This window comes from Hevea brasiliensis, chromosome 6 (assembly GCF_030052815.1).
Source record: "Hevea brasiliensis isolate MT/VB/25A 57/8 chromosome 6, ASM3005281v1, whole genome shotgun sequence".
NCBI classification, from domain to species: domain Eukaryota; kingdom Viridiplantae; phylum Streptophyta; class Magnoliopsida; order Malpighiales; family Euphorbiaceae; genus Hevea; species Hevea brasiliensis.
Window position 1 is genome coordinate 99,977,330 of NC_079498.1, and position 72,089 is coordinate 100,049,418.

Here is a 72,089-nt window from a genome sequence, read left to right on the forward strand (position 1 = left end):
AGTTGTTTCCAGCTGATAGGTTATCCAGAATGGTGCGGTAATAGACTACGTGGAACTTTTGCTGGATAAGGAGGTGGTCAAAAGCGTGGTAATGGAGCAGGACGTAGCAAGGAAGGAGTTGCTCGTGCCAACGCCACACAAGCAATTGGAGTTGATGGTGAGCATGGAATTGTGACAAATTCAGATCGAAAGGGTCTTAGTAGATTAAATGAAGAGCAGTGGGCTGTTTTGCTGGGCATGTTGAATTCTTATCAGAATGGTGGCAATGAGAGGCTGACAGGTATGCAGAGGATATTTCCTTGAATTATTGACACAGGAGCTTCCCATCATATGATAGGAACGTTTTCATTTTTGAGTGAATTGCGTGACATTGTGCCATGCTCAGTCGGGTTACCTAATGGAGAAAAGACCTTGGTGGTGAAAGAAGGAACTGTGTTGCTTGGAGGAGACTTGAAATTGTAATGAGTCCTTTATGTGCCAAATTTGAATTGCAATCTGATCTCTATATCACAACTACTTAATGATTCAAATTTGGTTATTCAACTCACTAACAAAATTTGTGCTATACAAGACCTAAATTCGAGGAACCTAATTGGAGTGGGTGAGCAACGCGAGGAGCTGTACTTTCTTAAGGGAGTGACGTCGGTACATGCTTGCAAGGTAGCTGATGTGGGGTCTTTTGAGCTTTGGCATAAGAGAATGGGCCATCCTTCTTATAAGGTGGTAGAGTTAATTCCAGAAGCTGGTAACATTGTTAGGAAAACTAATAAAACTTGTAAAGTTTGTTTTAGAGTAAAGCAAACAAGAGAGATTTTCTTTTTTAGTAACAATAAAGCTAATGGTTGTTTCGAATTGATACATTGTGATTTGTGGGGACCTTATAGAATCCCAACTTCTTGTGGAGCAATTTACTTCTTAACAATTGTTGATGATTACTCTCGTGCTGTTTGGATATAATTGCTGAATGGAAAAGAAGAAGTAGCTTGTGTTCTTAAGAAATTTATTGTGATGGTTAAACGCCAATTTGAAAAAAATGTGAAAATTGTCAGAAGTGATAACAGAAGTGAATTTATGTGCTTAAAAGAATATTTTGATAAACAAGGGATATTGCATCAGACTTTCTGTGTAGGAATACCTCAACAAAATGGCTGAGTGGAAAGAAAACATCGCCATATTCTTAATGTGGCAAGAGCCTTGCGTTTCCAAGCAAATTTACCCATAAAATTTTGGGGAGAATGTGTAATTGCAGCCGGGTATTTGATTAATAGGACTCCATCTATGTTATTAAATGGTAAAACCCCATACGAGATGCTCTTTGGGAAAGTACCTTCTTACAAACACATTTGGGTTTTTGGTTGTTTGTGCTATGCGCATAATCTGAATCGGGATAAAGATAAATTTGATAGTAGAAGTCGTATGTGTATTTTTGTTGGGTATCCATTTGAAAAGAAGGGATGAAGATTATATGATTTGAAAACTAAAGAATACTTTGTATCAAGAGATGTGGTATTCGCTGAAACAGAATTTCCATATGCAAATGAGAAAACAATGGGTGATGAACTCATAAAAAATGGAGTTGAGGAGTTGGGTGATGAGTTGATGGTTTAGAGAACAACTTGGGAAAGAAGCAAGATGAAAGTGTGGGTAGAGAAAGTGAGGTGAATCCTGAAACGGAAGAATTGATCCATGAAAACGGTAAGGGAGTGGATAGAGGTGAAGTTGTTGAAGAGCAACTAGGTAGGGGACAAAGGGCCAAGCAACCTAGTGTTCGTTTGAAGGATTATGTGACAAACGCCATCAAAACAAGCCCCTCGGTATGCTCACCTTCCCAATTTGATTCCTCAGGTACGCCTTACTCTATAGCACATTATGTGGGTTATGATAAATTCTTTGCACAACACTGATGTTTTTTGGCAGCCATTACTACAGGACATGAACCAAGCTCTTATGCAGAAGCAGTTAAGGATGAATGATGGAGAGCGGCTATGAGAAAAGAAATACAGGCTTTGGAGGATAATGGTACATGGACAGTTGAAAATCTGCCATTTGGGAAAAAAACAATAGGAAGCAAGTGGGTATACAAAATTAAATACAATTCTGATGGAAATGTTGAACGATACAAGGCGCAGTTAGTGATATTGGGAAATAATCAAGTTGAAAGCATAGATTATCAGGAGACTTTTGCTCCTACAGCAAAAATGGTTACTGTGCAAACCTTTCTTGTCGTTGTGGCTGCAAAGAATTGGGAACTCCATCAGATGGATGTCCAAAATGCTTTCTTACATGGTGATTTGGAGGAAGAGGTTTACATGAAGATGTCGTTTGAATTTGCTTCTCAATCACCAGGGAAGGTTTGTAAACTCCGAAAATCTCTATACGGTTTGCGGCAAGCACCTAGATGTTAGTTTGCGAAATTGACTGCATCTCTGAAAGCTTATGGATTTCAGCAATCATATTCAGATTACTCTTTGTTCACTTTTCGAGTTGGGACTGTTCAATTGAATGTGCTTATTTATGTGGATGATCTTATTATCTCCAGCAATGATGTTTCCACTGTACAAAAATTCAAGAACTATTTGAGTCGTTGCTTTCATATGAAAGACTTAGGGAAGCTGAAATTTTTCTTAGGGATTGAAGTAGCCAGAAACTCGAATGGTATTTTCTTGTGTCAACGTAAGTATGCATTGAATGTGATTTCAGAAGTTGGATTACTAGGTTGCAAGCCGGCTAAAATTTCTCTTGAATAAAATCACAAGCTGGCTCTTACCGAGAGTGATGATGTGGATGACCCTGCTCAGTATAGGCGTATAGTGGGACGACTTATTTATCTAACAATAACTCGGCCCGAGTTGTCTTATTGTGTGTATATTCTTGCTCAGTTCATGCAGCAACTGAAGAAAGCTCATTGGGAGGCAGCTGTCAGAGTTGTGCATTATTTGAAAGGAAATCCAGGTAAGGGTATACTACTGCGTGCCAATTGTGATATCAAATTATCTGCTTACTGTGATTTTGATTGGGCTAGCTGTCCTTTGACGAGACGGTCTTTGACTGGTTATTTTGTTCTTTTGGGTGAATCTCCTATCTCGTGGAAGACTAATAAGCAACAGACAGTGTCTCGCTCATGCATTTAAGCTGAATATCGGTCTATGAGTACTACAACTTGTGAACTTAAATAGTTGAAAGAATTATTGAATTTTCATGGTGTGGCGCATACTAAACCTATAAATTTGTATTGTGATAGTCAGGCAGCTCTGCATATAGCTGCTAATCCTGTCTATCATAAACGTACCAAGCATATTGAAGTGGATTATCATTTTATCCGTGATGAGATATTGAATGGTAACATTTGAACCGATTATATACGTAGTTCAATGCAACCTGCGGATATCTTCACAAAGGCGTTGAGAAAGGATCAGTTTGACTTTCTTCTTCGCGAGTTGGGCATTCGAGATCTCCATACTCCAACTTGAAGGGGTATTGGAAAGGCAGCTGTTAGCTACCGCTTATTTTGCATTTATTTAGGGCATTTGTTTAGGAATTTTTGTGTGCATATCTGTTCTTACCTTTTGTTGTATGATTCTGATACAATTTTGATAGTTCAGCTTGATTAGGAATTTATTTATTAACTGTAATTTTTTATATATATCTTTAATTTTTAGAGTAATAAAGATCATCATTCTTATTTCAAAATTCGTTAGTTCTTTTACGCACAGCAGGACAGGCGAAGTATGCATGTATGCCGGAAGAAAATCTTGCTGTTTTTAAAGATTCATTGGACGAATTAAGGGAGTTAGGGAATGATGTGATGAATAGAATTATTATGGATGAACAACTGCAGCAATTAAAGCGTCTGGATCAAGTACAAGGCTGGCTTTCGAGGGTGGATTCTACGGTAGTTGAAGGCGATAAACTTATCACAGATGGTCCTCGAGAGATTAAGAAAATTTGTCTTGGAAGTTGCTGTTTTAAGAATCCTGTGTCCAGCTACAGGTTTGGGAAAAAGATTGTCCAAAACCTGCAACATGTGGCTGCTTTGAAAAGCAAGGGAGCTTTTGAAAATATGTCTGAGAGGGCACCTACTGCTCTCGTGGATGAAATTCCATGTGAACCAACTGCAGGCTTGGAATCAATATTCTGCAATGTTTGGAGCAGCTTTAGCAGAAAGGAAGTGGGCATTATTGGCATATATGGGATGGGGGGAGTTGGAAAGACTACCCTCCTGAAACACATGAACAATAAGTTCGTACAAACACCATGTGATCATGATGTGGTGATTTGGGTAGGTGTGTCTAATGACCTAAATGTGGAGAAGGTTCAAGAAGATATTGGGAAAAGGATAGGTTCAAGAACGAGGATGCGTCGGTCAAGAACAGAAAAGTTTCGGTTATTTGAGATGTTTCAGGGACGGAGAAAAACGGAAGGGGGAGCAATTTTTGGTTGTTCATGGCGTTTTGCCGTTCCACCGAATATAAGAGTCGTGGCCGTTGGAAACGACTGGACGGTAACAGTTTATTCATATATATGGTAGCGTAAAAAAAATAAATTAAATTCTAGAAAATTTATATTATTAAATTAAAAGAATTTTAAATTTAGTAGACTTAATTAATATTAAAAAAATTTAAATTAACAAATCAGAGATATTGCTGTCAAGTGTCAAGTTTGACGAGACCGTAATGCCGTCATATTTGCAAACCTGGCTTAGCTTGGCAGGGCCAGGGAGCCAGGAGGGATGTTTGCTTCCAAATGTCAGAACTACCCTTTGGGATTCCTTAGCTCTGTGTTAGGTTGTGTTTGGATTGAAGGAAAACAAGGAAGGAAGAAAAATTTGTGAGAGGAAAATAAATTTATTTTTTATTTATTTATTTTTTATTAAGAAAAAAAATAAAGAAAGAAGAACATTTTAAAAGAAAAATAATAGTTAGATTTTAATTTTAATTTTATTTTTATTTTTATTTTTTTTATAAATTGAAGAAAAAATAAAAAAAATATTTAAAATTATAAAAATATTTTAATATTTTTTAAATATTTAAGGATAGCGCTATAATTTTATTTTTTAAAAAAATAACTTTTTTTAATATTTTTTCTCTCAATTCAAACATAAAATAAAAAAAATTACTTTTCTCTATAATCATTATATTCTTTTATTTTCCTTTCATTATTTTTTTTTCCTTCTATCTAAATATAGTGTTAATTCGATATTCTCATTATATTTACTAGATGGACCTATTTTTCAGAGGAAAATAAGAAATTAAAAAAAAAGTGAGGGACAAATATGTCAAAAAAAAAAGAAATAAGTGATTTGATTTTGATGGGTGTCAAGGGAAAGTAGAGTAGATCGAAAGTTATAATAGCCGTTGGATTACGTGAAACCTATTAATTTAATGCTGGATAATTTATTATTTTTTTTGTTATTTTTTTATTAAATAAGACCAAAATATATTTTCAGAAAAAAATTGCCAACAGTTTATTGAGAGGAGAAGCTTATTCAATTTACGAAATTTGATAAATTAGCATATCGGTGGGATTATATAGGGAGGGTGTACAATATTGTTGTTTTTATCGTATGGATTTGGTCTAAAATATCGGGATATGTAGGGCTTAATTAGGCACTGTATATATATATATATATTAGTTCTAAAATCACCCTTTCACAACAAAATTACTCCACTTGTATGCCATTTGTATATGGAAAAATGTTTTGTTTAAAATATACAAAAGGTATTTATTTATTTTAGGGATGATAATTATTCTCGAATTCGATATGATATAGTCAACGCTTGATCAATTTTTCTTTACTCCATTTTGAGCTTGATATTGTGCGAGGGAGGGAAGCGATAGACTACCCCACTTTGAATCCCCAAAATTCATCCTTTATGATTTTTATGTATTCAATTATTTAAATATCATAATATTAATAAAATATATATATATATATATTATTAAAATTATGTTTAAAATTTATATTTTTAATTTATATTTTAACAAATAAATTTATATTACATAATAATAAATTAAAATGAAGAATAAAAAAAAAAAGAAAAACTCCGTAAAAAAGTTTATTGTCCCACTCTTTAGCCGGAAAGTTCTTTGTTTTTATTTCGATTCTTTACAAGCCAAGAATAAGGGGAGGAATCTCTATTATTGATATGTCTCGTTATCATTTCTATTTTTTAAATGTATGATATAAAATATACAGAGAAATAGAAAAATTAAAATCTATGGTTTTATTCCTAATGAGTAAAAAGATTTTTCCTTAATCTGAGTTGATGCAATCTTTCAAATGTGTCTGTATTCGAGCATGACAATTTTTTTTTTCTTCCCAAATTCAAGACTTTGAAAGTATATAAAAATACGAATTAGCAATTTTGAAAAGTGAAAACGAATTTTGGCTTGGCATATATAGAATAGAGAGGATTCAAATTTTAATATTCTCATATATTAATGCATAACAAAGATACCAAATAGACTATCAAGATTTTTAAAAAAATTCCAAGCTGTAAGACTGCATGCAAAACAAGAGATCGAAATTGCTATTTTTTTTTTCACATAACAAAGAACGGTAAGCACAAAATAGAACAGCATCGATCTGTACAGAAAATGCAGAGCTAAATTTGTCCATAAGCTTTGAAGTCAATCTTCTATTCCATGTGCTTGCTTAATACTCCATGCAATATCATGCATTGATTGCTCGGTGTTGTTTGGCTTGTTATGGGCATATTTCAAGGTGGTGGAGGAAATGTGTTAGTTATTATTATGATATTTCAATACAAACATTCTGAAGGAACATGGAAGAATGTCGGTCTATATATGTGAGAGGGAAGAAAAATGGTGGGTTCTCAACCCAAGAGAGCTTAAATTAGCACGCAAAGGGGTTTAGTGTTTTACACACTCACACTCTTTCTTTGGACTAAGAGACCTTTCCCTTGCTATGAGAGAAAAATGGACCATTTTACAAGGAGGGTTTGGGAAGGAAAGAAAGAGAGATTAGGGTTAGAAAATCCCTAGAAGAAACATGACAAAGAAAGTATGCTATGATGATATCTTTATCATTCTTGTACTTGGGGCAGTGTTTATTTTCATGTAAAGTAAAAAATCTCTACTTCTTCGATAGTTTCGTTTCGGGGCATGTGGGCAAATATTATATATACTTGCAGTTTTGTTTAATGTTATTTCTCTTTTGGGTCGTTTTTGAATATCCAGCCCTTGATTGCAGTTTTGATTGAAAATCCAATGACAATATTAAATTACAAGTCCTGTTGCTTCATTTTTGAAACCCAGCCCTTGCATAGTTATTTGAGGCTTTTGTTCTTTCCCTCTATCTATTGATTTTTTAATCACCTGTTTGAAATGATTGTCATAATAAAATTCAATTCAATTTTATTAATGCTATGTTTGAATATCATCATTTGAAATAAAAATTTAGATTTAATTTTTGTGTAAATTACTAATAAATTGTGGATTTTAAATAATACTATTTTATTTATTAAGAATTTTTAAGAGGATTTTAAATAATATTATTTTATAAATTATTTCAAATCCACATTTCTTTCTATATTTGCAAGTCTAATATATATTCAATACTCTAATTAATTGAACAAAACATATATTTTTATCAAATATAAATTTCATATTTCAAATTTATTCATCCAAACACAAGATAAAAGAATTTAATTCAAATGAGTTTGTGAGAAAATTCATGTGTTTGGAATATTTTAAAAATGATAGAATTCATTTAGGTTCTATTATTTGAAATAATTGATAAGTGAAATTAATTAATTTATTTTTCATATTTTGCATTTATTTAAAAAAATAAATATAATTTAAGTAATTATGTTTTAGGTATTTAATAAAAATTTTCATTAAATAAATTGAATTCTTACAAAATCATGTCGCTGTTGACATAAATTCATTTTTATAAATAATTTATTTTTTAATTAAAAGAATTAGCTTTTAGAAATTTTAAACTTTTCACAAGAATTGATAAAAGAAAATTCAATTAAATTGAATTTTTCATTTTTAAATTTTTTAAAAACACTCAATATAAAATTTTTTCTTAATAAGTTAATGTGAATAATGAATATTTAGACTCTGCATTAAAGGGAAGAAAAAAAAAAAAAACTCGATAATCTCTCTGAATGTTTCTTTTCTTTTATTTTTGAGAATCGAACTTTAACTAATGTTTGAATTCAAAACCTTATAAAACTCATGTTTCTTCTTGTTTTCCTTTAGTTTTGTTACAAACTATATGATCGAAAATTCCATAACGCTTTGCAGCGGAGGGCATATGTTAGTGATTGACAAGAGAAAGATTCAAGTTCAACTATTTTTTTACGTCGACTATTATGGAGTCATTGAATAAAACTCGCATTAAATAAGAATTATAGATGAGAATGCTCAATGACATCATTTATATCTACTTGTAATGAATTTGCCTCTAACACAGCCTTTCAAATATCTTGTTAAATCTGATTCACCATCAAATCATATGACAAACTCCAATTAGAGCAAAGTATTTAAACCAATCAAAACAATAATTTCTCAAATAACCTTAACAAGGTATGAAAATACTTCTCGCACTAAAAAAAACATACAGCTGATAACTCTAATTTCCACTGTAGACAGTAAGCGAGTCCCTCGTGTTCTCCGGTCACATACTAGCTTGACCATCGGAGGCTCCATATCAAAACTTTCTAAAATATCAAAATATATCTTCAAAATAAAAACTTCCCGCTATAAAATATTGTATAGAGGATTATAAATGTACCAAAAATATTATTCTTCTATCCAAAATAATGGGAGCTTTTTTCTTTTTAATTTTTCTATCCTTCTTTCTAATTTTCCCCGTGTTTTTAGGAAAACAGGGTTGTTGCCATCTTAAGATTACCCACGTCCTTACCCAAGTTGTTGCCATCGTTTGCTGCGCGAGATGGCTACTGAGACAACCTCGTCTGAATATCCATCAAATGCCTGGTGGTTCGATTACTACCGGTTTAAGCTCAGCCGAGACTCTCCAAGAAATGCTCGGGATACCCTTCTTGTAGTAGCTGCTCTGATTGCGGCTGTGACCTCTCAAGCAGGGTTGAATCCTCCTGGCGGAGTCTGGCAGGAGTAGACGCCCCTAGTGGGGACGCTGGGAAGGCTACATTATGTTAGGTTCTGATAAAGACTGCTTATGCTGTGTTCGTCTTCACTAACGCACTGGCTTTTTCTGCCTCTGCCTGCGTATCACACATAGGCTGTTACTTGGTAGTTGGCTGGCCTTTCCAAATGGAGGTTTTTATTGCCATATGCTCAATGGGATTAGCACAAGCTGCTTCCATTAGTTCAGTCCGGCCGCCAGGCCCACAGTTAGATGTTTCCATTCTTTTTTTTTTTTTTTTTTTCTGTATTTGTGCTTCTGTGCACCGATAAATTAGGCCAGATACGGAATTTTGGCGAATCAATTTGAGCTCACTCGGCTTGACCAGCAGCTAATGTAACTGGTGAAAAAATTCGAGGTCAGACAGAAAAATTACTAAGATAGCAAATATTAATTGTTAACTATGGGTTAGGAACATACAGCCTGACCACAGAAATTGTAATCCCATGAAAATCCCTGTATCAGCTTCTAATTGGCATGTTATATCATATAGGATAACAGGACAAAATTTTAGATTTTTCTTTTTTCAACCTTAGGAATTTGGAAATGCTACACTGCTACTCATTTCGCCAAGGCATACTAATGGGCAGTGAGACGTAATTCACATCCATGATAAGCTCTTAGGGTTCAGGCAATTTTAAGGCTTCAGTATTATTAGCTGTAGCTAGGCTAGGTGTTCTAGACAGATCTCACAAGTGAACAAGGTCTGTAGACATACAACACACAGCAGATGCAAACCAAGGTTAACGACCGCTACTGGAAAGTAAAAGGATTTCTTATATCAAATAAGGGTTGATTGCATAACAATAAATATTCAAGACACAGGTCCAATATTAAGAGAATTTTAACAGGCGTCACCCGTTAGCTTCTATGACTTCTACTCACTTCAATGTCTTATCAAGTACTGGTAAACATTCAAACAAAATATCAGCTGCACGCTCCAATTCTTGTTCTGAGATGATCAATGGAGGGACCAGCCTAACCACATTTCCTTCTCCTGCTGTTAATATTAATAGACCAGAGTTTCGGCAGGCATCTACAAGAGGTGAAGCAGACACATCCAGCTCTATCCCTATTATAAGCCCCAAACCTCGGACTTCTCTCACATGTGAATTTCCTCCCAGCTTCTGAATTAGCATTTCTTTGAAGTACTGACCTTTCTTAGAGACGCTGGTCAAGAAACCAGGTCTTGATATTTTATCCAAAACAGTGATGGCAGCAGTACAGACAAGAGGTCCACCAGCAAAAGTGCTTCCATGTTCTCCAAACTTAATGGCAGCAGCAACTCTTTCACTCATTAATGCAGCTCCTATGGGAAGGCCTCCTGCAAGAGGCTTAGCAATGGTCATTATATCCGGGACTGCACCATAGGCTTCATATGCCCAAAGATAACCAGTTCGGCCCAAGCCACATTGAACCTGAGAACAGAATATTTAACATTCTACATTGAATACCAGACTACTTCAAGCCCTAAACAAAATAAAGTACTTTTTATAGTGATAGGATAAACAAGACAATTATTGTGCCAGAAATTGTTAGTTTGAACAGAAGCACAATGCTTACCATCCTGTCCTTCAAAACAAAATCAGCCCAACACATGCTTCAAACTTTGGCAATGACAACCTTATCATTCAAAAAAGGGGAAAAGTATAGAAAGAAGACTTATCACTAATGCAAGTATCCCTTCACTCCTTCCAAAGAAGAAAAAACATTATGCAGCCAGGAATTCCGACTATGCTCTTTTACAGCGAAAAACAAATGAAATACTACAATCCATCTCCATCATTCAAGATATATAAAGATATATACACACGCGCGCGCACACACACACACAGACATGCATGCACCAATTCCAACTTGTTTAAAGGAAAGTTTCTCATGATATCTAATATAAAGAAATGATGATTAGCTGCTTCCAACCCCAGATACATGATTCTGAATTTCATTGAAATCCAATTCAGTGCAAATAAATATAAATTTTGATTCCTGATCTTCTCCAAAAGGAAATTTCCCTGCATTATTCTGCATGATTTAAGTTTTACCAAGCATATGCCACTGATTTGGAATTTGGTGTAGATCACAATGTTAGAGATTCAACCTTAATTCAAAATGAATTGAAAAACTATTACTATTACTAACCTTTATGTAAAATGCATTAGTTGCAGCAAAGGATAGAAGATATCAAAATAGAATATCACGATACTTAATATCTATCATACCGAATAATTTTATCAAGAAATTTGCATCTCAGGATCAATTATCTGTACATGAAGCTATTTCTAAATAATAATAATAATAAAAAAAAACTTGTTACCTCATCAAAAACCAGGAGACACCCAGCTTCATCACAAGCACTACGTAAGGATTGCAAAAATTCCTTTGTTGCACTATAAATGCCACCTTCACCCTGGATAGGTTCTACGAATACGGCAGCAATTTTCCCACATTTAATCAATTCCCTAGCAGCTTGCATGTTGCCATATTCCAGAAAAGTAACTCCAGGCATGACTGGCTCAAAAGGGAAGCGGTAATGCTTTTTGCTTGTCAAAGCAACAGCCCCCATAGTCCTTCCATGGAAGCTATTTGTAAAAGCAATGAACCCAGTTGCTGGGTGTTTCTCATCAGGGTGTATAACCCTCTGAAACTTCCTAGCAAATTTGATAGCAGCTTCATTTGCTTCTGTTCCAGAGTTTGTGAACAAGACACGATCAGCAAAAGAACAAGCCACCAGACGTTTTGCAAGCTCTACCTACACCAACAAAATAATCAGATCAATTATTCTCTTATTATCATTACCCACACGCAACTATAACATTTTTTTACGGAAAAAAAAAAAAAGACTTTTACCTGAGGGATTGAATAGTAGACGTTACTAACATGCGTAAGCAAATTGGCTTGCTCTGTGACCGCCCGAACCCAATCGGGATCCCCGTGGCCGAGGGCGTTAACTGCAATACCGGACGTGCAGTCCAAATATTCTAGTCCTTCAGGATCATACAATTTACAACCTTTGCCATGGGCGAGCACCAAAGGGTTCCTTGCATAAGTCCCCACCAGGACCTTCGCCTCCATCTCCATCACCTCCTTACTCTTCAAATTCAGCTTCACAGAATCCGGTGGCTGCACGTGCACGTCCACGTTAAGACATGCTCGCGTCTTAACCGAACGATGAATATCCACCGACGGGGTAGAAAGAGAGATCGGACGGTTGAGAAAGAGCCTGATCGACCCCATTTTCCCTATATTATGATTAAATTTGAAGAAATTTGTCCTCTGTCTTTGACGCTTTGTGGGTATTGAGTTTATATAGGAGAATTATCCCTCTTTTTTCAATTGGGGGTGAATTATTTGCTTTGCAGGAAAATAATTGAGGAAATGAATCGATACGATGCGGGGAAAAGTGAACATTTTGGGAGGATTTTTTGAGTATTGATTGAGAATGGAGAGGGAGAGAAGTTTTTAGTAGAAAGGGTGGCAAGGGTATAAGGTTCTTCACTGAAGATGGAGAAAGCAGTGGGAACTGGGAACGTTATGCTTCAAAGAGGAATATGCTATATAAATGGTGGGGTTTTGATTTGGGCAAAGAGACTCACAGTGCTTAGGGACTGCTCGGCCATTTTCGATTACCGGATTCGATCCAAACCTATTAAATTAAAATGTGTTCAAATGGTATATAATTAAATTTAAAAGAATTTAAATTTAAAAAATAAAATCATACCAAATTTAGATTTTATAAATTAATCATTTGGATTTATTTATATAAATAATTAATTAAATATAAAATATATATATTTTTATAATAATATTTATAAATTTTATATATTATATTTTAAATAAATATGATTTAAATATTTTATAGAATTATTAAATTTTTAAAATATAAATTATTTATATATTTTATATGTTTAAATAACAATTATCAAGTTAGGAAATATTAAGTAATTTAAAATAAATTTATCAAATTTAGGATGAGTTTTTTTTTTTAAATTTAAGATGAGTTCAAGTATATATATATTTTATTGTTATTGGTAATTGATAGTAGTTAATTTATTCTAAATATTTTATAAAATTATGTTAAATTGTTACTATTATATATAAAATAACTAATAATAATATATATTTTTTGTTATTTAGTGTACTATCCAAATAGGTATATAATTATTAATTTATTATACATTATATTAAAAATATAACTAATTTTAAGTATATATAAAAATAACATTATAATTATTAATTTATAATATTTTATATTTATTTATTATTATTTAAATAATTTATTGGTATAAAAAGTTATTTTAAAAACACAAATTTTATAAATAATAAATTTTTTAAAAGTAAAATATGGTCTAAATAAAAATTAAAAACAAATAAACTATCATTTGATGAGAAATAATTCTAAAAATAAATTTGATACAAACTATAGTTAATAGATATCTTATTACTTGCCTATAAGCTCTATTTAGTGAACCGGTGAAATACCTGTGTTATGCTCGATAGTGTGTCTATTTATATATATGTGTGTGTGTAATTTTTTATTATTAAATTAACTTTTCAATTAATTTATGAAAAAATTATTAATATATATATATATTTATTTAATTCTTTTTATACATAAATTAATAATAATTTATTTAATTATTTTTATTTAAAATATAGTAACATTATTTTACCTACAAAAATAATTTAAAATTTATTGATGTAATCAGTTAAATAAATTGAGTGACACTAAATCATTATCTAATCTAATATAATTATAAATTTGACCATTTTAATATTTGATTTATTAATCAAATTATCGTTTACATTCTATTTTTTTTATTTGCTTTTAGTTAATATTTTTAATAGTCTTGCTCAAACTTTCGGTGTAATTCAATTTTTATGTATAAGAATATAATTATTTAACTAATAAAACAAAAAAAATGATTCAATGTAAAAAAAAATAAAACAGTAATGAGAAAAAATTGCTGCTAGCCCCTTATAGTGTAAACTTAAAACGTAGCTTTCAACTTTTTAATTATATAAAAAAGTATAGATTATATATTTGGGTGACTTTATATAAAATATATAGGTTGATTTTCTAATAATTGACGATAATATAATATTAAATTTTTATTTAATTATTTTAATTTAATTCAAAATTTGCCCGTTTAACTTTTTTTTGTGAAAAAAAATTTATTTTAATTTTGCTGTACTTCATAGAGTAAGAAAAGTAAAATAAAAATTAAAAAAAAAATTATGAATCGAGACTAGTTGTAACACCCTCACTGTATCCATTTCGTATATTTTACTGTTCCGATCACCAGTGTCAGTCCGGACAGTTAGAACATCTGAAAAAATATTTAAACTAAAGTGAGGAACCATAATTAACTCGAATATTAATAAGAAAAATTAAGAAAAAATTTTAGAAATAAAATACAACTAAGTTAAACGAGTCGGTGCTTTAGCGATGGGTAACCTAGTGGGAAGTTGCGGTCTTCCCAACTAGAAGCCCTAAACTCAGGAAAAAATTTATAAAATAATTTTTGGGACTCCAGGAAGAGTCATTGAGATTTCTATGGCATTAGAATGCCAAGAAAATGCTTAAAAAAATTTTTTAATCGGTACAGACAATTTTAGTCTGTTAAGCCAAACGGAAGGCATTTTGGTCATTTCTCCTTCAAAGGTGATTTTTAGCCGACTTGTCCAGTTAAGTAAATAATTATTATGACATAAAATATAAATAAATATTGCTAAAAATTTAATTGAAAATGAGTAGAAAAGAAAAAGAAAGAAAATGAAGGAAATTTGGAATTATGACATCACATGATGTCACTAAAGCTCTCCCACCAAATCACATTGTGATATATGTCCATAAACCACTTAAAAAGTATAAAATGGGCAAAAAAATTGAAGAAACCAATATGTTTCTTCCCTTTCCTATTTCCAGCCGTGACTCTCTGATCTTCCCTCTCCCTAACCCATTCCTCCATGAAAGCTTAAGGCAAGCTTGAGACAACCCACCAAATCACCTCCAAACCCTAACTTCTCTTCATAAAAAATTGTCCCTACCACTAAAGCAAGCTTTGGACAGCAATTTGAAGAGAAAAAAGAAAGGTTTTGGTAAGCTTGGGAGTAGCTCCAACAAGATTAATGACCAATCTCCTTCCATTCTTGTTTAATTCATGTTTATTAACATGAGATAAACATGAATTAAAAGAAAAACAAAATAAAACTTATGTATATTCACCCCTACAATTTTGGCAGCGTAGGGGTGGTTAGGGTTTGATGAATTTACTTGAAATAAAGTGGTTATGAACTACCCATAGCATGAGATGAGTGCTTGAACATGTAAGAGTAAGTGAAATGCAAGTGTGATGCATGAATGAACCTTGAAAATGTGGACACTTGAACAACTTTAGGGTTTGCTCATATAATGGTATGTTAATATTGTAATGGTCAATTAGTGACCATTTGAATGTGTGTGAGAAGGAATTGAAATGAGTAAGGATGTTGGAGTTGAACTTAGGCATGCTACCCTTGGTGACCTGCAGAACTGATTATAAGTCTAGCAGGTTTGGGTAGCTATAAATGGAGTTGTATAGGTTCAATTAGTGCAAGGCCAATTGGACATAAAACTAGACACATAATGGAACAACTTTAGTGAAGAAACCCTGCCCAGAAAACCAAACCAAGTTGACCTAAAAATTACCCTAATCTAGGTGACTTGCATTCTGCCTGGGCAAAATGACCAAACGAATAGTGTTTATTCATTTGGTCATAACTCAGTGTAGAAAGGTCCAATTGACCTGAAATTTTATCAACAGATAGCTGAGATATAGACCTACAACTTTCATGAAGAAATCAAATCCAAATTTTGATCATAACATGTTCAAAAACTGACCTACAATCAGTGTATAAAACACTGTAGATTTGGTTCTGTCTAGAAAATCTGAAAAATTTGCAATCCGGCCAGTTGTGGTATTTAGGCCATTACTTGAGTTACAAAACTCCAAATGGGGTGATTCAAAAAAATAAATGTAACTAGACACAATAAGGAACAACTTTCATGAAGACAATTTTGTCAAATTCCTACTGTACAAATGACCAATGAAACAGTAAACTTAGTGCTTGAAATCTGAAAATTGTGAATAACTAACACTAAGCTTTGAAATGGAATTGGCAACCAATGCCAACAACTTTGGAATACAAAATGTGATATATTGGTGATATTTGAACCAATATACCTATTATCTATGAAAAAGTCAACATTTTAGTTGACTAATGAAATGAATAGTAACTTTACATATAAAGTATAAATATTCAAGAAATAACTTTATAATATGCCCTAGTAGGCCTAATGTGATTGGTTTGGATAGGTTGGTATGCCAATAGGGTTCTGATAGCAGTACTGCGTATGATGTATGGCTCCATACTATTCTGTGATGATAGCCTATGGCTATACTGATTATGATGTTATACTTGGCTTTATGCCTTATTGCTTTTATGGCTTATTTGCCATTCTGTTTGTACACTGGGAGATACATTGTAACCGATGGTGTAACGGCCTGAGGTACCTGGTACCCAGTGCTAGTTTACCCGTTTATCCAGTCTGATTAATTTGTATAGGTTACTTAGGCATGGAAAAATATAATTGTAATTGAATTAATTATTAAAGAAAACAAGGAAAATAAATATCAAGATAAAGATCAAGAATGATTACAATAAAATAAAAAAAGCTCAAAATCATCAAGAAAACAATTAACAAAATGCATAAAGAAGTTAATATCATAAAATGTAATAAGTCTTCGACTAAACAATAAGTTAGTAATTATTCATTTCTTATGAACACAATAACTAGGAAATTATTATTTTTATTTTGCATATTATATTTTCTTGTATTATTGGCACCACTAAGCTTTATGCTTAGCGCGTCACTTTTGCAACGCGTAGATATTAAAGATTTGGATAGAGAGCCCAGTAGACCAGAGACTGAGTAAGGCCGTTCACAGTTCTACATAGTGTCCGTATCACCTCACAGACTACAGTGCATTGGTAGGACACTAGGTCCCATTTTGTATTTTGTGATTTTTTGTAAGTTTTGTAATTAAACTCTTATTTTATCATGTATATTTGAAATAAATGTAATATAATTTTGTATTAATGTAAGTATGTGTAACTTTTGATTATAAATAACATATGAGAATTTATTTATGGTTTGAGCAAGATGATGATGTGAAATGAATGAATGACAAAAGGAGGAATTATTAAGAAATTGTTGTTAATTGATGTGAGAATTGGAGTTGTGATTTGAACAATTATTGGAAGTATTTTTCTACAGGTTCCGAAGAAACTGTTTTCTCCATTTTTAGACGGCACTCTGCCGGATTTTCTATGAAATTTTCGGAGCCTCAAATTAATTTATAATTTCAATAAATGATCTAAATGAGATCAATTTCATAAATTTCACTTAATAATTATAATAAATAAATTAAGAACTGATAAATATCAATGAGATAAGTTATGGTGTTCCGGTACATTGTGTGGCATATCTTGCTCGACTACATTGTAGACGGGTAAGAGGTGTCACACTAATAACAATTGAAAGAAGTAATAGAGCAAATTAAAAGAGGATTTAAGAGTAATTAAATAAAAAGAGAATGATTGGTAAGAAGGAAAAAATTTGGTGCATGAAAAACTTCAAATCAAATTTAATTAGGTCATTAAATTATTTTTAATTAAAAAACATTATTTTTAATTGAAAGAATTTTAACGTTGCTACTTAATAATAATAATAATAATAATAATAATAATAATAATAATATAATTCTTAATTTTTTTATGATTTAATGAAATATTAAATGTTTTGGGTGAATTCTAAATATAATTGTAGTTGATAAGTTTAAAAATATTCTACTAAACGGTTTTGATTTTCTTTTAAAATAAACATAGGTCTTGATTTAATGATTAAGGAGCATGATAATGATGATAATTATATTTAGTAATTATACATTATAACTGTTTGGGAAATATAAAAAAAATTTAATGTTGACCTTTCTCATTTTTTTTTTAAATGTTTAAAAGTTAATAGATATATTACCATTAATAATTAGTTATATTAAAAAAATTAATCATTAATTTCTCAAAAAAATTTAAATATCTCCTGATGTTTGATCATGATAATATTCGTTAAATTTTGAAATGAAATGTGTTGTGTTAGCAAATTATAAGCCATTAAATACTAAATTTAATTGCTATAAATATGTTTAAAAGTATTTCAATTTTGATTTTTTTTTAAAGTAAACGTGAGTTTTGATTTTCCTTTAAAAGAAAAATTATTATCTACAAATGCAATGGCTAAGTTTGTTTAAATTAATTGCCTAATGACCTTCTTTTATTATTATTATTATTATTATTATTATTATTATTATTATTATTATTATTATTATGAATGGTAACATGTGATAAATAATATTTTTCATAAATGAATTTATAAAAAAATAATATAAATAATTTTTAAACTTGTCATTTAATTATAGAAGTCTTAATTTTTAGAAATCAATTTTTTAAAAAAATAATAATTAAATTATAAATATTAAAGTATTATTGTAAATAATAATAATTAAAAGAGAAATAAAAAAATTAAATAATAATTAGTGTAAAATTGAATTACTTATAAAGATAACACGTGAAAAGTTATTAAAAAAAAGTGACTAAGTGATATTCCAGTGAGAATGCATTTCTGCTATATATATATATATATATATATATATATGGTCCAGGGTAGAGCACTGGGCGGTTGGGACAGGCAGATTCGGGTGGACGGGCACTTGAACCATGAATAGGTCTTGACTTTGATTGTACAGTATATTGAGGTATTTATTTTTAAATAATTATAAATTCCAATGACTAGCTTGACTGCTTGAGGCAGTTTCCAATTGAATTGCAGACCTTGGTAAAGCTGAGGTGTTTGAACTTGGATCATAAATCACCACCGGTTGAAGTTCCACAAGGTGTGATATCTCATTTTCCATTGTTGCGTGTGTTGAGAATGTTCAATTGTCGCTTTCTGTCATGCAGGAAGTGAATGCTTCATAGAGGAATTGCAGTATCTGCAGCATTTGAGCGTGTTGTGTATAACAATAACCAAGGGTTGCTGCTCTCCACAGATTTTTTAGCACCCACATGGTCCAAAGTTGCACTCAGGATCTATCTCTCCAGCTTTTCAGCGGTTAAAAGTCAATCAATATTTCCACTTTGCAGCATATTAAGCAGCTATATTTTCTTCGCATAAGCGACTGCAAAAGCTTAGAAGAGGTGAAAATTGAATTTGACGAGGAAGGAAGAAACGTCCAAGCATCTCAGAATCTCTGAAACTCAGGGATCATAAGCAAGAGATTCTTCAACAGTCTTCATAGATTATATGTTGACAACTGCTCAAAACTGGAGGAATTGTCATGGGTTCTTTTAGCTCCAAATCTGACTGTTCTTAGAGTGTCACTTTGCTTTAAAATAGAAGAAATAATCAGCACAGGAAGACTGAGTGAAGTTTCAGAGGCTAAAGATCTGATTCCATTTGGAGGACTCGAAGTTCTCTATTTATCATCCATGGCAATGCCCTTCAATTCTCATATCTAAAGACAGTCTTTGTACATAATTGCCCAAAGCTTAAGAAACTCCCACTCAACTTTAAGAAACAATCACTCATCTCTTAGTGCCAAAGAACGAAAAATAATCATTCAAATCACTTGAACTCCTAGCTTCATTTCTGTTGTAATCCAGTAGATTGATAATACCAGGTGAAGATCACAGTTCTAAATTTTTCCCCCAAGAAAAAATTTTTAAAATGGCCTCTTATCTTTTGTATTTTGAGGAAGTAAAACACTGATACACAAGTTCGACAGGAGATTAAAGAATATAAATTTTGAAAAGCTAAACACGTTTGTGATAACACAGTGCTGAAATCTGCTGCTAAACATGACAATTCTTTCCGGAATGATACAGATCTTGCTGCTCCTTGAACACCTCTTTCAGAAATCTGCTGACAATCTTCCAAATTCAAGATTTCTAACTTGTATGACTCAACAAGAGGCTTTAAACCATCAGCTGTAATTCCCAAACACTTAAACGCAATATGCACAAGAGGGGAAACTGGCTCACAAGCTGCAGCCTCTCATCACTGATTTCTTGGCATCTGAAAAGCTCCAAAGTTTCCAGATATTGAGCCGAACAAAGAGCTTCCATCCCTGCTCAACGGGTTGTTCAGCAGAAGTGGCAAGGAGAAGTCAGGAGGGACTCGGAGGGAAATTGACTGTAGATTTTTTGATTTTTGTGCTAAGCCTATAATGTCACAGTCCCTCACCCCAACGCACAGTCACAGGGTTGATTTCTAACTATTCTGCCACACGTTGACCGCTAAGCAATCGCACAGCAGCCTGTCCTCGTTAGTCTAATTCAGAGATCAACGAAGAAGCTTCTTCGCTATGCCGACCAATCTTTCTGAGTGCCTTCCCACAGACGCAGTTGACGCTAATGAAATAGGAAACTTCTATGCATTATCCATTAAAATGCAACTGATTTTAGCCTCAACAAATCCATATTTAAATTGGGATAATCTTATACATCAAGTTCATGATGTTTTTTTTTCTCATCCCTCGTTGACTAAAAATTATATAGTGAAACGGTAATATCATATTAGCATCTTATATGGAACGTCAGAGCAATAAGAGATTGATAAGTATATAAATATAGTTAATAAAATTAAAAAAAAAATAATTGCCTAGTGGTTATAATTTCTTAGGATCCACCATGTATATATGTTTGTTCACTATTAGTTTGTCATTCCATGTAGACTTTCCTATATGAAATAATCGATGTACTATATAATTTCTCCTCCTTAACACTGTGTTTAAATGAATGGAAAATAAAGGAGGAAAATAATTTTATTTTTCATTAATTTTACATTCAGTTAAGAAAAAAATAAGAAGTAAAAAAAAATTTAAGAGGAAAATGAAATTTAAATTCCACTCTTTTTTAAGTGATAAAATTATAATTTTATCATTTAAAAACTAACGTCCCTTTTAATATTTTCTTCCCTATATTCAAACACATTAGTGTCATTATCTTTTTTTGGTAAATTACTACAAGTCCTTGTGTTTCATCAAAATTAACATTTAGTCTCTATTTTTTTGAAAACTTAGTTTTTCTGTTGATATTTAAAAAAAAAATTAACTTATTTTAGCCTTAGTGAAAGGAGCTAAGCATTATAGATAGTTAAAAGGAGAAGTTATAAAAAAATTACCCTATGATTTCGTATATTTTTCAAGCTGGGTCTTGAAGTTATTTTTTAAACAAAAAGGTATTTCGAGCTTATTTGTCATTAGCAAACAGGAGAAATTACCTAAATGTTGATAGGATAAATTATAATTTAGTTCCTGACATTTAGTAAAACATATATGTTAGTCCTTACATTTTAAAACCTCCTCCGCTTATTTAGTTGTTGACAATATAAACCTATATATTTATCCCTTTTTTGATGTATACAGACTTGAAAGTGTTCAGATTATTTATTTTTTTGATTAATTATAAAATAATATAATATAATAATAAAATTTTCAATTAAATTCTTTTAGTTTAAATATATAGTATACATAAAATATTGATAAAATAAGATAATAATATTTTAATTAAAATAATAAACATTATAAAATAAAAAATAGGACTATTTTATAGTACAATTTATATTATAAATTTATAATATTATTTTTATATTTTTAATATAATTAATGATAAATTGAATGAATGACTAATCTATAGATTTATTTAAATGTCTAAAGCTAAATAGATAAATTTAAAAAATATAGACTAATATGTAGATTTTACTAAATCTTCGAGATTAAATTATAATTTACCCTAACTTTTTTAACGGCTCTAGGCTATTTTCCCTCTTTACTAACGAAGTTAAAGCTCAGATACTTTTTTTTGTCACAAATTTAATCTTAAGACCCTTTCTGATAAATGCGCAATATGATAGCAAATTGTAATTTCTCTTAATTAAAATTATAAGCATTGAATAATATAAATAGTTAGAAATTACAGGTATTAAAAAGTATGACCATTCAAGGTTAAAATAAGTTTTTTAACGTTTTATTTATGAGAAAAAATTTAATTTTATAAAGTAAAAAAATATCTTATTTAATTTTTTTTAAATAAGAATAAATAATTAATTTTGACAAGGAAGCTTACAGTAATTTACTCTTTTATTTATTTATTTCTCTCCTTATTTTCCTTCCTCCCATCTGGAAGGTTTTTGGCGGTCTTCGTTTTTCTATTCTTGCATTTCTCTCAACAACCTCATTAATTTTCCATATTAATCTGTGCTCAATCTCAATCGCAATTGAAGATACAATCTCTCATTGCTGGGATTGCACAGCAGGACAGGCGAAGTATGCATGTATGCAGGAAGAAAATCTTGCTGTTTTTAAAGATTCATTGGACGAATTAAGGGAGTTAAGGAATGATGTGATGAATAGAATTATTATGGATGAACAACTGCAGCAATTAAAGCGTCTGGATCAAGTACAAGGCTGGCTTTCCAGGGTGGATTCTACGGTAGTTGAATGCCATAAACTTATCACAGATGGTCCTCGAGAGATTAAGAAAATTTGTCTTGGAAGTTGCTGTTTTAAGAATCCTGTGTCCAGCTACAGGTTTGGGAAAAAGGTTGTCCAAAACCTGCAACATATGGCTGCTTTGAAAAGCAAGGGAGCTTTTGAAAATGTGTCTGAGAGGGCACCTACTGCTTTCGTGGATGGAATTCCATTTGAACCAACTGCAGGCTTGGAATCAATATTCTGCAATGTTTGGAGCAGCTTCAGGAGAAAGGAAGTGGGCATTATTGGCATATATGGGATGGGGGGAGTTGGAAAGACTACCCTCCTGAAACACATGAACAATAAGTTCGTACAAACACCATGTGATCATGATGTGGTGATTTGGGTAGGTGTGTCTAATGACCTAAATGTGGAGAAGGTTCAAGAAAAGGATAGGTTTCTCCGATGCACTATGGAAGAGCAAAAGGCTTGATGAGAGACATTTACAGAGTATTGAGCAAAAAGAAGTTTGTACTATTGTTAGATGATATATGGAAGCGAGTTAATTTAACAGAGGTAGGGGTCCCCCTTCCCAGTGAAGAGAATGGATCGAAAGTAGTATTCACTACTCGTTCAGAGGAAGTATGCTCTCACATGGAAGCTCAAAAGAGCTTCAAAGTGGAGTGTTTACCATGGGTTGATGCCTAGAATTTGTTTCAGAAGAAAGTTGGAAAGGCCTTGCACAATAATCCAGACATTCCCAAGTTAGCAAGAACAGTGGCCAAACAATGTTGCGGTTTGCCACTGGCACTCGTTACCATTGGTCGAGCCATGGCATGCAAGAAGACACCACAAGAATGGCATCACGCAATAGAAGTCTTGAGAAAATCTGCCTCAGAGTTTTCAGGTATGGGAGATGATGTATTTCCACTTTTGAAGTTCAGCAATTATAATTTACCTAGTCATAAAGTTAAATCATGCGTCTTGTATTGTTCAGTATTCCCTCGTAACTTTCGCATTTATAAAACTACGTTGATAAATTGTTGGATTGGTGAGGGATTTTTGGTTGAAACGGATGATGTCAATAGAATGCACAACCAAGGACATGATGTAATTGGTACTCTGGCTTATGCTTGCTTACTGGACGATAAAGGAGATTACGTTATCATGCATGATGTGATTCGGGACATGGCATTGTGGATAGCTTGTGAGTGTGGGAAAATGAAGGATAATTTTCTATCCCAAGCAGGTAATCAGTTAACCGAAGCACCCGAAATCAGAAGTGGGAAGGAGTTAAAAGAATGTCACTGATTGAAAACAATATTGAGAGTTTGACAGAAGCACTCAGATGCCCCAATCTTCAAACTTTGTTCCTTGGTCATAATTGTTTGAAGACAATCACTAATGGCTTCTTCCAATTTATGCCTAATCTAATTGCACTGGACCTGTCACATAACATAAATCTGACAGCTGCCAATTGGGATTTCTGTATTGGCTTTGCTACAGTGTTTCAATCTGTCAATGACTAGCATAAGGCAGTTACCAATTGGATTGCAGACCTTGGTAAAGCTGAGTTATTTGAACTTGGATAATACATTAGCACTGGTTAAAATTCCACAAGGCGTGATATGTTGTTTCCCATTGTTGCGTGTTTTGAGAATGGTCAATTATCGATTTCTGTCATGCAGGAGCAGTGAATCCTTCATAGAGGAATTGCAGTGTCTGCAGCATTTGAGTGTGTTGAGTATCACAATAACAAGGGTTGATGCTTTCCACAGATTTTTTAGCACCCACAGGTTCCAAAGTTGCACCCAGGATCTATCTCTCCAGCTTTTCAGTGGTTCAAAGTCGATCAATATTTCCACTTTGAAGCATATGAAGCAACTACATGTTCTTCGCATGAGTGACTGCAAAAGCTTAGAAGAGGTGAAAATTGACTTGGACAGGGAAGCAAAAAACATACAAGCATCTCAGAATCTCCGAAACTCGGGGATCATAAGCAAGAGATTCTTCAACAGTCTTCACAGATTATATGTTGCCAACTGCTCCAAACTGGAGCACTTGTCATGGGTTCTTTTAGCTGCAAATCTAACTATTCTTAGAGTGTCACTGTGCTTTCAAATAGAAGAAATAATCAGCGCAGAAAGACTGAGGGAAGTTCCAGAGGCGAAAAATCTGATTCCATTTAGAAGACTCGAAGTTCTTTATTTATCTCATTTGCGACGATTGAATAGCATCCATGGCAACGCCTTCCATCCTCATGTCTAAACAGAATCTACGTATATAACTGCCCAAAGGTTAAGAAACTCCCACTCAACTCTGATAGTGCCAAAGAACGAAAAATCATCATTGAAGGAAATGAAGACTGGTGGAAAGAACTACAATGGGAGGATGAAGCAACTAAAAATGCTTTTCAACCCTGTTGCAAATCTTTCTGGCGGAAGCACAAATCCTCATGAATTCACTATAGGTTTTCGTTCATGGCTCCGCTCCAGATTTCTAGTGCTTTAAATTCAAAGAACAGAGGATTTCCCTTTTTTAGTAGCTTAGCCACAAGAAGCAGGTTTCTCTGTTCTTTATTTCCTTCTGAACTTGTTTCTTCTCTACAATACTTTAGAAACATCAGGTTGTCAATTCCTTTATAATAGTGTTGTTTAGATGTTTGATACATAGCTGTTTTTTTGGTCAGTATCATTTGTAGCTGTGTGTGCAAATTTATTGTTGGTTTGTGTTTTTTCTGGTCTGGAATAGCATTGTTTTGATGGTTTGAATGTTTTCTAGTTATTCAATTATTCTGCTACCTGCTGTCCAACCTCTATATATGGTAACACAGTTATAAATAACATATTACGTAAAGCACAGATAATCATACAATCAGTTCATTTCTGTTGTAATCCAGTAGATTGATAATACCAGGTCAAGATCTTGGTTCTAAACCCTAACCCTTTCCTCAAGAAAAATTTCAAAAATGGCCTCCTATTTTTTGTATTTTGAGGAAGTAAAACACTGATACACACGTTTGACTGAAGGTTAAACAACATAAATTTTCAAAAGCTAAACATGTTTGTGATAATACAGTGCAGGCTCTAGAACAACCATGTAGCTAAATGCACTTAGTTGTAGATTATACAATGTTACGTATCATAGGAAGAGGTTTAGAAGTAAAAAGGAGGGAAAAGTAGTTGCAACTGACTGAGAGAAGCTAGAGGCAGTTATGGAAGTCAACTATAGAAGTCAACTGCAGATAGAATTAGTTGGATGAGCAGTTACAGCTGCTGAATTGTATAAAACAGGGGTAGCTACTCTAGCAAAAGCATAACAGAAATCTCAAGAATAATATTCTTCTTCCTTTCTCTAATTCTTCTTCCTTCCTTCCTGAGAATTCTTCCCTTCTTCCGTCCTTCCCTGAAATTTCTTCCCTTTCTTTCCTTTATTTCCTTTATTTCTTCTTCCTTCTTTCTTTTATCTCCTTTCTTCTTTCCGTCAATTCTTTTCTTCGAGTTACAAACCCTGAAAGTAGGGTTGGTTGGGAATTCGTATTTTCTTTCTTCAATTTCTTGAAATCTTCTTTCTTCCTTAAAATTTCCACTTTCCAAGAATCAGATCTCTATTTTTTCTTGATTTTCTTGTTTCTTGAAGTTCTTGAAATTCCATATTATACTTATTCTTGAAGATCTTGAAATCCCAGATTTAAATTTTTTATCATATGGTTTTCTTTCACTAATTTCTTCATTAAGTTTTCTTTCTCGGTTTTCTTGGGAACAAAAAACACAATCAGATCAGCTTATCATGGAACTAGAAACTTGGCAACATGAGAAATTGATGGGTATTTTTTAAAGGATTGAGAGATGGATGCAAAGCCAAAAGGAGTTGTGGCAAAGATTGGATCAGATTTCTCAGAAATGGGAAAAATTTGAGAAGCCTAGCGTCAATAAACATATAACCGATGAAGATCAACTTCTTGGAAATTATGGCAGATCAAATGAAGAACAAAAGGCTTCAAATGAAGTTTCCAATAAGAATGGCAAGGGCACTAAGCAGGAGCAAGATTTTCTTGCTGATATATCTAGCATGAATGAGGACTCCAAGAAGAAGAATGATGGAGATGGTACTGATAGGCAACCCCAGTTTGCAATGGGGAAAATAGGAGTTGAATCTGAAGTGGTGGCACAACTTATTCCCAAGACTGAATCTTTTCTTGCAGAAATTCTAGGTGCAGAATCCAAAACCCTTGGAGCTGATGAAGACATGATAGATCATCAAAGAAAATTTCAGAAAAAGATAAAGGAAGAAGCAGAAGATTTTCTAGAGAATGACTGTGGAGTATTTTGTCAAGACCAGGAAGCAACTAATATTGAATTTGGGATTAAAAATGTTGATGAACAGAATTTTGAAGGAAAAAATTCAAAAATTGTGAAGACAGACCAAAATCCCTGTCATGGCCTTCAGCATATGTTAACCAAGCAGGATAAGGATATTGTTGCTGTTGAATTGCCCTTCCAGTATAAAACTGAAATTTTTACTATCAAAATTCTTGGAAATAATCTTGAAAAAAGGAAAAATAAAAGAGCTGTAGAAAGCGTGGGTGTTGGAAGCAAGTGGCAGTATTTTGGGATTCAAGATGGTGATTTTGGCTATTGTCATCCTTTAACTCTCATGGAAGATAAATGGGAAATATCAAGAAGAAAAAGTAAGAAAGTTATGACATCAAATGGTATTGTAATCTTGAAGGAACAAGAATGGGAAATTTGGAGAAAAAAAAATGGAATGAAGTTAACTCTTTGTCAATTAAGGAGTTCATATTTCCAACTGGATATGGGAAGGTACCTGAAACTTTCAGTCAAGCTTTATGGGCCATTTCAGCTAAAGCTCCATTTCTTACCAGCAAAGGTGGCTACTTTGGAAGACATAACCTTCATGCAGGCTCAGTTTCCAGACTTTGACCATTCTTTAGCACAAGAATGGACTCATGGAGGGGGTAATGTTACATCTAAGAGTTTAGTAGTTGTTAAAAAAGGAGTTATATTCTGTTTAGATGTTTGGAAGTAGTTATAGATCTGTTAATGAAGAAGGAGATTGGCGAGAATAGTTAATTCTAGCTAGTCTTTGGAAGAAACTGGCCGATCAAAGAGCTGGAATAGCTCCAGGATTGTTATTCTGAAATTCTAATCAATAAAGATCTATTTTCTCTCTCTTTAGATTCTTCTTTCTCTTCTTTTCTCTCTTCTTCTATTCCTTCACACCTTTCTTTCTCTATTTCCTCTCTAATTTCTATTCTTCCTACGATGGAGAATCTGGTTACATAACATACAATTCTCGCATCAAAGATGAATTTAGTCATATTAAGCACCTAACATCAACTTACTATTAATTGTTCTGCATATATGCTCCATCAAATAATAATGGCTTTCCAACTCCAATAATAATAAATCCCAAGATTTTCTCAAAAAAAAAAAAAATCACAAGATGAATACAGATCACATTTCCACATGCTATATAACAAAGATGAATGAACCACAACATAATTTATTTCAATAAAACAAATGGATGGTCTTTTACAGCAGCATACTTTACAATCAGAAAGAAATAATTCAAGTTTCAACTACTAAAGTAAAAAGATTAATGAAGCAACAGATGCAGAGAGAACCATTAGAGCTAATAAAAGAAACATGCATGGAAGACTATACAAACAAGTGAGCTCTTTTGAGTACCAAGTTCAATACATCCATGACAAGTCTTGCCGGAATGATACAGATCTTGCTGCTCCTTGAACACCCCTTTCAGAAATTTGTGGACAATCCTCCACAGTCAAGATTTCCATCTTGCCTGACTCAACAAGAGGCTTTAAACCATCATCAGTAATTCCCAAACACTTTCTTAACCGTAATATGCATAAGCAAGGAAATTGGCTCACAAGCTGCAGCCCCTCATCACTGATTTCTTGGCATCTGACAAGCTCCAAAGTTTCCAGATACTGAGCTGAACAAAGAGCTTCCATGCCAACGTCATTGAAGGAATAAACATGGTCAAGAGCAAGTTCCCTAATAGGGCACATCTGAATCAAAGCAAGGATTCCATTTAAAGTGAAGGATGAAAAGGAAGGAAACTCCCCATCAGAAAAAGATATACAGACAGATTCAAGCATTGGACAGTTTTGAGCTACCGCTTTAAGACTTTCATCTGTTAATCTCAAAGGGTTGTTCAGCAGAAGTGGCAAGGAGAAATCAGAAGGGACTCGTAGGGAAATTGACCGTAGATTTTTTGATTTTAGTGCTAAGTCTATAATGTCACAGTCCCTAACCCCAACACACATGTCCAAATGAATCTTCTCCAAGTTCTTGCACTTTCCCAACACACAAGCAAGCCCTCTCCCTGGGCTGATGATGCAATTCACAAGGCTAAGTTCCAACATAGACTCACAAGGGACCAATTGCTTTTGCCATTGATCTACAGTTAACGGATCATAAACCTTCATATATCTGTAATTAGCATCCACTTCAAACTGCAATTTTTTTAGTTTTCGCCAGCTAGATCCTAGCTTAATTAAATCACCCTCGCCAATCACTCTACAATTCTTAATTGAAAGGTCTTCAAGTGTTTCAAGCTTGCCAAGATATTCCAGCCATTCAACACTGGTAACATTGAGACATCGGTTAAGGTGGAGGATGGTGAGTTTTTTGCAACCCACAACAAGAGATAATACGCCACAACCAGTTATTCTTGGTGTGAAATTTAACTTCAAAGCTGAAAGCTTGGAGCAAGAAGCCAAGTAGCGAAGACCAACATCAGTAATGAATGTGCAATAGCTCAAAGTGAGATCAATCAGGGATGGGCAGTTGTTTGCAAGAATCACAAGCCCTTGGTCGTCTAACTGCTTTCCTAGCTTGGACATCCAACCAGAGTAAGTTATTTCTACTTTTACCAAGTTAGAAAATCTATTGCAGAGGGAAGTCAGAGCTTGATTAGCAGGATCTAATCCACAACCGATTCGAAGAGATTGTCTCTGTTCACTATCCAATTCATAGAGACGCTTACATGCTAATGAAGCAGAGTTTCTATCAACGGTTTTCTTGACTCTGCTCAATATCTCCCAAACCAATTGGTCTGGTAAGTTATCCATTAAAACCAGATTTCCGCTCTCAGCTTGACAAAAGAATATCTACAAAGTATATGAAAAAATATTAATGCAAGAACCAAGATGAAACTCTCAATCCAATAACGGTAAAGGAAATCCTAGTTCAAATACATTAACACCATTATTTCGCCAACATAAATATACAGGTGCAACAATTAAATTTAAATGAGAAAAAATAAAAAAACTTAAAGCTTGACCCTCTCTTAGATTAAAATTAGATCAACTATGGCAAACCATTCAAAATTCCCTTGAACGTTTCCAAGATCTGTAACATCTCATAAAACCCTTGCACACATGCAAAAAACTTGTACTTAACAATCAAAATTCAAACAAAAATAAAATTAATCCTAAGGATAGATAAAGCAGTCACAGAAAATTATTTTAACAATTAAAAAAAAAAACAGAAGGACGAGAAATTAAGAGAACACATTTAGCATTTCATCTCAAAAACACGTATTGATAGGAGAAATAAAATTAAACCACATCCAGATCATGATTTATCTAATCATTTCAATTTTGAATGCTACAATGAACAAATACGCAAAAACCCAGATAAAAAAAAAAAAAAACACTCAGCGGGGCAAAAATAACAAAAGAAAGAAGGAATAGAGAAATATCGATTCAAATCATCTTAAAATGCAGTCACCATTATCAGAATCAAGCAAATATCTATGTGTTGCCAACCACAAGAATGAAACTTTACCCGAAAAGAGAAAGAGAACAAGAAGATTTGGATGATGGAAAGTGTCAGTTCTTGGTTTTTGGAAGCCTACTTACATGTAAATTTTGTAATCTTAAAATGTTCTGTTGTGTTGGGTGTGTTTAATATCCCACACGGATGCTGCAGTTTCTTCGATACTAGAACCTCGCCGTTGCCGGTTCCCAATTCTCACGGGAAGCAATAATTTATAATGCACCTGTACAAAAACATCCATCTGCCTTTACGTGTTTACTTAACAAAGGGTTTCTTAAATTTCATTAGAATAAAGAGATAATAAAAATATCACATGCGTTGGACCACTTGATTTCAGTGTCTTTTCTTGGTGGGTTCAACCAAAAGATGCTTCACTTGAATTTCGTTTCTGACTCCAGACAAACAATAAAGATGCATAATGGTTGGTGTCGGATTCTTTGCCAAGCTTAAAACCCACTTTGGAAATTGGAACTGTATTAGTATATCATCACTAATCATTAATGTTCATGTTTTCAATTTTATGAACATATGAAAGAAAGATTTTTTTTTTTATAAGAAATGAAAGAAAGATCTTGTATTTATGGAATGTTAATTGTGTTATTGAATTAATCGTATGACAATCTAATAAATTAATATTGATTATCACAAACTACTGTAAAATTATGAGAGTACTTCGAAAATTTGCTGAACTGAACCACCACATTGAAAATAAAAGAAACCAGGATATAATAACTTTGGTAATTGCATTTTTTGAAAACTAAACGTTCAAAATATGATAAAGAAAAGGCTTAATTATATTAAAAATACTTTAAAAATTGAAAAAATTTTATTTAATTTTAAAAATTAAATTTGAATAAACGTGATCCATCTTACTTGGCATGTGATATGACTTTTTTTATCATATAAACACGTGAGTCTCCACATAACACATCAGAAATTGTAAAATAATTTTTTAAAGGAAAATTTCATATTTCCCTTCCTTTAATTTTCCAAGAATGCCCTTGCCATCTTCTTCCAACGTGCTTACTTCCTCCCTCTCTCTCCATTTTCTTCCTGTGAACTTCTTCCTCTCTTATCTGTCGCTACCGATCATAGAACCATTGGGACCCGGTCTTAGATGCTTTAGCTCACTCCAACAACCCAGTAGACTCCAGCAGCTCTTCCGATACTGGAGACAAGTGGAGATCCATTCGGATCTCGCTCAAATCCACCATGGCACCGCTCTGGGCATCAGGCCAAGAAAAGTAAATAGCGTTGTTCTAATATCTTCCCCACATTTCAAATCTCAAAATCTCACTTCTTTCAGATGGTCACTCCCTTAAATGCCCATTCAAAAACAAGAATATTATGATTCTTGCCATGTCCCTCTTTCCCATTTTTTCCATAGTTTCTTTCATCAAAAACATCCTCAACAGGCTGAGTTTTTTTATAATGCTTTCACAATTCACTTTGTTGTTACCCCTTTCCGTTTAGCCAACATCTTAAAGACACAACCATGGCCAGAACAATTTTGATAATTTTTTACAACACCCAAATTATGAAAATTTCTCATCATTAAGGTAAGATTCTGACTTAAAACCTTCTTAAACTAGAATTTTCAAAAAGTGCAGAGGCAAGAATACTACCATTATCATGTTGAATTGTGGGTTTCATATTGATTGAGTTTTCACAGCAAAAAAATTCTCTAATTTTAGTTCAAGTCCACTTCTTTTTTTTTCTTAAGACATTGAAGAGATTTACATCTTGATTTACTATTTTCAATTTGGGATTTTTTTCTAAGATTGCTTGGTTGATCTTCCATCAGGGTTCCATAATTCTTCTTAGCAGTCCTTTGATCATCTTGAAAATAAGCCTTCAACAATTGCACAATTCTATCAAACTTCTGATCAATGCTTCTTTCAATATCATTCAGTCTCGTTTAAAAATCATCCATTATGATTTCATACAAGTGTTTGGAAGTAAAGAAACTGAAGAAAAAGAGAAGGAACGATAGAAAAAACGAAAGGAAGATAGGGGCATTATCGGAAAAAAATTGAAGGAAAGGGAATTTAAAATTTTACTTAAAAAATTTATTTTATAACTTCTGATGTGTCACTTGAATCCACATAGGATGAGTCACGTTATTTTAAATTTAATTTTCAAAATTAAGTAAAATTTCTTCAATTTTCAAAAGATTGTATTTTTTATGTCAAGATTGAAACGATTACCTCATAATTTCTGTAACTTTATATAAGAGAGAGACACCTAATTAGAACTACTGCCACCATCAGCCAATGTGCCTAGCCAAGCTGGTGGCAACATCCCAGTCTGCTACTGTACAATCGTGAGCAAAGGGGGCAGCATGCTAAAGACCCCAGCAATATCCTTCATTGGACCACCACTATTGGCCTTCACTCCACCATTAGCACCATTGTTCCAAATGCTAATCTTAGGCTGCAATCCATTGACTGCTTGTGCATTAATCTTTACAAATTCTTGGAACAAGTTTTTCTCAAGCAAGATCTAGTCCCTCGATGCAGCATAGTTGCCACCGAATTGTTTTAGAAGTGTGGTGAGGTAAAATCCTTGTGCTTTTGCCAATATTTCAATTGCTTCTGCTTCTTTCTTCTTTGCATACAGCTCTCCATCCGCAGCTTGTTGGCGAGCACAGAAGGCTGCATCTGTAGTAGCTTTCTGTGCCTCTGCATTCTTCTGCTTCTCGTAGAGGACTGCCTCTACTTCTTTTTGTTTCCTGTATAGTTCCCAGTTTGCTTCTCGCCCCTATATAAGATCAAAAAATGGAGCAGATAATAATGTCAAGAACAAATAAAAACCGATTAAAAGATGTGTGATTAAAATATTTAATATTGAAAGTTTCAATGCAAGAAATTTTCCTGCCTCTAGAGATGTACTGGCTTATGTAGTATCAAATACCTTAAATCTCATACTCCACATTTTGTAGCAAAGCACTATATGATAGTCAAATTAGATGCAAAAGAAGCGTAAGGTAGTATGAAATACCTTAGTCTCGTACTCCACATTGGCCTGACTCAGCAACTCAGCCTTAAGTTTCTCAGTCTTAGCCAAGGCATTCTTCTTTTCCACTTCAGACTGCAACTCAGCTTCTCTCTGTTGACCCCGTGTAGCTCAAAATGAGCATTGATTTTGATGATAACAAAATTTAAATAGAATCTTTTTAACCCAACTTTAAAGTGACGTATAGATTCTTTTTCTTATGTATAAAGAACCTTTGAAGTTGCACCTAAGGAGAAAGAATACTCAAAGGCATCTCAAGATAAATCCAAGATGAGAAAAGAACAAGATTATGAAAGCCAAGACTCAAAGTAAAGGTATGAAAGTCATAAAGTTAGAAATTGAGTCTTAGATCTTATGTGAAAAGAATAGATGAGAGTTTAGTCAAATGGAGCTCAAAAATAAAACTTTATTTTCTGATTATTTTTTCTCATCATGACCTTGGATACTGCTATTGGAAGGTCTAAATCATTTTTTAATATTACAAGTTGAGACATGCAGCTGTTGACTTAGTTTGCTAATTACTTTGCTAAAACATTAGTTTGCTAATGTATTTGCTAAAACATTAGTTTGCTAATGTGTTTGCTAAAACATTAGTTTACTAACTAGTTTACTGCTGTTGCCAAAATTTCATTAGTTTGCTAAATGATCAGAGCTGTTCAACTTCGCACAAAAAGACAAAATAACGACCATTTTGTCTTGAGCAGTGTATATAAAGTTCCAAAAAGGTTTCAAACGGTCTAAAATGATTTGGGACTATAAATACACATTCTTTACTTCATTTTACACTTGATGAAAGCTTACATTTGAACTCCAACTTTGATTTTTCATTTATTGCTTTCATTCAATAACTTTAAAGACTTTAAGCTACCATTGGTAAATCAACTCATCTCTTCTTTATAGTTTGATTTGTATTGAGTAAGAGTGAGCGTTAAAACATTAAGTTGCATTTAAGAGAGGTTGTACAAGCACCTATTTAAGCTTGAGAGAGTAAGTGCTTGAGATAGTACTTGTAAGGGTTCAAGCTACCTTGGTAAAAGCTTGGTGTTGAAAAGTTGTAAAGAGTTTTTGGTCTTTTGCCTTTAAAAGAGCTAATAGTGGAGAGAAGGCTCAAAGAGGGTTCTTTGAGAGAGTGAATGTAGGCTAGTTAAGCCAAACTACTATAAAAATTGTTGTGTTTGATCTCTCTAACCTTAATCTCTTTACTTTAGTGCAATTTAATGTTTATACATGACCTTGAATGTTGATTGAATATATTGAATTGATATACTTGAGGATATATTGAGTGTGTTGAGAAATTAAGTGAATATTGTATGATGCATGCAATGTTAAAAATTGTTATAAATATTGATTGAGGCTTGAATTGCAATTTAAAAACACATTGTTAAAATACATATTACTTTCAATATATATAAAGAAGCACCTAGTTGAACAAAGTCACAATTTTTCATTAGGCTACAAGCAAGGGCCGAAAAATTGTAATAGTCCAATTCACCTCCCTCTTAGACTATTTTGGGACAACACTCTCATTGCCACAGCTTTGGCAGCCTCCACTTCAGCCAGCTTAGCTGCCTGAGCCCACCCAGCCTTCTTGGTTGCAAGCCCAGCATTTGCCTCTGCTAGATTAGCCTCCTTTTGGTTCTCAAAAATTTTGACATCAGTACTGACCTTAATTTCCTCCTTCTTGCCTTCTCCTTGTCTTTGTGTTGATACAATCATTGTTTCAGGATCAATTTTCGCAGCATTTTGTGCAGTTTGGCCTTCCCGGATCTTGGCTCCAATTTCACCCTTCATCCTAGCCTCAGCAACATCAGCCTGTAACAGTATTGATGAATTGTAACTAGTTAATCAACAAAATCAATAACAAGGAAGACATAAAGATTACAGTGTTATCCAATTGTGCTTGAATGAATTATTTGTGCAATTTTTTGGTTGTGAAATTATACAAATTTTAGAGTCATGATTATTACTCAAATAGTACTAAAAACTATACAGAAGAACGTATTAAAATAGATTTTTCTTGTGTAGAACAGCCTAAAAGAACTAATTGAACTCGTCCAAATTAAAGAAAATAAGGAAGATTGATTAATAGGAAAAATTACTTGAAACATTGTAGTTCTAGCAAAGGAGATTATGAGATTTGTTGAGAAGAACAAAACCCCAAGATAGAATCTGCGGCAGGAATTCCTAATTGTGAAAACAATTTAAGAAATCCAACACCAAGATCAACCTATGAACAAACATGGTTCAAGAAAGACACAAGTAACCTAATAACAAGATTAATTGAATGGCTTTTCATTATCAGGTGCCAAATGATGGAAAAACCAAAAGGAAGAGAAAAAGATTGATTAAGGACGATTAATTTACAAACCTTGGCTTGATTGGCAGCTTCCATCTGGGTTTTTGCCCCAAATAAGAAAAGTACTCGTGACCACGCACGTCAACAAGCTGCTTAACATTAGCGTTATAAATCAACAACCCAAATTGATTCAACTCCAACTGAACCTTCCCAAAAACCTCCCTCTTAAACTCTTTGGTGCCCTGAAAGATTTCCTCCATGGTCATGGACGCAGCCAAGACACGGGTCTCACCCTCTATAATACCCTGAACAAGCTCATTCACGTGGTTAGAGGGCTTATCATGAGGAGATATCAACTTAGCATAAAGAAGAAGACTTTCCTCGTCTTCCACTCCGAGGCCGACGGTGAAAACAGCAGGGGGAGCTTCTCGGCGCTCATGGCTTGGACTTCGAACGTGTAGTTTACTGGAGAGACGTCAAAACGGTACACTTTTGCATAGGCCAAACCCATGCTTTTTTGGCTGGCCTAATGTCTCTGACTTCAGCGCCTGTTATGGCCGGTAATTCTGACGGACTGGCAACGTGCCAATGGTTCTTGATGATGAGTGAACGAAAAGGATCGATCAATGAAGAGATTTGATGATAGAGAGAGACTTGTGTTCTGTTTTTTTTTTTTTTTTTTTTTAATGCATTACCCATCTGGGAAATTATCTGTGAATTTTTTTTTAAATTATATGCCAAATAAAAATTTTTTAAACACAAAAAAAGTTAATTTTGTAAGCCATTTTTGGAGTTATGTTACGTGACATTTTTTTTAAATAATCTTATTAAATTAGGTGACTTAATTTTGTAAAGTACTTTCTTAGCCTCAGTTTTCAAAATATATTTGAAAGTTAAAATTTAAGTATATGAAATATTCAAGATATTTAAATTCAACCTTGCTCAACTCAATCATTATAATTAAAATTTTACATTTTAAAAATAAAAATATTTTTTAATTATAAAAGTGTAGTATTAGATTAATTCAATTATCGAGTAAAATATTATGATGCTCAAATTCGACTCATCAAATAACTCAAATTCAATTTTGACTCGGTCAAAATTGAATCAATTTTATATAACTTTTAACCGGTTTTAAATTGTTTATTTTTTATTAAAATATTAATTAAAATTAAAAAAATTAAGTATAATTAAAAAATAATTTTCATAGCTTTCTTTGTTTATTTCATAAAAAATAATTATATTTTTTATTTTTCATAAAAATATTTTCCTTTATCGACTCAAGTGTTTTCACTTTCCATGAAAATCTGTATTTACTTTGATTACTGGTTCTTTTTGTTTCGTACTATTAATCCTATGTATTTTGTTGCTCGTTCTTATTCGCTAACATTCTGTCTTGATGTGGATGAATGAATAAAATAATTCAAATAATAAATATCCAAAAGTATCAATAAAATTTATTTTATTAATAAATAAATTTCATAATAAAATTTATTTATAAATAAATTTTTTATTTAATATATTTTATATTAAATATAAAATTTATTTTAAATAAAATAAATTTCATATTTGAAATAAATAAAATAAAATAGCATGGTAGAAAAATTTTATTAAGTTTGGTTTGTAAACTCTATTAATTTTAATAAAATTTAATTTAATTATAATAAATTTCATGGTATTAATTATTAAGAATTCTAAATAAATTTTTATTTTAATTAAATATTAAAATTTTAAATTTATAAAAAAATTTTACAAAATTTTATAAAATTTATTTATGCTAAACATTACCTAGAAACTAAAATATGAGTGAAATGGTCACAATTCCTTTTAATCATAACATAGGCCAAATCAACCAAGCTCCCATTAATATGCAATCCCAACTCAAAAATAGATAAATTTCACCAAAATTCAATTTGGAGCTAAAATAATAATTAAAAAATTCAAAATAAACTAATAAAAAAAATGCATAAATCAATAAAATAGAAATAAAACATTCTTACTATTTTTTATAAATTAAAACTATAATATTGATCTTATATAAAAATGAGTTTAATATTTTTTAAATAAAATATTTATATTAAAATTTATACACTTATTATCTCAACAATATACACACCTTAATCAATTTTATATGTATCTCAATATAAATATTTAATTTAAAAATTATTAAACTTATCACTAGGGAGAGCACAATCATCTTTTTTTTTTCGATTTTTATCATTATAAGAAAAATATATTTAACACAAACTTAATTTTCTATGAAAATAATTTTAATAATTATTAAATAAATATTTATATGGAAATTTATATAAATTTGTATAAAGTGTATATGATAAATATGTAATATAAAAATTATAATACTCGTTTAGAAGGTGCGATTCTTAAATACTTCTGATGGGTGAGGCAGCGAAGCTTGGTCTCACTTGTGATGTAGATCCAACCCAAGATCAGCAACTTTCAGCGGGCATGCTGATTCCAAAAAGAACCCAAGTATAGAAATCCTCATCTTTATAAACAAGTAGTCATTAAAAGCAATACTTGTCATTTCATCGCCATGATCACATATAGACAGCGGCGGATCGAGAGTAAAAAAATTGGGGCCAATTGATTTTTTTTTTATGTTAATTGATAACTCATAAATTTAATTATTAAATTATTTTTTTATAAAATTTAAAATTAATTGAGAGAAAAAATTATATTATGCAATCAAAAGTTTATTTCCTTTTAAAAATTTACTATAACATTTTCTATTATTATATTACACTAAAAGAGAAAGAATTTATCGTTCTTAAGAGCAGCGAAGTACTATTTTGCCCTTCTTATCTATTTTATTTTACCTCATTTTATTGGTTTTTTCTTTAACTGTGAAATAAGCCTCTCGATTTTTTATTTATTATTTATAATTATAATAATATATTGTAAAAAATTACAAATAAAATACGAATAAGAGTACGACGAGAGTTTAGAATGTTTTGTTTTATAGTAAATTGGTGCAATGTATTATTGCCCTATTTGATTATTAAGAGGAGAACCTCACTTTAGAGAATTCTTTTGAAAGTGTGTGAGATTTAAGATTTGATGTTTCATAAAATGGTATAAGTGCTTTTGTTGCATGGTACTAAAAGAGAAAATAGTTTTATTGTTTTTAAGAGTAGTAAAAGTATTACTTTACCCTTATTGTCTATTTTCTTTTATCTCTTTTAGCTGTTTTTTCCTTTTTCATTGCAAAACAAATATTTTAGTTCCTTATTTATTTTTTATAATTACAATAATATCTTAAGAAAAATTACAAATGAAACGTTAATCACAGTATCACGAGATCACGAGAAGTTATGACATTTTGTCTCATTGCAAATTAGTACAAGGTACTACTACTATATTTTATTAGTGGTAGAAGAATTTCACTTCACATGAGTCTTTTGGAAGTATGTGCGATTTAAGGCTTAATATTTCTCAAAATGTGTAATTATTTTTATTGCAATGTATTAAAAGAGGGAGCAATTTTATTATTTTTAAAAGCAGTAAAAGTATTATTTTGGCCTTATTATCTACTTTATTGTGTCTCTTTTAGCTATTTTTTTTATTACAAAATAAACTTCTTGGTTTCTCTTTTATTATTTATAATTACAATAATATCTCGAGAAAAATTATAATTATAAATGAAATATGAATCACAGTATCATATATAGGGATGGCAATAAGTCGAGTTTTTGTGGGTACCTAATCTAATCAAACTCTAATATATAATCGAGTTTGTGATAGGTTCGAATTTGAAAAATAGTACCCGTAATGGGTTTAGGTCGGGTTTAGATTTTACATATTGGGTATCCGTTACCCGAATCCTTTTATATAAATTCTTAATTAAATATAAAATATATATTTTTATAATAATATTTATAAAATTTTATATATTTTATTTTATATAAAATGAAATTTAAATATTTTATGAAATTATTAAAATTTTAAAATATAAATTATTAATTAAAATGATTTTTTATGCAAAATATTAATTAAAATATATAAAATTAAATAGGTTCAGATTTTTTTCGAGTAATAATAATCGGGTTTGAGATAATTGATAATAAATTTTAATCAGATTTTGGATGAGTTTGTGTTTTGATAATATTAATCAGGTTCAATTTCGAGTAGAGTGATTTTCGTGGGTACCCTACCGTTGTCATCCCTAATCGTGAAAGGTTATACTGTTTTATCTCATAGCAATTCAGTGTAAGATACTGTTGCCATATTTGATTACTGAGAGAAGAAATTCAGTTCAAAATTTTGGAAGAGTGTGAGATTTAAAGCTTGAGTTTTCTCAAAATTGTGCAAGTGCTTTTGTTGCAAGATACTAAAAGAGAAAGCATTTTTATTGTATTTAAAAATAGTAAAAGTACGATTTTACTCTTACTATTTGCTTTATTTTGCTTCTTTAGCTATTTTTATCTTTTTTATTGCAAAACAAGTCTTTTAATCCTTATTTATTATTTATAATAATAATATTTTGAAGAAAATTACAAATAAAACATAAATCGTTATAGTTCAGGAGATTGTGACATTTTGTCATAGTAAATTGGTGCAAAGAATTATTATCATATTTGATTATTAGAAGAAGGACCTTATTTTAGAGATGTATTTGCATGAGATTTAAAGCTTGATTTTTTTTTTTTTTTCAAAATGGTGCAACTAGTTTTGTTGAAAGTACTAAATGAAAGCAAGAGGCATAGGTAAGTGGAGTTTTTATATGAATCTTCTCAATTAATAGAGCATGTCCATTATTGATGGGCTCCATTGACTAATTATGCTAATTTGAACTTTCGGCCCAAGTATTAATTTGGATCAAATGTTCTTTGGAAGTTTTTTCAAAAACACCGTTAGATGACCAGTGCGTAAATTAATACGAAGGCATAGAAGAAAAACCTAAAATAATCAGTATAATACTAGGAATATCGGCATTTTAGGGTCTTTGTTTGGTTGGTAAATAAACTAAAAAAATAAAAATTTTCATAAAAATGTTAAAAAAGCTTTATTGATTTAAATTATAAAACTAACTTTAAGCCATTCTTCCTTTCTTCGAATGATATATTTTCTTAGTTAAATGTTATATAATTTATTTATTTATTTTTTCTTTAATTTTTGCTCTTTAAATTATATTATAAATATTATAGTCTTTTATAACTCATACTATAATTTACATTACGCCTTCGACAAGATTATTCTTAAATATATTTTATTATCATATCATATTATCAAAGTGATTTCGCTATACTAACTATGCTAAATAAGTAAACATGGCCTACAACGAATCCACAGCTGCACAAAAAAGGGCCTAGGCGTCTAGGAAACCAAAAATCAGAGACTTTAAATGAATGAATTAATATGCGCATTCTTAAACCAAGTGACCTTTAAACTCCTCTATTCTCAGCTTTTTCTACGATTATTAGCTTTTCTTACACCCCTGGAATTTGTCACTGAAGAAGAGTCCACAGATATTGGCAGGACTGTTCCATCTTTTATTTCTTTTGAAATTGACACCTGCTCCATTGTTCTTCCTGATTCCAGATACACCATTAAGTCTCTAAGCTGCAACCACATGGAAAAGTAGCCTTCTTAAACAACAAATTACGAATCCATCTGCTTACCGATAAGACACAAGCTGGCCCATTCTAAAATTGACAAACCTGTTCTTCCAGGTCATGAATTTTATTATCTTTCACTTTCAGAGCCTTTTTCTCCCTGGAAATAATTAAACTCAATGTAATACACAGTGCAAAGTACAACAGAAATAAAGCAGAGCAAAAATGCTTCGAAGCAGGTAATTTTACATTTATTATTAGTAATCTCAATTTCTTGTGAACAAATGTTACTAAGACATCAAGAATAAGTTTACACATGGACCAGCTTCCTAGTTTTCTACAACAAATCCTCCAAAGGTTTTGACCTCATATGCGACTCATTGGACTTGGAACTTGGAATGGCATGGTAATAACAGTTAAAAGAGGAAAATATGGGAGGACTTAATGTGGGTTTACTGCAAGGCAAAAATTAATTGCCATTACCCACTTCATGTGGCATTCAAACCAACAATCAAGATCATTTAAAATGGAACCACTATGCATTAGATTAATAACCTAGAGGTCAAGTGCTTGTCTCATAATATGTAAGGACAGAAGTTCAATCCTGATGCACCCCCTCCACTAAAAGTTCCAGATTTACCAAAAAAACTATGTAGCATGGAAACAAAAACCACGGACACAGGAAAATGCGTAAACAAATACAGGAAAACGACATTTACAAAAATATAAGAAACGAAAACGTGAGAGATACGCGTAAACATAAAAAAAATATAGGAGTGTGTGTCTATATATATATATATATATCAAAAAGAAAAAAAAAAGTAAATTAGTATATTCCCATAAACTCAACTCAACTCAACTCAACTCAACTAAGCTTTTATCCGAAAAATTTAGGGTCGGCTATATGGATTCGCTTTCTCCACTCTGAACGATTGTGTCCCCTCCCACTGTGCGCACAATAGTAGTTGCTCCTTCATACATATCTTTCAATACTTGTATGTACCTAATAGATACCCTCTTTTATTCTAACACATTCCACAAGACCTCTCTTGGAACACTATCATAAGCCTTCTCCAAATCAATAAAAACCATGTGTAGATCTTTCTTCACATCTCTATATTTCTTCATCAAGCTTCTAATGAGAAAGATCGCTTCCATAGTTGAACGACCGGGCATAAAACCAAATTGATTGAGAGAGATAGAAGTATCATGACGTAGTCGATGCTCCACAACTCTCTCCCACAACTTCATAGTATGGCTCATGAGTTTAATTCCCCTATAGTTTGAGCAACTCTGTATGTCTCCCTTATTTTAAAAAATAGGTACTAAAATACTCTTCCTCCATTCATCAGGCATTTTCTTTGAGTTTAGAATCTTATTAAATAATTTAGTTAACCATGCCACTCCCATATCTCTCAAATACTTTCACACTTCAATTGGTATTTCATCGGGTCCACAGGCTTTACCCACTTTCATTCTCTTAAGTACTTTCTTTACTTCTAAAGATCTAATCCTTCTAGTATAATTCACATTCTTTTCTATTGTTCTATAATCTATATTCACACTATTACCATTTTGACTATTATTAAAGAGATCATTAAAATAATTTCTCCATCTTTCTTTAATGTCCTCATTTTTCATCAACACTTTTCCTTCTTTATCCTTAATGCACCTAACTTGATTGAGATCTTGACATTTCATTTCTCTCCTCCTTGCTAATCTATAAATATCTTTCTCCCCTTATTTAGTTCCAAGTTTCTCATATAACTTTTCAAAGGCCTGTGCTTTTGCCTCTTTTGCCTCTTTCTTTGCTATCTTGTACTATTCATATGCCTCATTATTATCACATTTAGGTAATTTCTTATACCATTCCCTTTTTCTCTTCACTGCCTTTTGTACTTCCTCATTCCAACACCATCTCTCTTTTGAGGGTGGTCCATGTCCTTTAGACTCTCCAAGTACTTTTCTAGCTACTTCTCTAATCTTTGATGCCATCTGTATCCACATATCATTCGCCTCTATATCCAGCTTCCATACTTCGGACTCGAGAAGCTCATTTTTGAACTTCACTTGCTTTACTCCTTTGAACTCGCACCACTTTGTTCGAACTACACTATTTCTTCTGACCTTACTTGAATTGTTCCTAAACTTGACATCCAAGACCACCAACCGATGTTGACTTGTTAAAGCCTCTCCTGGAATGACCTTGCAATCCTTGCATATAGAGCTCTATTTGTCTTCCTAGTTAAGAGGAAGTCGATTTGGCTTCTATGTTGCCCACTTTTGAAAGTCACTAAATGTGACTCTCTTTTTATATCTTTTTATAAAGTAGATATTTGCTAGTATTAGGTCGTATGCCATAGCAAAATCCAGGATGCTTTTTCCCTCCTCATTTCGACTGTCAAAACCAAAACCTCCATGAACATTCTCCTAACCTTGTCTATCACTTCCTCATGCCCATTCAAATCTCCACCAATGAAAACATTCTCTTTATTTGGTATGCTTTGCATTAAATCATCCATATATTCCCAAAACCTTTGTTTACTCTCACTGTCTAGTCCTATTTGTGGGGCATAAGCACTAACTATATTTATTGTTTCTCCTTCTAGTACTAGCTTTGCGAGTATAATTCTATCTCCTACTCTTTTCACAGTTATTACTGCGTCTTTCAATGTCCTGTCTATGATTATACTAAGCGCAAATTAGTATATTCCCATCATAGATGATAATTAATAAATGGATGCATGGGCATCATTTGATTTGATAGTATACGCAAAATGATTAGACCTGCATGTATCAAATCCCTAAGGAAATTAATACAAGTAAGATTAATATCAAATGTTGACTTTGATTATTGACTGTGATATTAAGCTAAAGTTAACAGCAGCTACATTTGACTGGGAAAACGCGTTGTAGCAAAATTAAAGGCAGCGACATTCCATTAGAGTTCTCCACCAGTTATAGCAGCAAGCCCATATTAAGCAAAAGTTTCATCCAGAACCACATTCAATAATCAAAGCCCACAGCCAGCCCACTAACACAGATCAATCCCCAACAGTAAAATTAATATGATTATAAAACCCCTTAGTAATGAAAAGGATCTAACTCCCTCTCCCATACCAACACAAGAAAACTTGAAAATATGGAAGAACAGAAATTTAGTAGAGTCCCCTGTGCTGCTGTCACCGCTGTTCGATGATCCAGCCGCGGTTGCTGCCAAGTTAGTCCTCCTCCTCCTCCTCTTCTTCTTCTTCTTCTTCTTCTTCTTCTTCTTCTTCTTCTCTGTGGTGCAGCTCTATTCTGTCTGTTGTGTTTTAACCTAAAGCTTTTTTTTTTTTCTTAAAAAAAATGCATGTCGGAGGTTGGAAATGCATTTCTGATTTTTGCAATTTAAGGAAACGGGCCCAAAATGTCTCCTTGCCATGTCTGGCCGTTTCCGCGCTGGAAACATTTCTGGAACAGGGAAACGTTGACCCTTGCTGTTTCCGTGCATCACAGCCGAAAAAAAGGACCACCATAGAAATGTGGCAAATTCAATTGGACAAATTATGGTGAGAATTAAATCATCACTTTCATAGCAATGACTCCGGTAAACTAATTATAAAACTTTTACCTATATTCTTCGTAAAACGCAATGGCATAAAAGCAATGCAGCAGCCAAACACAAAAGGTTTATTTATCTCAAACCATACATACCTCTCTTCAATCTCCAGTATTTTTGTTTTCCATATGTCCTGATTTTTCAAAAGATTCTCATTGAGCTACAAGCAAAAACAAGAAAAAGTGATAATTAACAAATATATGGTCAATCCTAATATTTTGGAAAGGAAATATATCACAAATAATCATATAGAAACATACAGCTCAATTTATCCTCATACAAAACCTTGTAAATAACATTCTCGCTAAGCCACTACTTCACACCAGGGACTTACTTCATCAAGAAATTTCTTCTCTTTGAGACACCTATCCAGCTTAGCCTGCAACTTTTGCAACTTTTGTGCAACAGCCTTCTTAACTGCTTCTGAAATTTCCCTTTCAGTTTCTTCATTGACTTCTTGAAGCAAAGTCTCAAAATACTATCAAAAGAACATATGCATTCATTCAGAGACACTGAACCTATATTCTATGTATAGTAGGATAGTATATATCTCTTATTTGTTTATGATAGACATTTTAGCACAGCCATAGGCAAAATGATGACCATGTCACAATGAAAATCAAGCTAAAGCTCAAAACCAGGCTCCACAACCAACTCATCCACTTGTGGAAAATTGAAGACAACACTTACTAGTTTTTGGTTCTCAAGTTGGGTGGCTAGGAGCTCATTGTATTCATTAACAATCTGCAAGTAATTCCAAATGAGTTATTGCGAAGCAAAAGACAGAAAAACAACAAAATTACACTAACTTTTGCCATGAAAGATAGAAAACATTACCGCTTCAACTTTGCCGTTCAAAAGAGCATCACTAACTCCAGACTTTAAACAAACACAACTTGCACAACCATCATTACCATGCACACAATGGGAATTCAATTCAACTAATTTTCCATCAGTTTTTGATTGAATCAGTCGGTGCACATAATTGTCACCAACATAATCCCAAACACGTTGTGTTTCCAGTTCAAGTGAATAGCAATGTTGTGTTTCTTTCCAATGTCTTGTGGCATGTCCTCCTTTGTAACTACAACAGTAAGGAATAGCAGAGTTAAGAGGCATACGTTATTAGAAAGATTTTCTTACAAAAGAATTTGGACAGTGAGAAAGAACAAGCCAAATCATGAGAAAAATTGAAATCATTACCTCCCACAGCCAACAAAACCACAGATAACACAGAGCCATAGATTATCTGAAGTTTGACATACAAAACATATTGATTTTTCAGGTTGTTGCTGGCAGTATCGGCAAACCTGAAAAGAAATATTGAAGAACTAATCAGCTGACTCCCAGGTACCTTGTCCATACAATTTTTTTGGAGCAGGCCTTAACAATTCATAACAGGGTACATTGATGGCAAAAAGAAAACACTCCAAGCAATAACAACTGCAATGTTTGATCATTCCACCAAATAGAAAACTCATTTCTTAATATAAAGAACTTTTAATTTGTAGTTTTCTTTTTTCTTTTTCCCCTTAAATAGGATGGTGTAAATACTTAACCAGGATGATAATGCTTGCTTACAAATAAAACAGACATCATAAAACAAGGATTAGTAACAATTACAGAAGGTGCAGAACAAGGAGGTATGAAGACTTAACATTTAGGCAATTGGGATATTAAATGTGTCTTTAAAATTTGTTTGAGTGCCAGCAGATACTCCATTTTGTCAATAAAATATTTGGGAAACACACCCTCTGGCAATGACTATGCTATGCATCACAACATTTAAAAATGCAAAGCAACAATTTGCCAAATTAATTTTTGCCTAAAGTAGCTCAGAAGTTGTCACATAATTTATAACTCTCTTTCTCAAACTTTTATAACTAATTTTTTACTACTTCATGCTTTATTGGTCAACGGGAAAAGTAAACAGTAGAACAATCATCTGATTGAACCTTATGACTAAACAGTAAACACTTCAAATCTCAAATAATCCCTACCTTGACATCTTCAACAAAAACACCACAAAAATAGAAAACTGATTCACTGAAACTTAAAAAGAACTATTCTCCTGAGAAAACTATAAACGGCATGATATATAACTGATTTATAAATTCAATCATCTTCAAGTTTAATATTATGGCCATCTACAATCCAAACAATCAATGAAACACCACTAAACCAACATTCAAGTTTAATATTATGACCATCTACAATCCAAATCAATGAATCACTAATAAACCAATACTTCAACAATAAAGAAATGCAGTAATATGTTATTCTTATTTCAACACAAATCTAGTTTATTATTGCTTTCAGATATTAGCCGATTAATTTAGCATACTGGATATTCTAATATCTTGTAGTGTAGCCCTGTAGGCAGTAAAAACAACTAATTTTCAGTTATTATGCAAAGCCCACAACACTGCAGCATCTTATGTCAGAGGAAAGCAAAGGTATAATTAAAATTTATAAGCAATTAAATCATTTTCATAGTATTGTACATTTAAATAATGCCTATAACATGAACAATAGCACAATCACATCGAACATGAAGAAAGTATAAAAAAATCATAATCACTTACTGGACAAGAAGAATCTTCCCATTTTGAAATGCATGAGCAGTGAAAAGAATGATTACAGATAGTTGTGAGAATTCCACCCATGTCTTGGTCTAATTTCTCTGTAACATGAAGCAAAATATAAGAAATCATACAAAATACAGGATAACATTTGCATAGTATATGTGCTGCTCTCAAACAGCATGGCTGATAATAACTTCAGTAAAAGCTTTTTACTGTTCAACCATCTCTGTGATTTTCGCTACAGTTGTAGCAACCAAATGACGCAACCACTAATCATGCAATCATAACAGTGGGCATACAGTACAATCAATGAAAAGAAGTTTTCCAGGGGTGACACAAAAGCAAAGAGAATGGAATAGACATATCAGATAAAGTAGAAATTAAGTTGCATAATGAGGAAAATAAGAAACAAGAGGAAAGCAAGCTTGGACAACATCTACTACAATTACAACTTCTAACAGGGGAGGTACAGAGCCCAAAGGGACAACTTATAGATCAAGTTTGAATTGGTAGGGTTGAACCAAGTAAAAGCAACTTCAATAACAAAAAAGCATCCAGGGCATTTGAATTGCCCCTTGCAGTCTAGGCAAATGCCAGAGTTATTCACTATGGATCATAGACAATGTAATAAGCGCTTAACCCACCTAAGACAAATAGGATGAAACTATGTCTTACTAAGACAAATAGGATGAAACTATGTCTTACTACTTTATTTCATGACATATATGCCATCTACAATATAGTTCCAAGTCAATCAGAAATCAAATTCTCTAAAATAGATCTACTAGTATTTTGTTCTCAGATTTTCTCCTTTCTAACCTTCTTCATTATTATAACTGAGAAATTCTGAACTCAAGGGCCACAATTAAGTGTCTCAGTTCTAGCAAGTTAGATATAAAAGTTCTAACCAAAAGAAAAGATGCCAAGACCCTAGTGTTTGAAAAAAGAACTCCCCTCTTATTAATGTCTATCTGTTTTTCTAGCATTCACACGCTCTTATTCAACATGTTCTTAGATAAGATCAAAGATAGTCTTCCAATGATCTATTCACTTTTAATTCAAATAAATGATTCTCACAACAAATAATTACAAAAATCTTACTTGTACAAAAAGAGAAGGGGCTGGGAAGGGGGAGATAATCAACAATTTTTGAAGCAAGAACTGAACATACCAAGACAAACAGGACATGAAGGCTGCTCAGTTGTGCTTGCCGGAGAAGGCTGAGTCTCGAGTGAACCACTATAACCAGTGAACTGTACATCAACTATAAAAAGCACGCGGCAAACATCTTCCTGTATAAATTTAAAGATCAAACAGGTATTTATAGTGGTAATTCAGAAATTATTCACCAGCTTATGACATTTCCTAGAACTTCTGGAAATTACTTTTATATTTCTTTCTAATCATTAAGAATATTAAACTAAAAAAGAATGGCAGATACCTCCAAAGAATTAAATTGTCTACCATTAAAATGTTGATAGAATCTATCTGTAGAGTCCTGACTGTCAAATCTTATCAGGATGCTATATTGCTCCTCCATCCCATCATTCCTACCAAATAAAGTAACAAAATCAGTACTATCTAACATACATGCACAAACACACACAACAAAATAAAAAAGAGGAGGGGGATGCCAGTGTCAAGAAACAATAAGTGGTTGCTTATGAAATTAACAACTGAATGAAAGCAAAGACTATTATAAGTTATTCTTTGTTTGGACATCAAAATATCATCGTTCCACATTTCTTTGACTTTGAATGTATCTGCAATAAAACCAAGATCTAGATGCACCACTCATCAGAATTCATTCAAATTTCAAAGTTTAGTTTAATTGCACACCTTGGCAGACCAGCAAGATTACACAACGTAGAAGATCATTGGATGCAGGATCTATATGAGCAGCACACAGGTTTAATCATATATCTGATCAAGTCACACGCTTGGGTTAAATTATTAATTACTGCACTTTCTGAACATAGGAAGAATCTCAACATTGGATGGTGAAAATGAGAGCCTTGTAATTAGGCCATAACAGGATTATTAGGTATCTAATATATATTTTTATTATTGATGACCCTAGTTACATAAACATGTAAAATGAGCTTCTTCGTCTCTTTCTTGCCCTATGTTTCCTAGGATTAAAGCCAGTTTTTTTTACCTTCGCTCCCTCTTCCTTTTGTTTCCCTTGCCCATCATTTCTTCTTTCCTTCCAAAGCTTCCAATGTTGCTTTACACCTAGATAATACTCCAAAATCACTTATCCAATTTATGCACCCTACCCCATTTATAAAATCTACCAATTTGACCTTCCTTACAAAAATTTTTCAAAGGACACCATTCTCTATCTAGGATCTCTTTACCTTCAACTGACCTGCATTTAGATTCCAAATTTCATACTTTAGTCTTACTTAAGTTAATGTCCCTTTAATGTCAGGATATTGCATCACAATTCCCCAACTTGAAATTGGCCCTTCTCTTAATTTCTCTACCAAAACTATATTATCATTACCTATAGTTATTTCAGATATTTCTCCCAATTATGTCTGATGCCGCAAGACTCCAAGTAAAACTATAGCACTACTCACAATATTTTTACCTGACTATTCTCATCTCCAATATATGGTGAAGAAAAGAAGCGCAAAACTGGCAGAAATCTGCGTAAGTCATGTGATTTGGCACCCCAAGAACTGATAAAGAAGGTTTTCTTCCCACCTAACCAACATTATAGAGAAATAGTGAATTTTACCTCAGGTTTGTGATCTTAGCTTCAAATATGTTCTAAAAAATTTAATAATAAAAGGAGAAAGCCACAATTGGCCGCAGAGAGAGAGAGAGAGAGAGGGAGAGATTGAGGATACGGGAAGACCGGAAACCCCATCATTGGAGAAGAGGTGCATGACGCCTCGTGTCTCTTCGATCCTAGGGTTTCCAGATGAGAAAGGAAAGGCCTGCGTCATTGGAGACGATGAAGACGTGGAGGAGTCGCAATAATCTCCAGTGATCATCGCTTCCGATTCCCGGAAATGATCCTTCGGCGTAGTTACAGAGACTACTGTGCTTGAGCTCGGAGACATATCGGTTAGATTCGATTAAAAACGAAAGATCATTCGCGCGGTTTGGCAGCGGATAAAGATAATATAACGCAGACAGTCCCATACCAAGCCACGCCGAGTCGCCAATGTGGCGATATGGCAATATAAAATTTCTCGATGTAGTGAATAAATATATCAAACATAATAATTATAGAAAATTAATAGATAAATATAAAAAATATATAAAAAAATTTTAATTTATTATAACAAATAAATAATAAAAATATAAAAAATAAATAATATATATGACATTTTTTTGTTATTTTTAAAGAAAAGAGTAAATTATTTTTTTATTTTTAATAATATTATTAAAATGTAAATATATATATTAAAAAATATTTTTTATATATAAATTATTTTCTAAAATTCTTATTATTCAATTATATTAATCACAAGGGAAAAATAATGAAAAACCAATCAAGTGATTATTTCTTGTAAACTTTAATAATATCAGTCATCATCAATCAATTTTCACAAATCAATGCTAAGACGCAACATTTTGATCAAATGAAAACCATTCATCCTTAATAAACATCCAAGAATAGCAGGTTTTTGTTTAAAAGGATAACATAAAATTTGCACTGCACATGAAGTTAGTATTCAAAATGATAAAAAAGCCACAAATACTGCATGGATTTGTCTAACTAAGGGCTTAAAATTCATATCAATCTGAAACAGGGAATTTATTTTCCACTACTTGAGCAGTCATTCATAATACAACAGGCTTCCTTAACTAGGGTAATGATGAAAATCTGTCAGCGAAATGCGATTGCTTTGACTCTGTTTTGATATTGCAGCATCTTTTTTGCCACAGTAATGACTTCAATAAATTACAATACCTATTCGAAAGCTGGCAACTAAAAATTGGGGAGAGAAAACAGATATTTTTCCACTTCCCATCACGATGTGAAGATGCTTAAGACCCACACGATAGTGAAAAAGCATTGAGCTCCTGAATTTGGTGGTAATATGGTTTCGTTTTAAGCGACAGTTAGAACTTGGGAGTCTACTGATTTCAGCACTTCCTCACCCATTTCTTTGCATCCCACCAATTTCTGCAAAAGCAAGTCCATTAAAAATAGGCAGAACAAAGAACATAACATACACAGGGAGGGGAATCGCTAACTGATGTTATGCAAATCTTTTATTTCCCTTGGTTAATGTTATGCAGCAAACTTCAATTGAGAAACATTTATACATGGCTATTTTGTCATTAATTAAACATGCATATAGCTGTGACCCCATGTTAAGATCTTTCGCTCAATCACCCTAATACTACGTGTTTGTTATCAAACTTGATACTTGTGAACCTCTCCATAAATCATAGCAAAACTGCAACAGCCCAAAAAATAAAAGATGTCCTTTTTGTGCACATAAACATGCATTTCTCATCATCGTCCATGCCATAATTTCTCAACATACCATACATGCAGGTTAATCAGTTAGCTTCAATTTTATCACTACCCAGTTCAGAAATAACAATTTAGAAAACAAATGTGTATGCACATATACCTGTTTTCATTGATTTGATGAATAATGTCAGGTTGAAGTCTTGAAGATCAAGGACATAATGATAAAATGATGGCCATTGGATTAGAAATTGGAAAAATAAAGAGTGGTGAAAAAGAATTTAAGTTCACATGTCAAATAAACATTTTTTTCCGTGTCATGGCAAAAAGGTTAGAAATTTGAAGTTAAAAATTTTTCCTCTCCAACTCATAAAGAAAATAGATTGTGGAATTAAGAAGGCACATACAGTTCCAGCAGAGTAAATATCACCCGTCCGAAACCCCTTATTCAGGGTTTCCAAAACTGCATTCTCAATTCTCTTTGCAGCTTTTTCTTCCCCTAAACCATATTTCAAAAGCATTGCAGCACTTAGCACTGTTGCCAATGGATTGGCCTTATCCTGTACATTAAAGTAAGAGTCCACATTAGAAACCATATTTGGCTTTCACATTTTTCTGCTTTGGAATTAAATAAAAGAATGATGTATAAATAAAGAAAAAGTCAATCCAACCTGTCCAGCAATGTCAGGAGCAGAACCATGTATTGGTTCAAAAAGTCCAGGTCCCTACATCAATGAAAGGACTTAAAATTGTCAATGAAAAGGTGCTGTAATATTGTCAGACAAGAAAAAACATGACAATTTTCTCAAGAGAAAAAAAAATGGAAGTTGGAAGACACTACAAGTGATCTTTCTAACATTGCTCAGTAAAAACCATACCGATGCACCAAGACTAGCCGATGGCAACATCCCTATACTTCCAGTAATCATTGATGCCTCATCAGATAGTATATCACCAAATATGTTGTTTGTCACAATTGTATCGAACTGCAATAACATTGCTAAACATTGTAAGGATTCCCAATATTATAAACTCTACAATTTAACTTTCCACTCCTCTAAATTCCTCAAGCATCAAATAAATCAAGCTAAATCATAAGTAAGTTTTTCCGACCTGTTTTGGATTGCGAACAAGCTGCATTGCAGCATTGTCAACATACATGTGTGAGAGCTCAATATCAGGATATTCTGCTGCGATGGCCATTACTCTTTTCCTCCAAAACATTGATGCCTAGAAATTTAAAAAATAATACATGATACTAACAGTCACAGCATATTTTGTAAGCTAACTACAGACCCATATTCCCAAAGAAGAAGCTGGCATGTGACTGTAAAATTCACTGATTATTAAAACCAGATAGAATAAATATATAGTCATACAAAGACTGTGGTTAGTAAAGACTATGGTTAGTACTGTGCCTCATATGGAATCCCATTAGCAGTGACATTAACAAATTATAAGCATATGAAATTAGGGGGAAAAAATTAGAACAAAATAGTTTGTCCATTTTTACAACATACCTCCAAGACATTTGCTTTGTCAACAGAGCAGAGTTTTCCATGTCGCTTCCTAGCAGTCTCAAATGCAACACGAGCAATGCGATCAACCTGGTCCAAGTTTTTTTTTTTTTTTCCATGTTAACCAATCATTTATAAAATAGTTAATCAAAACAAGTTAGCATAAACAATAAGAAAATATCTGCTATTTATGAACTTCCATTGTATGAAAAAGGCCAAATATGATATTCAAATCTTACCATTCCTTATCAGAGTGACAAGACTTTTTAGTGCTATTCCATTTCCAGGTATTCATTCAGATGTTCTTAGTGCTATTTCATACCCAAATACAACCCCACCCAAAGTGGACTTAAAATCTTCATTTCCTTAATAGGAAAGTAGAACATACATAAAAGTTTGCAAATTAAAGCATGGAAATGCCGGGATGTCATTATGTTAAGCTAGAAAACCCAACTCAGTTGCATGTAACATTGTCTTACTATTTCTTGAGAGTAGCAGCCTTAACTAGACATTTTAGATGCCATCTACACCAGTTCAACATGTCTAACTCCATTTACAAGTGTCAAATGAAGAATTGATGAGCCCTAAAATTTAAAAGTATTTGCTCAAATAAGCTTATGAAAAAAGAAAAATTATCAAATAAGCTTACGAAAAAAGAAAAATTATCAACAAATAAATTTTGAATTATACACATGCTTACCTAACAGTGTATACATTTTTCAATTAAAATTTCAAAAAATATCAGGTTTAGTTTATCTTAATTAAATTGCTGCTAAAGAGGTAACACTGAATAACCTACATCATGGAATTAAAAATTCTAAGTAAAAAGGAAAACATGAAAACAGAAGAGCATATTATTTTCAAATGAATTAGCTGTGCTTGACCAACCAGACATTTAAGATTGAAATTTACAACTCAAAAGAACTTCATAAGTCTACCTCATACTTAGCATACACCTCGGTATTGAAGCCAATCTCTTCACCAGATTCATTGGTGCCAAATCCCCTTGGTTTTCCAAAATAAATACCTATTTCCAGAAAAAGAAAAGGTAAAAAAGGCTGTTATATTTTTGTTAGGCCAAATAATAAAAAATTTTAAACGTTTGTATGTTTTTGCAACCTAATGCAAAACTTTAATCTTTGCAATTTTGTCCAAATTGCTAAAGGTCACAAGTTCTATCCAAGTTTTGCCATCCAAATCCTCAACTCCATTTTTTGACTTGTCTACTACTATCCATGAAGATCCAACCTTATCATTACCGCCAACTCCTCCAAAATTTCATTTTGATATACATTTAAAAACAAATGATGACAAGATTTTGTGGTTGTGAGGAGAGAGAGTAAACAAAAACCACCCAGTTTAGCCAAATGACTAAGAATTTTGATGCACCATGAATATCAAAATGAAGCATTGAAGCTTGGGTAGTGGAGAGGTAAAAACTTTATGGTTACCTATAGTCAAGTCAGAAAATGGAATTGAAGATTCAGTTGGCAAAAACTAGATATAATTTGCAATCTTTAGCAATTTGGACAAAATTACCAAGACTAGAAGTTTTGGATTAGATCATAAAAAAACACAAACGTTTGGATTTTTTTTTTTTTTTTGTCATTTGACCTTTTTGTTATTGCATACATAAGAAATGAAAAAAAAGTCCTAAAACATATTTTGTATATAAATAAAATTTTTTTTCTTTTTTTTTTTTGTCATTTGACCATTTTTTTATTGCATACATAAGAAATGAGAAAAAAAAATCATAAAACATATTTTATATATAAATAAAAGAAAAGGAGAATATTCAAGATATTCTAACCTCCAGTAAGCTCCCTTACAACCATGACATCGACGCCTTCGGCAACCTCTTTTTTCAAAGTTGAAGCATCCACTAACTAAAAGAGTTAAGATGATATAATTGTGAACTTTAACAGAGACAGGGAAAAAGATGCTACTAAAAAGCAGGGTTAGGGTATAAGATAAAAGAGAGCATGCAAATGGTACCATAAAAGGATCATTTATCCCCCACCCCTTTTTTTTTTTGACACAGAAGTCTTACTATTTAAAAAGGATGAAATAGCCAGTTTCGTTTTTTTTTTCTCCAGTGGCTTCTTTATCAACCCAAGACATCAGTTTGATGCAACATTTTATCTGCATTCAAGCTCTCAAGACCTAGTGGCCTACAAATTAATCCAAATATTTGCAGGTAAAACAATTGAACCTACCTCTTCAATACATTTGTTACTAATTTCAGTAGCAAGGTATAAGAAATCTTGATTTCATGACTTATTCCTTTCATAGACATATGCCAACTAAAACATTCTTCAACTACTGCTCCCATAATAATGTATTCAACCTCCCTTTTTTTAGGGATCATCACAGCATTTTTCATATTAATATGAAACTCTCGAGGCATACAAAAGGCAACAAGAACCATTAATTCAATAGACATGCATACAAGATCATGCTCCTTTCAGAAAAAATACTATTGCGAAATTTCTTCCACAAATTTCCAAAAGAATTTACTTGCTTTTGCTTGCTTCTTAAGAAAATAGGCCAGGTCTAACCCAACCCCAAAAGCTAGCTCAAGTGGGAGGAGTGCCTAGGCGGTATATGCGGCACATTACCCTATCTCAAAAGTCAAACCAATGTGGGATTTCTTTTCTTTTTAGTGGAAATATTTTCTTTAAGGGAAAATTTAGTTATCCCATTTCCAGGACTCTCTTGTGCAAGTATGCGTTTTTCCTGATGCAGCAAAATCCAGGTGCTCAAAGAAGTTCTCTTTTTCATTAAAAAGGAAGAGAAATGAAAAGTGAATCATAACAATAAGTTGCGTTGAAGGAGTGCAGACAAAAGGAAATGAAGGGAAATTAGATTAAATTCCAAAGGCAAGTTTAATAACTTTATTCTTCTCCTTATTTTACCTCCTAAATTTCGCTTCTTTTCCCTTAGGATTTCAGATTGTGCCAAATATAGCGTAAATAACTGACCATTGCTTTAAAATCAAATAAGTTACCTGGGGTAAGACAGTAGCTGGCCTCAAATTTGCAAAGACCTTAAGCCCTTCTCTGAGCTGAAGCAACCCAGTCTCTGGCTTCAAATGTTTTGCATTATTATCCCATTTATACCTTAAATTAAAAATCAACAAAATTAAGAAGAGGAAAACAAACTCAAGAGCATTTCTTTTATTGAGTAAATAAATAAACTTATGGTTGATTTAAATAAATAAAAGGATACGTACCCTCCAATGGCTCCGAGAAGAACTGCATCAGATTGTTTAGCAGCAGAAAGGGTTTCCTCTGGCAATGGAACACCTACTAAATCCAACGCAGATCCACCCATAGGCATCTCTTGGAAACTAAACTCAATGCCTGAAATAAGTAGAAACAAATGCAAAAACACATGGTACGAATTTCAATTTCCCTCTTTTTATTTTACACTTACTGTATCTCAGGGACGGACAAGAGTAGCAGGGTTAGTGTTAAGCAAACCTTCGAGAGAGCCAGCAAGCTTAAGGACATTCTTGGCGACGGAGATGACTTCGGGGCCGATGCCATCGCCGGGGAGGAGAGTGATGGAGTAGCGTTTCGATGGCGTGGCGGCGGCGCAGCTAATTCTAGCAGGTTTATGGGAGTGTTTGGAATCTAGTTTAGAATGGAAAGCAAGTCTGATTGGCTTAACATTAAGTTGCATTGCAGACGCCATTTGGGCACGAGAGAGAGAGCAGAGAGATTTGGGTATGGAGGCAGACGAGGAAAAGGCTGAATGAGAGCTGCACTGCTGCAGAACTCAGATATGAGGTGAAACTTATTTCCCAGTTTAATCGGTCCAATAATACAATAAGGTGAAATGAAAAATGGGCAAATATATGTACCTAAGTAGTGTTTAATGGTAGGTAACCACGCTTTCTAAGTGTAGTAATTTTTTTAATAATAATTTTAATAATAATAATAAATAAATTTAAAGTAATATAAAACACTTTATGAGATTTTTAAATTATTTATAGTAACATATCATATATCAAATTTAAGAAAAAATAAATCCTATATTTTCACTCTTGTGAACTTAGTAGAGGCATTCTAAATCATTTAATTTATCAAATTAAAAATAAATTATATTTTTTTGAATTATTAATTTTAAGCATATTCTGAATTATTAAAGTGTTTATATATACAATTTCAATTATTAAAATTATGAATAAAGAGAGAATAAATAATTTTTTTTAAGTATCAATTTAATAGAGAAAAAATATAATTTTTTAATTTAGTAAGTGTCGCATTAAAAAAATAATTTAAAAATTAAGATATTTTATATTATTTAAATTAAAGATAAGAAATTTTATATTAAGATTGATGTTTAGATATTTTATTATTATATTATATATTTATATTTTAATTAAATTAATTATTTTATCTAAAAATAAATAAATTAATTTTTATATTATTAATAAATATTGAATGCAATGATAAAATTTGTTATATTTTTAAAAAGATAAGTTAAATTCAATTAAGAAAGTATTGCTGAAAGAGTGCTATGAATTTAAAAGGAATTAATATTTCATGATATCTTGATAAATTTAAAAGAAAATAATTTTTATATTTTTATATTTTTTTAATTAAATTTTTTAATAGTAAATAAATTATATAAAAAAAATATTTGTATGAAAAAAATATTTTTTATAAAAATATTTTTTATTATTTTATTATAATATTAAATTAAAAATATGTATTTATTTTATGTATATATAATTATTTTTATATTTTAATAAGGTATAAATTATTTTGAAAAATATAAGTAATTTTTAAAAAAGCAACTTAATTTTTTTTATTCAAAAAAATATAAAAAAAAGTATTTTTTAAAAATGAAGCCTAAATAAATTTCAAACTAATAATGTAAATCTTTGAAGTGTTACACTTCACTGAAAAATATTAAAGGAATTAAAAAATAAATAAAATAAAAATATAAAAATTATTTAATAAAATAATTATTTTTATTAAAATAAAAAAAATAGTAATTTTTCAAGTTGGATAGATTATTATTATTATTATTATTATTAAAAAAGTTAAAAAGTTTACCTTGATCCAAACCTCCTTTTCTTCCTCTCTCTAGATGTCTCCACTGGGCAGTGAGTAATGCAAAGAAGCCAAAAACTCTCACACTCTACTTTGCAATAAGGTTGGCATACAAATGCTTTCTTCAACCTTAGCTCGGCGCCTAAATCCCACTCAAATCCTCCTTAATTTCACTGCTCGCTCTCTCTCAACAAAGCCTACTTCATATCTCCCGTCCGCAACTCCAGAATCCCAACTAAACCTTCAAAATTTCGATCCCAGCACCGTTATCGAAGCCCTCTCATGCTACAGCAACGACTGGAAACGTGCCTTGGATTTTTTCAATTGGGTCGAAACCGAATGCGAATTTAAACACACTACAGACACGTACAATCGCATGATTGACATTTTGGGTAAGTTCTTCGAATTCGATCTCTCATGGGACTTGATTCAGAGAATGAGAACGGTTCCTTGTTCAATGCCCAATCATGTCACTTTCCGTATATTGTTTAAGCGCTATATATCTGCCCATCTCGTTACAGAAGCTATAAATACGTTTGATAGATTAGAGGAATTCAATTTGAAAGATGGAACATCTTATTGTAATCTTATTGATGCTCTTTGTGAGTTTAAACATGTTATAGAAGCACAAGAATTGTGCTTTAGAAAGAACATGGAAGAAAATAATGCAATAGATGCTAGGAATAAAACGAAAATTTATAATATGATTTTACGCGGTTGGTTTAAGATGGAGTGGTGGAGTAAGTGCTGGGAGTTTTGGGAGGAGATGGATAGAAAAGGAGTGTATAAAGATTTGTATTCCCATTCGATATATATGGATATACTGTGCAAAAGTGGAAAGCCTTGGAAGGCAGTGAAATTGTATAAGGAGATGAAGACAAAGGGAATAAAGCTAGATGTTGTGGCATATAATACAGTTATTCGTGCAGTTGGTCTATCACAGGGTGTGGATTTTGCAACGAGGGTGTATCGTGAAATGATTGAGTTGGGTTGTATGCCAAATGTCGTGACTTGTAATACTGTTATAAAGCTTTTGTGCCAAAATGGGAGGACAATGGAAGCATATAAAATGCTTGATGAAATGCGCAAGAAAGATATTGTACCGGATGTGATTACATATCATTGTTTTTTTCGTTGTCTTGTGAAGCCCAAGGAGATTCTCTGGCTGTTTGACCGGATGATTGAGAGTGGGGTTTGGCCAAGGATGGACACTTATGTGATGCTTATGAGGAAGTTTGGGAGATGGGGATTTCTCCGACCAGTTTTTGTAGTGTGGAAGAAGATGGAAGAACATGCCTGTAGTCCGGATGAATTTGCTTACAATGCATTGATTGATGCTTTGATTCAAAAGGGTATGTTGGACATGGCTAGGAAATATGAGCAGGAGATGCTGTCGAAAGGTCTTTCTCCTAAGCCCAGGGAAGACTTAAGCACAAAGGATGTGGAGGGAGGATAACTTTTCAAACGCATATGCAGAATCATCCTTCGCGGAAGAGTTTGCTGCAATAGAGGTCTCAAAATGGATTGCTTGCTTTCCAGTTAGAACCAGGGGCTGGCATTGTCACACCTTATCCCTCTGTAAGCCATAACATGATCCCGTAAAATACCTAATGAACTACCAAACTTCACCTACCGATAACTCATTAAGTACCTACAAGGGATTTTAAAACAATTTTCTTCTTTTTGATTAGTGGTGAGCATTTCTAATAAATATTTAAAACATGTAATTAAGTTGAAAGCTAGTTGGAAATTTTGGCCCATTTTATTTTTTCACAAATTTTATAAAAATTTTAACAGAGTTTCCTCTGTATTTTGAGAAAACCGTTCTTCGAATACCTGTAAAAAGCACTTCTAAAAATTTTTCTCAACAGCTGCTTCAATTTAATACTCAATCTCAATCAATTTCTTAAATTCACAAGTTCAATAATTCCTTCAAAATACTGTCCATCAATATCATTTATTCATATTCCATTCAAGATAAACAATTTATATATTCATCATACTAAAATTTACATTCAGAAAGTCCAAACTAAAATTTATTACAACTTTTATACAAACTTTGTACAAGCTGCTCAAGACCCATGTACATGTCCATACATTTATGTGCAATATATACATCAAAAGAAATATTTACAGTTAGGGTATAAATTATACCCAAAAAACTTTAGGTGGTAGCTTCTCACACCTCACTCGATCACTTGCTCCTCTAGTCTCAGATCTGACAAAGAATAAAAGCTATCGCTGAGTACTAGGACTCAGTGGTGCACTAAAATAATCTTTATGCAAAACTTAAAGCACATTCATTCAAAAATTTGGCTAAACATGAAAATTAAATACAATCATGCATTGTGAGATTTTACATGTAAACCAAGTTCATTTCAAAGTATCAAAATACATTTCATAAAACCCACAGTTAGATCATGCCATTCGAAACAAATAGAATCTCAATAGCCAGAGGCTAAGAGAAATCACATGAATCTCAATAGCCAGAGGCTAAAGAGAAATCATATCACAAGGCTAGCTAGCTCAAATATATGGATATCCATTCACATCCTCTTCTACTGGCACACCTCAATACTTCTCTAGAGAATGAATCAAAATTCGAAACTAATTACCCCCACTAGTCGTGCTAGTGATGTGTTCAAATATGTGGTCATGACACTGTGGTTTCAAAACTTATCTTAACAATTTGCTAAACATTGTCTTTTCAAATATACATAATAACTTTCAACAATTTAGATCAAACATCATAAGAATGCCATAATCCAATATTTCACATTATTCAAAACGATATGTAAAAGATGATTATAAAAGTATATGTTGTGCACAAACCTTAAACGAGTCGCCTGTTGGCCTTTACTCGACTCCTCGGGTTCTGTCCCGGTATTCTTTTCCACTGAAACACGAAATTTTCCAATGTTTCAGTACTAAAACTTAAAATAAATCCAAAATAAACTTAACTTCACATTTACCTAGCTCTAACGTGTTAAATTCGACGTTCTCGAAATTTTGTGTTTCGGGCTACTATTCACTGCACTATTCAAGTCAAATTATTGACTTTCTAAGGCTTAATAGGTATGGGAACTCTAACTTCACCCACATACCACATTTTGGTCACCAAACTTGTTGGTTTTGGTCATTTGTTTAAAGCTTAGGTCATTTTGGCAAAATTGTCAATTTTCGGTTTTGGTTCTCCGAAGTTGCACTATTCCATTGGTCGATCTACTGTTGGAATTTAACAAAACTTCCTTCATAGAAAATGTTCCTTATTGTCTTAAGTGTATTCTCATTTTTGGATCACCTCAATCGGAGTTTTGTAGCTCAAGTTATGGCCAAAATAAGTTTACTGTTCACGTGCACTGTTCATGCTGCACTTTTGGGTTCTGACAGATTTTGGTCCAACTTTGGTCAATAATTTGATCAAGTTAAGTTCATAATTTGGTCTCACTTTCTTCATATGAAATGTTGTACTATGTCTTAGGTTTCCATCGGTTCAAGAATCGCCTAAATCCGAGTTTTATAGAGGGAGTTATAGCCATCCAAATATTGCTGCTTAATGAAAATTCTGGAGAGTTGCAAGTTTGGTAACCTAACTTTGCTCAATAATCTGAATGGGTTAATGGCATAATTTGGGGTAATGTTCTTCATGAAAGTTTTAGATCTATATGCCCTCTAACCCCTGGCCAAATTTCAGGTCAATTTGACCTGTCTAACTCGAGTTATGACCAAATGAACAGTTGCTGTTCATTTGGTCAGTTTAGTGCGATGTGACCTGCTATCAACTCACTTTGGTCAATTGTTTCACCAAGTTTTGATCAGTTTTTTGCCATGGTTCCTTAATGAAAATTGTGCTCTTTTATGTCTATTTTCATCCCCAATTGGTGGCATATCAATTAGACTTGTAAAATTTGAGTTTTGGTCCTTCAAAGTGGGTTTGGTCATGCTGCCAGCAGCATGACCATTGACCTACGAATTTGGTTTAATTTCCTACCATTCCCACACAACTTATTTGGTCATAATTGACCATTATTTCATTTCACAATAGGTTAAACATGCCATTTATGCATTTCTCCAAATTTTGGTTCATAAACCCTAACATTGAAAACCCTAACTCAACATTTTCATGCCTTTAACTACTTCTAATGGTTTAAATGTTAATCATTTAACTAAGTAAAGTTTCTAAACTAATTCAATTGCATCATATTCATGTAAATCATACTCCTCTCAAGCTGCCCGAATTTCAGTTTGGTCTCCAACAATTAATTTATTTTCATTTTAAGTTTATTTACAAGCTCTAGATGCCATACATACATTAATTAAGCTAAAAATTTGAAGTTTGCATTACTAACCTTTAGTGAAGTCTTTGATCTTCACTTCCTCTCAATTTTCTTCAATTCTTCTCCTTCTAATCTTCCTTCCAAGATTTGTTTATAATTTTTCTTCAAGAAAATCAAAGGATTTATGGTGGAATTAATATTTAGGAAGCTTATACATAAGCTTTCATGGAGGAAAGAGTTTGAGAGAGAGCTTGGAAGAGAGACGGCAACTAGGGAAGAAGATAATGAATTTTATATATTTTTTTTCTTTTCCTTTCTTTATAAATTTGGCTTATGGAAGACCACAAATCCCAATTTAATAATTCACTTAATTAATTTGTTTATGACATCATTCATGATGTCATCAACTTTGACTTTTCCATCTTCTTTCTCTTTTTTTTTTCTATTTATTTTTTTCTATTAATTCTTTAGTTTAATTCTCGATTCTGAAATTTTTTTTTCTCCGATTTTATTTGACAGTTAGGTCAGGAGTCAGCTCTCGGGGTCAATTGACCAAATCGCCCCTCGCCGGTTCATCCCGGTTTGCAAATAATCCAATATTTCTTCCGGCTCTCTGACCTAATTATTTGACTAGCTTAACAGTTCTTTTTCGTGATTTTCTCTTTTCCACTGTGTTCATAAGGGTCCTAAGGACCGCAGCGTCACTTTTTACGATTCGAAATTTGAGTTTAAAACGACTTCGCAGTCGTTCCCGAGGAGGTCACTCATCGCTGTGACTCTCGGCTCGTTTAACCTCTTATGTTCTGTTTTTCTTATTTATAGTTAGCTAATTAAACATTACTAATTATTTGTGTTTATGGCTTCTCAAATTGTCTTAAGTGTGGCCCTAATCCCATTAATTGTCCGAACCGACACCGGTCACCGAAACAGTGAAATGTACCAGGCTATACAACGGGGGTGTTACAATTCTCCCCCCCTTAAATAAATTTCGTCTCGAAATTTTTACCTGGTATCAATCTCTAAACAACTGTGGGTGTTGTCTCCTCATGTCCTCCTCTCGTTCCCAAGTAGCTTCTTGGCCCGAATGATGGTTCCACAGCACTTTTACCAACGGTATCTGCTTGTTCCGTAGCTGCTTCACCTTATAAGCCAGAATCACTATGGGTTCTTCCTCATATGTGAGGTCTGGATTCACTTCAATTTCTTCTACTGGTAGTACATGAGATGGGTCTGATCGATACCTCCTCAACATAGACACATGGAAGACATTATGTATTTTCTCCAACTCTGGAGGTAGTGCCAACCGATATGCCAAAGGACCCACTCTTTCCAATACCTCATATGGCCCGATAAAACGAGGACTTAGTTTCCCCTTTCGGCCGAATCTCATAATCTTCTTCCAAGGAGAAACCTTGAGGAAAACTTTCTCACCCACTGCATACTCAATATCCCTTCTTTTCAAATCAACATAGGACTTTTGATGGTCTGATGCAGCTTTAAGTCGATCTCTGATCACCCTGATTTTCTCTTCAGTCTGTTGAACAATTTCGGGTCCGATCATTTTTCTTTCACCCACGTCATCCCAACACAACGGGGTTCTACATTTTCTGCCTTACAAAGCTTCATATGGAGGCATCCCAATGCTTGATTGGTAATTGTTGTTGTAAGCAAACTCAATCAAAGGCAAGTATGTATCCCAACTACCCTCAAACTCAATCACACAAGCCCGTAGCATGTCCTCCAAGATCTGAATTACCCTCTCAGACTAGCCATCTGTCTGTGGGTGGAATGCAGTACTGAAGTTCAATCTAGTTCCTAGGGCTCTCTGAAGACTACCCCAGAATCTAGAAGTGAACTTAGGATCTCTGTCTGATACAATGGATACTGGCACTCCATGCAGTCTCACAATCTCATCAATGTACAACCTGGCCAATCTGTCCAAACTGTAGTCCATCCGGACTGGCAGAAAATGAGCAGACTTAGTCAGTCTGTCGACAATGACCCATACTGCATTATGACTCTTCTGTGTCCGCGGAAGTCCCATTACAAAATCCATTGTTATTCTCTCCCATTTCCATTCTGGTACTGGTAGTGGATGTAACAACCAAGTGGGTACTTGATGCTCTGCCTTTATTTGCTGACAAGTTAAGCATTTGGACACAAACTCTGCCACATCTCTCTTCATACCCATCCACCAATAATGCTCCTTTAGCCCTCTATACATTTTTGTACCACCAGAGTGCATGGCAAAAGGAGACTCATGTGCTTCCTTCAAAATGATCTTCCTCAATTCAACATCATTAGGAACACATATTACGCCTCGTAGCAGTAGACCATCATCTCTGATTGAGAATTCTGATTTCTTGCCCTGCTGGACTTCTTCCAACAATTTCTGATACTTCTGATCATTCTGAGCAGCCATTCTAATCTGATCAATCAACACTGGCTGTACATGCCATGCAACTGCTGTCTGCCCATCATCACTAATCTCTAAGCTGGCATGTAATGATCTCAACTCATGTACCAAAGACAAAGGAGTAATCCGTAGACTTGCAAAAGTCTTGCGACTTAAGGCATCAGCCACAACATTAGCTTTCCCTGGCTGATAGTCTATCAGACAATCATAGTCTTTTATTAACTCTAACCATCTCCTCTGTCTCAAATTCAGCTCTTTCTGGGTGCCCAAATACTTCAAACTCTTATGATCTGTGTAGATATAACATTTCTCTCCATACAAATAATGTTTCCAGATCTTAAGAGCAAACACTATAGCTGCAAGCTCCAAATCATGTGTTGGATAGTTCCTCTCATGCGGTTTTAGCTAGCGTGATGCATAGGCAATGACATTTCGATCTTGCATCAACACACAACCTAACCCATTGTGAGAAGCATCACTGTAAACTGTATATTCTTTACCCGGTGTAGGTAAAGTCAGGACTAGAGCTTCAGTCAAACATCTCTTCAATTCATCAAAACTCTGCTGGCATTTATCCGTCCACTGAAATTTTACATCTTTTCTAAGCAACTTGGTCAATGGAGATGCCAATATGGAAAATCCCTTCACAAATCTACGGTAGTATCCAGCTAAACCCAGAAAATTACGAATCTCTGTGACATTTCTGGGTGGCCTCCAATTAAGGACAGCTTCAATCTTACTTGGATCTACCTTAATGCCCTCTTCTGATGCTACATGCCCCAAAAAGGATATTTCTTTCAGCCAAAATTCACACTTCGACAATTTGGCATATAGCTGTTTCTCTCTCAAAGTCTGCAGTACAATTCGCAGATGTCTATCATGCTCTTCTGCATTCCTCGAATAGACCAATATATCATCTATGAATACCACAACAAACTGGTCGAGGTATGGTCTGAAGATAGTGTTCATCAGATCCATAAAAGCAGCCGGAGCATTAGTTAACTCGAATGGCATGACCAAGAACTCATAATGGCCATAGCGGGTTCTGAAGGCAGTTTTAGAAATACTCTGCTCTTGTACTTTCAGCTGATAATAACCTGATCTCAGGTCAATTTTGGAGAACACAGCTGCACCCCTCAACTGATCAAACAAGTCATCAATGCGGGGCAATGGATATCTATTCTTTATTGTCACCTTATTCAACTGCCTATAGTCAATGCATAACCGGAGAGTGCCATCTTTCTTCTTTACAAACAACACTGGCGCTCCCCAAGGTGACACACTAGGGCGGATAAAGCCCTTGTCAAGTAATTCTTGCAACTGCACTTTTAATTCTTTCAATTCTGCAGGTGCCATTCTATATGGCGTTATGGAGATTGGGTCCACACCAGGCATAACATTAATCTCAAATTGCACTTCTCTTTCTGGAGGTAATCCTGGCAGTTCATCAGGAAATACATCCGAAAAGTCACATACCGTAGGGATGTCCCTTAGTGCTGGACTCCCCACTTGGGTGTCTATCACATGTGCCAAGTATGCTTCACACCCCTTTCTGATCATTCTTCTGGCTAGTGCAGCCGAAATGATGTTTGATGGCAGTAAATGCCTCTCCCCGTGTATTACCACATCACCGCATACAAAGGAGACCAAAAGTGATCTTGATCTACAATCAATCATGGCGTGATGCCTGGCTAACCAATCCATGCCCAAGATGATATCATACTCTCTGAAGGGCATTTCAATCAAGTCTGACAGGAAAACATGTCCTTGGATCACCAAAGGACAGTCTCTATAAATTCTGTTGACCCGGACCTCTTGTCCTAAAGGACTAGTTACTAGCACTTCAAAACCTATTTGCACACATGGAACAGCAAGTGAACTAACTATGCTAGCACTAACATATGAATGGGTTGAACCCGGATCAAACAATACAAATACATCTTGACCAGAGATAGAGAATGTACCAGCTATCACATCAGAAGTCTCAGCCTCTTCTCGCTGTTTCATTGCGTAGATTCTGGTTGAAGCACTTCCTTGTGCTGATTGACCAATTGTGCCCTGACTGCCTGAAGTAGTGCCTCTACCTCTGCCTCTTCCTCTGCCAAATGACTGTGAAGCTCTGGGAGCAGGACTCTGAATAGATCCTTCGGCAGTAGTAGGAGCTGGACCATATCTCGGAGCATTAGTACAGTCTCTTGCTAAATGACCCTTGCCTTCGCAGTTAAAGCAGGCTCCAGTGGCCCAATAACACTCCCCCCCATGAATCTTGCCACAAGTCTCACAGGGGCGGGCAGAATGTGAACCCCTACTGATCACGACTGCACCTAGGGGTCTCTGCCTGCAGAATCGGCCCCTACCAAATCTTCCACCTCGACCCCTGCTGGGTCCACTAAACTTCTTTTTCTTTCCAGAGGTAGCACCAGAACTCTGTTCAACTGATTTTTCCCCCTTGTCTTTTTCTAATTTCTCAGCTTTTTCCTTCACTGGGGTTGCTTCTGCTTCAACTCTCTTCAGCTCAAGTGCTTGAGACATAAGTTCTGAGAAGTTGCTGTGTCGAAATCCCATAACTTGCATCCTTATGCTGGGCTTCAAACCCGTCTCAAATCTCTTGCACCTTGCCTTGCTGGTAGTAAGGAGACTCTCTGCATAGTGACTCAAGCGGGAGAACTCCCTCTCATACTCTGCCACTGATCGATTTCCTTGTTTCAAACTCAAAAATTCTTGCAACTTCTGATCAACATATGCGTCTGGGATGTATTTACATGCGAACTCTCTGATGAAGTCATCCTGTGTCAAGATCAAGCGGTTCACTAAGCCGTGGGGATGGTTTTCCACCAATCATACGCATCCCCTTGCGATGGCGACACGTAATATTCAAACTTGATTCATCTTGGCGGTGCGACTTCTTAAATACTCTGTCCATTCTTTCAAGCCATTGTTCGCCTCCAAAGGGTCCATCAGACTTTAAATTCCGCACCCCATACTTCAATAATTTATCATATTGTCTGGCTGGAGGTAGTGGTTGTGCCACAGGTGGTTGTGGTGGAGTTTGAACGGTCATACCCCCAGCCATTTATTGAAACATCGCAGCCATCTGGCCGTGCGGGTGTGCAGTGGAATCGCGGCATTTGTGGGGCTGGTGCTACTGACCCACTGACAATCGGTAAAGCTGGGGCTTCCCCTTGTGCCTCAGCTTCAACAGACTGCTCAACTGAGCGATCCCCTTCTTCCATTTCAATCTGAAGTTAGGGTATCTCCTGAACAAATAACGCATGGAGATTTCCCTCCGTTAGTTCATATTCATGATGTAATGCACTGTATGTAACAATTATGGACATTGAGCAGTTGTACTTAACAAGAAAGACACAAATTTATATGTTAAAACATACTTCAAAAATTTGCTCTGATACCACTAAAACATGTCACACCTTACCCCTCTGTAAGGCATAACATGATCCCGTAGAATACCTAATGAACTACAGAACTTCACCTATCGATAACTCATTAAGTACCTACAAGGGATTTTAAAACAATTTTCTTCTTTTTGATAAGTGGTGAGCATTTCTAATAAATATTTAAAACATGTAATTAAGTTGAAAGCTAGTTGGAAATTTTGGCCCATTTTATTTTTTCGCAAATTTTATGAAAATTTTGACAGAGTTTCCTCTGTATTTTGAGAAAACCGTTCTTCGAATACCTGTAAAAAGCACTTCTAAAAATTTTTCTCAACAGCTGCTTCAATTTAATACTCAATCTCAATCAATTTCTCAAATTCACAAGTTCAATAATTCCTTCAAAATACTGTCCATCAATATCATTTATTCATATTCCATTCAAGATAAACAATTTATATATTCATCATACTAAAATTTACATTCAGAAAGTCCAAACTAAAATTTATTACAACTTTTATACAAATTTTGTACAAGCTGCTCAAGACCCATGTACATGTCCATACATTTATGTGCAATATATACATCAAAAGAAATATTTACACTTAGGGTATAAATTATACCCGAAAACTTTAGGCTGGTAGCTTCTCACACCTCAGCAGCTCAGTCTGCTGCTCCTCTAGTCTCTGTATCTGCGACAGCAATAAAAGCTATTGAGTACTAGGACTCAGTGGTGCACTAAAATAATCTTTATGCAAAACTTAAAGCACATTCATTCAAAAATTTGGCTAAACATGAAAATTAAATACAATCATGCATTGTGAGATTTTACATGTAAACCAAGTTCATTTCAAAGTATCAAAACACATTTCATAAAACCCACAGTTAGATCATGGTATTCGAAACAAATAGAATCTCAATAGCCAGAGGCTAAGAGAAATCACATGAATCTCAATAGCCAGAGGCTAAAGAGAAATCATATCACAAGGCTAGCTAGCTCAAATATATGGATATCCATTCACATCCTCTTCTACTGGCACACCTCAACACTTCTCCAGAGAAGGAATCAAAATTCGAAACTAATTACCCCCACTAGTCGTGCTAGTGATGTGTTCAAATATGTGGTCATGACACTGTGGTTTCAAAACTTATCTTAACAATTTGCTAAACATTGTCTTTTCAAATATACATAATAACTTTCAACAATTTAGATCAAACATCATAAGAATGCCATAATCCAATATTTCACATTATTCAAAACGATATGCAAAAGATGATTATAAAAGTATATGTTGTGCACAAACCTTAAACGAGTCGCCTGTTGGCCTTGACTCGACTCCTCGGGTTCTGTCCCGGTATTCTTTTCCACTGAAACACGAAATTTTTCAATGTTTCAGTACTAAAACTTAAAATAAATCCAAAATAAACTTAACTTCACATTTACCTAGCTCTAACGTGTTAAATTCGACGTTCTCGAAATTTTGTGTTTCGGGTTACTATTCACTGCACTATTCAAGTCAAATTATTGACTTTCTAAGGCTTAATAGGTATGGAAACTCTAACTTCACCCACATACCACATTTTGGTCACCAAACTTGTTGGTTTTGGTCATTTGTTTAAAGCTTAGGTCATTTTGGCAAAATTGTCAATTTTCGGTTTTGGTTTTCCGAAGTTGCACTATTCCATTGGTCGATCTACTGTTGGAATTTAACAAAACTTCCTTCATAGAAAATGTTCCTTATTGTCTTAAGTGTATTCTCATTTTTTGATCACCTCAATCGGAGTTTTGTAGCTCAAGTTATGGCCAAAATAAGTTTCTTGCTCACGCAATCGCTCATGCTGCACTTTTGGGTTCTGGCAGATTTTGGTCCAACTTTGGTCAATAATTTGATCAAGTTAAGTTCATAATTTGGTCTCACTTTCTTCATATGAAATGTTGTACTATGTCTTAGGTTTCCATCGGTTCAAGAATCGCCTAAATCCGAGTTTTATAGAGGGAGTTATAGCCATCCAAATATTGCTGCTCAATGAAAATTCTGGAGAGTTGCAAGTTTGGTAACCTAACTTTGCTCAATAATCTGAATGGGTTAATGGCATAATTTGGGGTGATGTTCTTCATGAAAGTTTTAGATCTATATGCCTTCTAACCCTTGGCCAAATTTCAGGTCAATTTGACTTGTCTAACTCGAGTTATGACCAAATGAACAGTTACTGTTCATTTGGTCAGTTTAGTGCAGTGGCGGCCTGCTATCAACTCACTTTGGTCAATTGTTTCACCAAGTTTTTGTCAGTTTTTGGCCATGGTTTCTTTATGAAAATTGTGCTCTTTTATGTCTATTTTCATCCCCAATTGGTGGCATATCAATTAGACTTGTAAAATTTGAGTTTTGGTCCTTCAAAGTGGGTTTGGTCATGCTGCCAACAGCATGACCATTGACTTACGAATTTGGTTTAATTTCCTACCATTCCCACACAACTTATTTGGTCATAATTGACCATTATTTCATTTCACAATAGGTTAAACATGACATTTATGCATTTCTCCAAATTTTGGTTCATAAACCCTAACATTGAAAACCCTAACTCAATATTTTCATGCCTTTAACTACTTCTAATGGTTTAAATGTTAATCATTTAACTAAGTAAAGTTTCTAAACTAATTCAATTGCATCATATTCATGTAAATCATACTCCTTTCAAGCTGCCCGAATTTCAGTTTGGTATCCAACAATTAATTTATTTTCATTTTAAGTTTATTTACAAGCTCTAGATGCCATACATACATTAATTAAGCTAAAAATTTGAAGTTTGCATTACTAACCTTTAGTGAAGTCTTTGATCTTCACTTCCTCTCAATTTTCTTCAATTCTTCTCCTTCTAATCTTCCTTCCAAGATTTGTTTATAATTTTTCTTCAAGAAAATCAAAGGATTTATGGTGGAATTAATATTTAGGAAGCTTATACATAAGCTTTCATGGAGGAAAGAGTTTGAGAGAGAGCTTGGAAGAGAGAGACGGCAACTAGGGAAGAAGATAATGAATTTTATATATTTTTTTTCTTTTCCTTTCTTTATAAATTTGGCTTATGGAAGACCACAAATCCCAATTTAATAATTCACTTAATTAATTTGTCTATGACATCATTCATGATGTCATCAACTTTGACTTTTCCATCTTCTTTCTCTTTTTTTTTCTATTTATTTTTTTCTATTAATTCTTTAATTTAATTATCGATTCCGAAATTTTCTTTTCTCCGATTTCATTTGACAGTTAGGTCAAGAGTCAGCTCTCGGGGTCAATTGACCAAATCGCCCCTCGCCGGTTCATCCCGGTTTGCAAATAATCCAATATTTCTTCCGGCTCTCTGACCTAATTATT

The 72,089-nt window shown here is 33.4% G+C and overlaps 5 protein-coding genes and 2 pseudogenes across 9 annotated transcripts; 2 read left to right on the top strand and 5 right to left on the bottom strand.

The window, feature by feature from the left end:
• Positions 1 to 9,896: 9,896 nt before the first annotated feature.
• Positions 9,897 to 12,777, bottom strand: LOC110637145 (acetylornithine aminotransferase, mitochondrial). Its single transcript, XM_021787107.2, has 3 exons — positions 11,987 to 12,777; positions 11,454 to 11,888; positions 9,897 to 10,557 (listed from the first exon to the last, which is right to left on the bottom strand). Exons 1-3 carry the CDS (start codon positions 12,371 to 12,373, stop codon positions 10,021 to 10,023), a joined length of 1,359 nt encoding a protein of 452 aa, XP_021642799.2. The 5' UTR covers positions 12,374 to 12,777; the 3' UTR covers positions 9,897 to 10,020.
• Positions 12,778 to 22,378: 9,601 nt separating this feature from the next.
• Positions 22,379 to 25,519, top strand: LOC110637115 (probable disease resistance protein At5g63020; annotated as a pseudogene).
• A 2,694-nt stretch (positions 25,520 to 28,213) lies between these two features.
• LOC110637144 (F-box/LRR-repeat protein 14-like) lies at positions 28,214 to 30,825 on the bottom strand. 2 transcript variants are annotated; one of them, XM_058148766.1, is made up of 2 exons: positions 30,620 to 30,825; positions 28,214 to 29,866 (listed from the first exon to the last, which is right to left on the bottom strand). In XM_058148766.1, exon 2 carries the CDS (start codon positions 29,825 to 29,827, stop codon positions 28,424 to 28,426), a length of 1,404 nt encoding a protein of 467 aa, XP_058004749.1. In that variant the 5' UTR covers positions 29,828 to 29,866; positions 30,620 to 30,825; the 3' UTR covers positions 28,214 to 28,423. The 2 variants fall into 2 exon arrangements, with proteins under 2 accessions (XP_058004749.1, XP_058004748.1); XM_058148765.1 differs by having other exon boundaries at positions 30,546 to 30,825.
• Positions 30,826 to 32,780: 1,955 nt separating this feature from the next.
• LOC110652927 (flotillin-like protein 3) lies at positions 32,781 to 38,392 on the bottom strand (annotated as a pseudogene).
• Positions 38,393 to 41,180: 2,788 nt separating this feature from the next.
• On the bottom strand, positions 41,181 to 50,799 carry LOC110637142 (BRAP2 RING ZnF UBP domain-containing protein 2). Of its 4 annotated transcripts, none has more exons than XM_021787101.2 (12): positions 50,465 to 50,798; positions 50,203 to 50,318; positions 49,048 to 49,156; positions 48,778 to 48,898; positions 47,607 to 47,704; positions 46,225 to 46,331; positions 45,859 to 46,105; positions 45,712 to 45,765; positions 45,356 to 45,499; positions 45,117 to 45,181; positions 41,526 to 41,580; positions 41,181 to 41,450 (listed from the first exon to the last, which is right to left on the bottom strand). In XM_021787101.2, exons 1-12 carry the CDS (start codon positions 50,678 to 50,680, stop codon positions 41,415 to 41,417), a joined length of 1,368 nt encoding a protein of 455 aa, XP_021642793.2. In that variant the 5' UTR covers positions 50,681 to 50,798; the 3' UTR covers positions 41,181 to 41,414. The 4 variants fall into 4 exon arrangements, with proteins under 4 accessions (XP_021642793.2, XP_021642791.2, XP_021642795.2 ...); XM_021787099.2 differs by having other exon boundaries at positions 41,181 to 41,427; positions 50,465 to 50,797; XM_021787103.2 differs by having other exon boundaries at positions 41,181 to 41,427; positions 50,473 to 50,639.
• A 557-nt stretch (positions 50,800 to 51,356) lies between these two features.
• LOC110637134 (3-isopropylmalate dehydrogenase, chloroplastic) lies at positions 51,357 to 57,388 on the bottom strand. The gene is made up of 11 exons (XM_021787088.2): positions 57,047 to 57,388; positions 56,797 to 56,926; positions 56,572 to 56,683; positions 55,375 to 55,450; positions 54,503 to 54,591; positions 53,568 to 53,654; positions 53,161 to 53,277; positions 52,926 to 53,033; positions 52,719 to 52,772; positions 52,455 to 52,607; positions 51,357 to 51,753 (listed from the first exon to the last, which is right to left on the bottom strand). Exons 1-11 carry the CDS (start codon positions 57,258 to 57,260, stop codon positions 51,679 to 51,681), a joined length of 1,215 nt encoding a protein of 404 aa, XP_021642780.2. The 5' UTR covers positions 57,261 to 57,388; the 3' UTR covers positions 51,357 to 51,678.
• A 1,251-nt stretch (positions 57,389 to 58,639) lies between these two features.
• Positions 58,640 to 60,180, top strand: LOC110637117 (pentatricopeptide repeat-containing protein At1g80550, mitochondrial). Its single transcript, XM_021787057.2, has one exon. It carries the CDS (start codon positions 58,743 to 58,745, stop codon positions 60,081 to 60,083), a length of 1,341 nt encoding a protein of 446 aa, XP_021642749.2. The 5' UTR covers positions 58,640 to 58,742; the 3' UTR covers positions 60,084 to 60,180.
• The last annotated feature ends 11,909 nt before the right edge of the window (positions 60,181 to 72,089 follow it).

Bases quoted from the DNA above. Each gene is read 5' to 3' on its own strand.
- LOC110637142 (XM_021787099.2), bottom strand. From the start codon at position 50,680: ATGTCTCCGAGCTCAAGCACAGTAGTCTCTGTAACTACGCCGAAGGAT. The intron at 50,319-50,464 runs GTATCCTCAATC...AATGTTGGTTAG, and splicing joins ATGGGGTTTCCGGTCTTCCC to GTGGGAAGAAAACCTTCTTT. The intron at 45,766-45,858 runs GTAATGTTTTCT...AATTACTTGCAG, and splicing joins TGAACGGCAAAGTTGAAGCG to ATTGTTAATGAATACAATGA.
- LOC110637145 (XM_021787107.2), bottom strand. From the start codon at position 12,373: ATGGGGTCGATCAGGCTCTTTCTCAACCGTCCGATCTCTCTTTCTACC. The intron at 11,889-11,986 runs GTAAAAGTCTTT...TTGTTGGTGTAG, and splicing joins TCTACTATTCAATCCCTCAG to GTAGAGCTTGCAAAACGTCT. The intron at 10,558-11,453 runs GTAACAAGTTTT...TTCTGTTCTCAG, and splicing joins GTCTCCTGGTTTTTGATGAG to GTTCAATGTGGCTTGGGCCG.
- LOC110637144 (XM_058148766.1), bottom strand. From the start codon at position 29,827: ATGGATAACTTACCAGACCAATTGGTTTGGGAGATATTGAGCAGAGTC.
- LOC110637117 (XM_021787057.2), top strand. From the start codon at position 58,743: ATGCTTTCTTCAACCTTAGCTCGGCGCCTAAATCCCACTCAAATCCTC.
- LOC110637134 (XM_021787088.2), bottom strand. From the start codon at position 57,260: ATGGCGTCTGCAATGCAACTTAATGTTAAGCCAATCAGACTTGCTTTC. The intron at 53,278-53,567 runs GTATGTTGTAAA...TTAAATTTCTAG, and splicing joins ACAAAGCAAATGTCTTGGAG to GCATCAATGTTTTGGAGGAA. The intron at 52,608-52,718 runs GTTGGATTGACT...TTTAATGTACAG, and splicing joins CTCCTGACATTGCTGGACAG to GATAAGGCCAATCCATTGGC.